A 61,744-nucleotide genomic window follows, 5' to 3' on the forward strand; every position below is an offset into this window, starting at 1 on the left:
CCTAACGAAGAGGAAGGTTTTCGAGCCAGTGATGCCAACACATCCGAACATAAAACCTATTGACTAATGGGTCTTCGTTCGAAAGCGTGATGAGAAAAAGAGATGGCAATCTCGCCTTATGGCGCAAGACTTCTCACAAAACGCCCTGGAACCGACTACGATGAGACGTATTCTCTCGTAATGGATATCATTGCACTCCACTACCCTGTCAGTTTGGTAGTTTTTGTATAACTGAACATGCATCTTACAAATGTGGTCACTACGTATCTCTATGAGGATCTAGATACGGAATATACATAAAGGTTCATGGTGAACTTCATTTATCCAAGTCAAGTGGCTCTAGACCACGGAGAGTGTTTTACAAAGAGATTGAAACGCTCACTAAAGTGACTACTTGATTGGAAAGGGATATGCCCACGCTTTTCCATAACATGTTTCGGGTTCTATCGCGGTTCATGTTGAACATGATCTTCATTGGAAGCCCTTAAAGAGTTAAGGGAAACCACTGAACACTTGAAATCCGATTTTGAGATGAACGATTTTGGGAGAACACGATTATGTCTCAGTTTGGAACTTGAGCATCGTGTTGATAGATGCTTAGGCATTTTGACAAGGTCAAACCTTCATGCACCTCCATGATCGTCCGTAGTCTTGATCCTAAAAAGGATCCTCTTTGTCCAAAGGATGATGATGAAGACGTGCTAAACGAAAAAGTGTCATGCTTAAGTACAATGGGCACATTATTGTACTTAGCTCAATGCACAAGACCAGACATCTCATTTGCCATGAACTTGTTAGCTGGATATAGTTTTATGCCAACGCGATGCCATTGAATTGGTGTAAAAGATATCTTTCGGTAATTGAGATGTACGATTGATATGAGCTTGTTCTGTCCCTCCAAAGAGATGATGAATTCGGACCCATCACACACCAGGAACGCCACCAACACTGGCATGCGTCCTCTATCCCCATCCCAAAACAACGTGTGTTTTGGAAGGTTTTGCTGATGTTGGGTATCTCTCTGACCCACACAAAGGTCATTCCCAAAATGGTTAAGTGTTCACCATGGGTAAAGACCGTGATATCTTGGAAGTCTATAGAACAGACCCTAGTCGCTCTATCTTCGAACCATGCAGAGATTATTGCTTTTCGCAAAGTGGTTCGTGAATGTATATGGATTGGATCCATAATTACGCATGTTCGAACAATTGTGGTTTGAAGTCTACCATAGATGAGCTTACGAGCATTTAGGATAATGTTGCTTTAAACAAATGAAGCAAGGTACATCAAAGATACAACACCAAGTATAATCAGCACAACAGACTCTCCTTAAGATCAAAGTGAACTAGGTTCGATTTGAGGACAGTGTGACATACTTGCTCACTAAGTCATTGCCTAAATTCCACTTTCGAGAAACATGTTGGTAGCATCATTTGCGGTAGTTATCCGAACTCCCATTACCGTTGTCATTAGGGGGAGATGCAGACAGCCAGACATCAGGGGGAGATGTCTACATGTATGGTCTCGAAACGTGAAGGGTGTGCTGTGCTCTTTTTTCTCTTCGACCGAGGTTATTTTTGTCCCACAGAGTTTTTGTTACTCGGCAAAGTTTTTAATGAGGCAACGAGAGGAGCACCATGTTTGGACTACACAAGGGGGAGTGTTCAAGTAAATCAAGAATATGCGTCTGACCAAAACTCTAGGTTACTTGACCTAGTTGTAATAGGGTTTTGAATTAGAGATATTCTCGGAGATATTCATAGATATCCGATTAATTTGTACAATTATCTTTCCTTGTACAACTCTGATTCCTTGTACAAGAATATGTGTTGTAATCCTCTATATAAAGAGACCCCTATTATCAATGAAAATATGACTCAATTCTCTCCCCAATTCAGTTTTCCTTAAACAACTCACGAATTATAACTCGAATAATTTTGTTTGTCAAAACACTCATTTCATTTTTTTTTTGAGAAGTGAGGATCAATAAAGCTGTCTCAAGCTAGCCCAGTGGGCTGTGAAAGGAAGTCTGATGGACATGCCCATACAGAAAGTACATAAAACTTACCTAAACACTCATTTCATATTGAAAAATTCTTCTTGACCTGTCTTAATTTCTGATCACAGGAAAATCCCGCTCCTCCTTTTTCCTTGGATCCAAGGGTGCATCGATCCTTCTTTGGCTACTAAAACGTAATCAGAAATTCTAGAGATTCCACTACTTTTCCTCCGTTTTCCTAGCACCAACCACAGACGCAGTTCAACTCTGTCTGATTCTCGCTGTCCAATTCGTAGAGGGTTAATATTGTAATTTGACTGCCATTTACAGTGACCGGCTCTGCTGCTGGGTCATGACGCTCCCCAGAGTTTCCTTCTTCTTCATCGTCGTCGTCGTCTCCGTTTCTCTCATTTGCAGGTAATTAAACCCATTAAAGATTTTATCTTTCCCTATATAATTTCAATATCTGATTACAGAAGCTTCTTGGTTTCCCAAAAGATTCATTCTTGCACTTGACTTTGATTAATGGATTGTTTGTTATCTCGGTTTTACTCGCTTTCTTGTAAATCTTCATGTTTAGAACTTTAGCTTTGTATGAGTGGGGATCTGATAGTTGCAGACTTAGTTTAATGCAAGAGAATCAAGTAAAATTTATTTGGACAGTTACGTGGAACTGATCTTGAATGTTTGGGGAAATGTATATATAGGTGTGATGGAATTACAGAAAAGGAGAAGACGTTAGCTATAATAAAGCCAGATGGGATGAGTGGTAACTACAGTGATAAGATAAAGAATGCTATTTTGGATTCTGGGTTTACAATTCTCAAGGAAATGACCATTCAGCTTGATGAGGATGCTGCAATGGGATTCTATGCCGAGCATGCTTCGAGGAGCTTCTTTTCTAGCCTGGTGAAGTACATGACAAGGTAAAAGATGATTATTAGTTGCCCTGATAAAAGTTTGAATTCGACATGATTGGATTTGCAAGCTTCATATTAGTGTAGGGATGAAATATGTTGCTGATGGATGTTTGCTTTCCCATCTTTTCTTATTCTACAATATGAATTTCATAACTCAAGACATGTCTTTCTTATTATGCTGACATCCAGGCCATTTGCACATTAATTTAACCTGACTATAAGCGCACATATGTAGTTTCTTCACTTAATGGTTTACTGATGGAAATCCAAATTCATTCAATGCATGAGCTATTTGTACTTGTATAAAACAGTAAAACCATCTAAACCTTATCTTAGAGCTAGTTATTTGGAGTGTTCAGGTTCTCCACGACTTTTATGAAAAGTTGTTATTGTGAGGCATGTCCCTCTTATTTGGAGCTTTGCTGTTCTAGCAATTTAATCAGAAGGTTGAACTATTCTAAGAGTGGCTTCTCACCTAGGCTTCTTTGTAGTTCTCGTCATATTGATGCTCGAATGAATTTCAATTCTTAATGCACATTAGCGTACTTTCAGTGATATTTTGAAGTTATTGCATTATGTTCGGACTGCCCTGTCTTACTACCCTCCTGCTCATTACTTTATCAGTGGACCAGTATTGATTATGGTTTTGGAGAAGGAAAATGCTGTTGCTGATTGGCGTGCTTTAATTGGCCCAACTGATGCGAGTGCAGCAAAGATTACTCATCCTCACAGGTCTGTTTTGCTCTTCTTTCAAAATGTCTTATACGATAATTTCAGCTGCTATTAAATTTCCTACTGATTAGTTCTTTCCTTTTCTTTGCCATCAGCATCAGAGCAATGTGTGGGGTGACTATAGAAAAGAACTGTGTTCACGGGTCAGATTCTCTGCAATCAGCTCAACGAGAGATTGCATTCTTCTTTGAGGAGAAGTCTTCAGGTAAAACTCTTTGATATGGTGTTACTTTTGAATCTCAAGTATAGACTTGAGTTACAATCACTAATTCAATATGCTAAGTGGAATGCTGAACTGAAAAAACACTTATCCTTGAATTCTTTGAAAAGGGACAAGTTATCTTGTTTTTAAGCCTGAAATGAGAAGTGTATATATGCTGCTTATTTCTTTTGGCAGGTAGAGTAGTTACTGAGCATGACGAATTGTAGCTGGTGAAAACTCAAAGCAGAACTCTGAACTTGATGTCTTTGAGAAGCCTCTTCAACACTTCCACTCCATATCTAAAATAACTGTTGTACCAATTCCTTAATGACAGTCAAGGCATCTGTTGTCAAATGCTAGCTGTCTACTTTTTCTTTTTTTCAAAGGTCAAATGCTATCCTGTAAACATCAATTGAATGTTAATTCTTACGTATTTTTAACCAGGCTCTGTTCTCGTTTTCATTCTTTGGTTTGCTTCTGCCTTCCTTGAAACGCAAGAAATCTTTTTTTTTTTTTTCCGTACTGTGGAATAAGTATATCAGGTGGTATTATACAAACTTACAAAGTGTAGGAGATGCATATATAAAAAGATGAAGTTGTTGATGAGGGTGTACGTCAAAAGCTCATAGAGAATCTTGCTAGATTACATACTTTCATCCATTTGGTGAATTAAGATTATTGGTAATGTCTATACAGTTTGAAACTTTGAATGGTCTTATTTTTGGAGAATGCTTTAGAACCTCTATTGGTTACTCGAAATCAAAATATCAAATGGTATGGTTCCTGAATCCTGAAAGTCAAGAGCGCATTATTGGTAGTGGTACTGATTTTGTAAGAATAGAAAGACCTTAGTCACTGATATTATGATTGAAAACCCTGCAGTTAAAGTTGTACCCTTTAATCCAGAAGTGGATGTCTTTCAACTTAACTAGATGGAAGCAAGGGTTTGGAACTTCTCAATAATCAATTTGACTACAGAAACAAATTTTGATTCTCAGTTTGATGGAAACACAAACATTATGAATTCATTGTATGAAACTGCCCTTGAAACTTGTTTCACTCTAATTTGTTGAATTAATCAAACTCAACCCTAGAAATTGAACTCAAATAAACTACAGCCAGACTAGACTAGACCAACAAGGTCCTAATTAGCAGCCAACAATGGTGGGTGTCTCTTTGTTTTCTAGAGACAGAATCCCTAGTTTATTACTTTTATGTCACTAAAGATATTGTATTATAATTTCTGAAATCTGTAGGGACCTTAATGCAAGACTAAACATCTGCTTAATCTCAATGCAAAAGACACATTGTTTATAAACTAATTGAAGATCCAATGAAAGAAGAGATAGTCAAACAATGATGGCACTACCAGAACCCGCTGGACGATAGAGCTCCACATCATACAAGGCCTTAAACAAAGTGTACAACATTCCAGAAATGGGAAACTTTAGGTCCACGATTACTAGATCAAGCTAAAATTGTAAACCCTAGACATCTAGTAGATGCACTATCTCACATGGCTTCGTTTTCTTTTTCCTTAAAAAGTTGAATCTTGGTGGGAGTGATTTCTTTTGAACTCTCTTTGCATATTATTGCATCTCGAGGAAATTTTCGAATTCTAGGCAACTTTTTTGGGCATCAGATTCAGGATGACAAGCGCAATGACGGGGGTGTATCTTGGACAGTTTCACTTGCATTCATATGAAAATTTTGGGTGAGGAAACCCCTAACTCACTCCTTTTATCTTACGTAAATTTCATATATGTGTAATCATTTGAAAATATTGACTGATATTTGTAAGGAAAGTAGAGTTCATTTTTTTTTCTTCTAAATAAACGTACGGTGTTTGATAAAATGTCTCAAAGAGTTTGAGGTAAGCAATTTGTTGTATTTAGATTGAAAAACCACTTAGAAACGTTAAGATGATGATTCAATAATCTTTTTTTTTTCCATCGACTCTTATCAATATTATTCACAGAGAGAGAGAGAGAGAGAGAAAGTGTTTGATTCGTTGTTTCGTTTTCGTTTTTGATAATTCTTCTTGCTGTTCATTATCTAGATTGAAATTGATTGATTCGTATCGTAGTCGTCTCTTGATGTATAGAATAATATGAGTTTTTCTTAAAAAAAAAGAAAGAAAAAAAAACAATTTGTTGTATCTCAGATAAGTGAAATTCATGAATTCCATTCCATGTAGATAACAGATAGCCTTGAACTTAATTTTTTACACCTATAAAGCATTGAACTTGGGATCTTTTGGTTTACAGTTTAATTCCTTGCTCGTTTTTCTATTGGATCAATCACCTTTGTGAGTTTTCATTCATATGATAGCTCTTTCAGTGTACAGGCTTTGGTAATAAATTATGATTAAGGTAATGGTTTAGCCACGCTAATTGTGTATCAAATAAAGTATGAATCAAGGTGCGGTTTAGCTGTGTTGATCGTGTATCAAATATACAAACCAAAGAACATCCTACACATAGCTCATTTAGTTCTTCAACATGTAGGGATTGATATCACATAATATTGTAGGCTGCACATTCTCAGATGTTGGATTGTTTAATTAGCTGGTCCATGTGAGAGTTGTTTCCACCAATCAAAGGGTTTATTTACCCTAAACCTGCTTTGAATTTTGATCCAAAGGGTTTTGTAATTGTATTTTATGTGGCATCATGCAATCTGAGACTGACAGAACACAAGACTCAACCAAGTAAAACTGTGTTTATGCTCATTTTAATTAGTTCTCATGGTTGGTCTAAGATACTGTTTAGACTTCAAAAATCCAATCATGTTTAAAATAAAGATTCAAAGATGGGTCTTGAAGGGAGCAAAATGAATTGGAAAAGTGAGATTTAGCTATGAACCTATAGGCTATAAGATTATAACTATGCAGAAATCAAATAGATGGTTGCTGCAAATTGCTGAGGTTGTGTGATTGAGCAAAGGGGCTTTTGCTTGTCTAGGGGTTTAGTTAGAGGAATGGTATGAATCATGGTAGTTTGGTACAAGTCAACTCCCCCCATCTTTGGTACACGTGTTGGTCCGACAATACATGATGGGAGTCTCTTTGTCGTGACACGTAGCCGACTGCTACAACCTAATCCACTTCCACTGTGTTGGTATGCTCTAAGATGATGTGCACGGCTCCACTGGATTATATCAGCTTTTAAGTGAAATAACATACTCCACCTTTTTCTTCAATGAAATAACATACTCCATGTTGTTAAACCATTTTTTGTTTGTTTGTTTGTTTGTTGGACTAAATACTGTTTAGTCCTTGAATATTTAACCATAAAACACTTCAGTCCCTGACCTTCTAATTTCACACGTTTAGTCCCTGTACTTCAAAATTTCAGACCAATAGGTCATTGCCGTCTAAAAGTCACGGCGAAATGTCTATTATGCCCTCAGTTTTTTTTTTAATTAATTAATTATTTTATTTTTTTTGGAAAATAAATTTTTTTTTCCTTTCTTTTTTTTCTGTTTATTTTTTTATGTTTATTTTTTCCTTTCTTTCTTTCTGTTTGAAAAAAAAGAATAAAAAAAAAGAATAAAGAATAAAAAAAAAAAAAGAGAAAGGAATAAATTTATTTATAAAAAAAAGAACTGCGGGCATAATAGACATTTCACCGCGACTTTAAGACGGCAAGGACCTATTGGTCTGAAATTTTGAAGTACAGGGACTAAACGTGTGAAATTCGAAGGTCAGGGACTGAAGTGTTTTATGGTCAAAAACTCAAGGACTAAACAGTATTTAGTCCTTGTTTGTTTTAGGCGATTCAATGGTAAAAAAGAAAAAACGTGAAGTATGTCATAAAACGTTGTAGGATATAATTTCTGTCAGACACAATAGTGTTGAAGGAATATCGATTTAGTGTGCCTTATCAAACTAGGAGTAGCAATAGGAGAGAAGGTTCTAGATTTCCCAATCCTACACGGATTGGTATTCCTTGTAACATTAGAACTAGTACTTTGTAATCCCTATATATAGGGCTCCTATTCTCAATAATAATACACACATCTCTCTCTACAATTCTCTCTCGAATACCAATATACTTAAACACGTTATCAGCACGACTCTAGCCACAAAGCAAAACCCAAAAACAAAACCCAATCAATCCTCTTCACCAAAATCTGCCGAAGCCACCTAGCCCGAGCTAGCCCTACCACATCACAGCAGCCCCTGCTGCCCTGCGCGCTGCACCTGCAGCCACACGCCCCTGCGTCGCTGCCCTGCAGCCCCGCGCCCGTGCATCCACCCCACGCTGCCCCTGCAGCGTCCCTGCAACTCTGCTGCTCGTCTGCGCGCCCGTGCGCCCACTGCTGCCCCGCGCACACCTGCGCACCCTGCTTCCCCGCGCACACCTGCGCACGCTGCTGCCCCTGCAGTTTGCCTCCGCTGCTCCTGCATCACTACTACCACCGCAGCCCCTGTTGCCCCGCATTCGCTGCACGCCTCTACTCAGATTGCTTCGCTCCATCACGCCTGCATCGACACGCGCGTGATCCAAAATACAAGTAAGTATTCAAGAGTAAGTTTTGAAGTTCCTATAATTCAAATATTTCTTCTTTTCTCGGGGACTTGAAAACCTCCCTTCTTCTACATCCCACCTTTCTTATAACGTGGGTTCGATTCTTGAAAAGCAGAATCATGGGGATTCACGCAATTAACGAACTAAGAGCGTTCGTAAGACTTCGGACTAAGAGCGTCCGTAAGCATCGATTTAACGAACTAAGAGCGTTCGTATGCTACGGACTAAGAGCGTTCGTGAGCATCTATTTTGACCATACAAACATCATTGTTTCGGTCTAATCCAATTATTCTTGGAAATCGATTTCTTGGTAGCATAGCTCGGAAATCTTATTTATATTAGTTTTCGTGGAAGCATTGACTCCGAAACTAACTTGTTCTTGTTTCATCTTTCTGGATGTCAAACATGAACAAACTCGATTTTGTTCCATTGGATTATGCAGGCAAAAGGTACTTAATTTGGGTCACTGATGTCGAGATCCACCTTATTGCCCGTGATTTATTGCATACAATCCAAGAGCTTTGTCCTATTGAAACAGCTCCAGACCCTCAAACTGAGAAAGATAATTCCAAGGCACTTGCCTTCATGAAACGTCACATGGATAGTGACCTACAGTTTGAGTTCATAAATGAGGAAAGCGCCATAAAGCTTTGGCATGCGCTTCGCGAACGATATGGCAATGTTCGTGACTCCATACTTCCGAATACAGAAGCAGAATGGAAAGATCTTCGCTTCTCTGAATTTGACACTGTCATGCAATTTTATTCGGAAGCTCTCAGCATCAGAGCAATGATGCGTCTCTGTGGAAAAACAATCACAGAAGACCAATTGATTGAGAAAACCCTCAATACCTTCCCCGTCTATGCTATGAGGTCCTCTGACTTATTCCGGACTCATGTAAATGCAAGACGGATCACAAGTTTCCAACAGCTTATTGAAGCTATGGCCACTGTTGAAAGACATGGCAATGAACTTGTGCAAAGAAGATTTGATAGGCTTCAAGATAGCTATCAAGAGCATCGTCCTATGGCTAGAGAAAGTCGCCATCGACGTCATGATCCATACGATCGAAATGCTCAAGAAGGTAATCGCTCAAGGCGAAAATCCCACGACCGTAGGAGGCGTGATTTTGAGGGAAATAGGGTTGGAAACCATGGAGCCAACGTTGGCCATGGGCACCACTTTCCAACGCCACCAGTCCTAGGGACTATGCATATTGCGCCAATGCGCCTCAATCAAGGGAGAATCCTCTTTATGGTGTCTATTTCTGATATGGAACGTCTGATCAATGGACCTGAATTTGCAATGTACCTACGCAGGTAGTCGCATCATGGTGATCAAGACTTCGAGTTCACAATGACTTTAAATCTGGCGATGAAGACAAAATGCCGCAGATTTTTATTTATAGTCTTTCATTTTTCCAAGAATTATGTAATGGCGATTATGCCTTAAATCAATAACATGACTTATTGTATTAACTTTTTCCCTCTAGGAGTACTCAAGAGTACTTGTGATGTCTAGGAAAGGTTTGATCTGAGAGAACGGTTTTAAGAGAGAACGGTTTTAAAAGTGAGCAACGCTCCACCAAAATCTCGCCTTACCTTACCTGGTCACAACTAAATTGAAATTACCGAACGGATTGAGTGACTACGATTTGTCTACGGTTTGATTTTTATATTGGATTCGATTTTAGTCAAGAAACTTTGATGTAATCATTGGCTATTATTAATAAAGTATCGATTGATTTTATCTCATGTCATGGACATATTTTTTGAACTTTATTACTTACAAGATGTAAGTGTTAATGGTTTTCATGTGGAAACACATTGTGAGAATGGACAAGAGTTCCTTTGCATCACCTCTAATGACTACGGACATAAACGAGTCTTAGAGAAACTTATGTGTCGCTCTAGTGGGTTGTATGCAACCACTATTCGAGTAATTGAATCCAATCATGTTATGAGAGATGATTTATGGGATCCTGACACATATAGGCTTTGGCACGACCGTTTTGGACATCCAGGTCGTGATATGATGATCCGTATATTAAAGACTTCACACGGACATCCATTTTTCAGAACGAAAAGAAGTAAAACTCGGTTTTTGGACACCGAAGGAGCCCCTGCGCCTCACGGCGCCTTTCACCCCCAAATCCGGCCATCCTTGGCCGGCGCCGCCATCCCCCTGCGGCCTCAGGGTGGCATTGACGCCACCAAGGCTCCTTTGACTCCAATTTTTACTTCTAAAGTCAATTGTGACTTCGTGGCTCAACCAAAATCCTCATTGGTTGTTTCTAAAGCCTATCATTCGTTCTGCAAAGCCTGCTCTTTAGCAAAATTAGGATCGAGACCATCCTATGCAAAGGACACTAAAGAAAATATACCATTCTTGCAAAGAATCCAAGGTGATATTTGTGGACCTATTCAACCACCATGCGGACCATTTAGATATTTTATGGTGTTGGTTGATGCATCGACACGCTGGTCACATGTCATGCTATTGTCCACTAGGAACGCTGCATTTGCTAAACTCCTAGCACAAATTATTAAGTTAAGGGCTCACCACCCGGATCATCCTATTAAGTCTATAAGATTAGACAATGCTGGGGAGTTTACATCAAAAACTTTTGATGATTATTGCATGTCCATTGGGATTGAAGTTGAACATCCAGTTCCTCATGTTCACACCCAAAATGGTCTCGCAGAAGCCGCCATTAAACGACTACAAATGGTCGCTAGGGCATTGGTAATGCGCACCAATCTCCCTATTTCTGCTTGGGGCTATGCAATATTGCATGCAGCTGTGCTTATTCGTCTGAGGCCCACTGCCACTCAACCCTTTTCTGCGTCTCAGATGGTGACTGGGTATGAGCCTAATGTCTCACACTTACGCATATTTGGGTGTGCAGTTTATGTGCCTATTGCGCCGCTACAGCGCACCAAAATGGGTCCTCAACGACGATTAGGAATTTATGTTGGATATGATTCTCCAACCATTGTCCGCTATTTAGAACCCTTGACAGGCGATCTCTTTACCGCAAGATTTGCGGATTGTCACTTCGATGAGACAGTCTTCCCATCGTTAGGGGGAGATAAGAACATCAATGCTCAACAGGAACGATCGGAATTGTCGTGGTCTGTCCCCACTCTGTCTCATCTTGATCCCTGAACCGCACAATCCGAAATTGAAGTGCGGAGAATTCTCGATCTTCAGAACGTAGCAGAATCGATGCCTGATGCGTTTTCTGATATCGCTAAAGTGACGAGATCACACATACCTGCTACAAACGTGCCTGCAAGGATTGATGTCCCTAAAAGTAGAGGACATGACGCCAACTCAAGAATGCATGAGCATGGCGCCAACGTCCCATCTCACAGTGATGGTGACGTTTTGGCTAGGCCCACGGCTCTTGCCAGGAAGCGCGGGAGGCCCATAGGTTCGATGGATTCTCGCCCAAGAAAGAAAGCGAGTTTGGCACAAAATAATCCATTAATCATCGATATAAATAATCCATCTCATGAGAATATTCCGGATTATGGTTATGTCCAAGAGACATCATTGGGGGACGCTCCAATGTCAGAACCAACTCCAGAGAATAGAGAGATCTCCATAAATTACACTAGTGTACATGAGATGATGGATAGAAATTCTATGGCGATTGATGATGCATTTGCATATCATATTGCGAAAGGGATTATAGAATATGATGATATCAAACCTCGCTCTGTTGAAGAATGTCAACGAAGAGCAGATTAGTCTAAATGGAAAGATGCGATCCAGGTTGAATTGGATTCACTAACAAAGAGACAGGTATTTGGGCCTGTAACGCAGACACCCCCAAGTGTAAAGCCTGTTGGCCATAAAAGGGTCTTTGTTAGAAAGCGAAATGAGAAAAATGAGGTGGTAAGATATAAAGTCCGCCTTGTGGCGCAAGGTTTCTCACAAGGCCCTGGAATCGACTACGAGGAGACATATTCTCCCGTAATGGACGTTATAACGTTCCGCTACCTTGTCAGTTTGGTAGTTTCCAAAAAACTTGACATGCAGCTTATGGATGTGGTTACAGCATATCTCTATGGGGATCTAGATTCAGAGATATATATGAAGGTTCCAGATGGACTTCAATTACCCAAATCAAGTGGCTCTAAACCACGGAGCGCGTTTTCAATAAGATTAAAACGCTCACTATATGGATTAAAACAATCCGGACGGATGTGGTATAACCGTCTAAGTGACTACTTGATTGGGAAGGGATATATTAATAATGAAATATGCCCATGCGTGTTCATTAAAAGAACAAGTTCCGGATTTGCAATCGTAGCAGTTTATGTCGATGGCATGAACCTAATTGGAACTCTAGATGAGTTAAAGGAAACTGTTAATTACTTGAAATCTGAATTTGAGATGAAAGATCTTGGGAAAACACGGTTTTGTCTCGGTTTAAAACTCGAGCACCGTAGTTATGGGATTTTGATCCATCAGTCTGCATATACTCAGAAAATTCTAAGGCGCTTTAATGAAGATAAAGCAAAGCCTGCGAGTATTCCCATGATCGGCCGTAGTCTTGAGCCCGGAAAATATCCGTTTCATCCAAGGGATGAGGACGAAGAACCCTTAGAGGCCGAAGTGCCCTATTTGAGTGCAATAGGCGCATTATTGTACTTAGCTCAATGCACAAGACCGGATATCTCATTCGCAGTGAACTTGTTAGCTCGACATAGCTCTGCGCCAACACGCCGCCATTGGATTGGTGTAAAGACCATCTTTCGATACCTAAGAGGTACGATTGATATGGGCCTATTCTATCCCTACAGAGAGAAAAGGAATGACGGAAAATTGGGATCGGACCCCAAAAGGCAAAACGCCCCCGTCCATGAAATGACCATCGGCCATGTTGCCGCCGCCGGCGCCGCCGCCGCTCATGGTGGCCGGCGTCCTCCTATCTCCCTTCATCAAAACGACAACGATGTCTTGATGGGTTTTGCTGATGCAGGGTACCTCTCTGACCCTCACAAAGGTCGCTCCCAAACTGGTTATGTCTTCACCATGGGAAGCACTGCGATATCTTGGAGGTCTACGAAACAGACCCTTGTTGCTACTTCCTCGAATCATGCAGAGATTATTGCTCTACATGAAGCCGTTCGTGAATGTATATGGCTAAGGTCTGTGATTCGACATATTCAAGGAAGTTGTGGTTTGAAGTCTACCACAGATCAACCTACATGCATTTATGAGGATAATGCAGCTTGTATTGAACAAATGAAGTTAGGTTTCATCAAAGGCGACAACACCAAGCATATATAGCCTAAGTTCTTTTATAATCAGCAACAACAATCACTTCTAAAGATTGAAGTGAATCAAATCCGATCAGAGGATAATGTAGCGGACTTATTCACTAAGTCGTTACCTAAATCCACCTTCGAGAAACATGTGAAGAGCATCGGATTGAGAAAGTTATCCGAACTCCCACGATTGTAGCAATCAGGGGGAGATATCGACATCAGGGGGAGTTATGATGTCTACATGTTCGATCTCGAAGAGTGAAGGACGTGTTGTGCTCTTTTTGTCCTTCGACCAGGGTTATTTTTATCCCACAGGGTTTTTGTTACCTGGGAAGGTTTTTAACGAGGCAACGGATGAAGCGTCACCACCAAGTTTGAAGCGGCACAAGGGGGAGTGTTGAAGGAATATCGATTTAGTGTGCCTTATCAAACTAGGAGTAGCAATAGGAGAGAAGGTTCTAGATTTCCCAATCCTACACGGATTGGTATTCCTTGTAACATTAGAACTAGTACTTTGTAATCCCTATATATAGGGCTCCTATTCTCAATAATAATACACACATCTCTCTCTACAATTCTCTCTCGAATACCAATATACTTAAACAAATAGTAATATCTGTGTCCTTTTTGCTCTCACAATTCATCACTATGAGTTCATTGTAGATTTTTAAGTTGGATTTGAAGAAAAGATGGGGCACAGGCATCAAATTGCTTGATGTGTTTTACAAATGATATGTAGTTCAAGAATTGTCCCAATTTCTGTTGTTCTTTCTGCTCATGTTTCAACAAGATTTTCCAAATTCTAGACCTGAGTCATGTTTCCTGGACATCTGAAAGTTGTGGAGAGATTATTCTGCTCATGTTCCAATAAAATCTTTCCAGATTCTTCATCTAGATCATGCTTCCTGAGTAACTAAATCAGAAATATTTTGTGACAGTGATAAAAAATGATAAGGTTATATACTTTGAAGTATCCCTCGGGGAAAAGACCAAATCTTTCCCATTCATGCTGCTGTTGCAAAATTTATATCAACTTAATAACATTCATCCTTTTGCTTTTACATAGTTGTTTACTGGAGCTGTTGAATCTACCAAAACTTATTCATGTTGATGCTGATAAAACTTTGGTGGGTTCTTAGCATGGAGAAACAAAGAAAGTTGAGACAAACAATTACGTACTGCATATCACTCGTGTACCATTTCTCTTGGTACTTATTGAAACAGGGTCCATGAGATGTTATTTTTGGCCAAAGGATCCAATATTAGTTGAACTCTGAAGATTGAGAGAGTTCTGTGTGCCCTACAATGAAGGGCAGGTGAGATTATGAGCCAGACAGTCCGGTCAGTGAGGAACAGTCGCACGCGAAAGTGAGGTATACATACATTCATTCCACGATTGATGGACAACCCAATTCATGTTCTCCTTGACTTATATTCTTAATTATATATTATTACTAAATGCCGCATGCTGCCCATTCCTCCATGTTAATCCATTCTGGTTTAAACCATTTGTCTATATCTACCATAATTTGATTCAACTTATTATCATAAATTTCTGAGCATAATGTTTCTGGTATATATATAGTAGGCTCCAACTGGTATCTGCTGGCCACATAATGGTTCTTTTGCTGATGACAGGATTCCTTCAGCTCTGTTCCTATTAGGCTCAACGTGCACTTGACAAAATAGTTTCAGGGAAAAATAGGTAGCTATATCATAGGCACATATGCCCATTTTTAGTTTGATATACCCTGTTGGCCGATCCCTCTTGACATGATCTGGTCTGCGGTGGTTGTTTACCATGATCTTAGAGCTTTGGCTCCATGAGGTCTTGCCGGGCTTCCAACCCCGTATGGCGGAGTGCAAAATGGAGTTAACTGACCCCAGTAGTCTCAAGTGAATATAGGAGCAATGTGTTTGATGACATGTCACAAAATTGAGAAGCTTATGGCATGTGTTCTTATTTCATAAGATTCTTTATCACACTCCCATAATGAAAATTTTCTGACTCTGCCATTGCCAAACTCATTTTGATAACAAAACATTGTTATTGTGTTAGGAGCAACTAGTATATTCAGTGGGACAAAAGGAAGCAAGCAAATTTGCTATGCTCCAAGACTGAAACTGCAATAGTAACACAAGATGGCAGTTTTGAAGGAAAATATATCTGCTCGTCTGATATCGTTTGACAGGTCCTATCATAAATTAGCAAAAGCATATATTGGAAACAAGTTGCGCTTGTTCTGGAAACCATAAGGGGAAAGCATGTATGCTGCAATCCAAGGTAGCCATAATAGCTTGTGTGCTTGCATGTATTCAGATCAGATTGGAAGCTTGTGGGAGTGGGTGGTGAAAAACTGAAAACCATGTTCTTAATACTAAAACTGCTTATTAGGTTCATATATTTGGCTATTAAATCACAACTTGTCTCGGAACTAAGCTCTGTTATGTAATGTACCCATAGCAAATGTATAGAGATTGATTTCCAGATTTCGTATGGATAAAACTGGGGACACGAGGGCTACCATGTACAGGAGATGTTCCAGAATGGTGTCCGCAAAATCAGATGAAACCCATGTGTTATTTAACTACGAGTACTCGAGTAAGGATTAAATTATTTGAGTGAGGTGAAAAATAAATTCGCAAAAGAATTAAGAGAGAATGTTTTGCTTTGCTAGTGGGGTGGTGGTATCAGTTGTATATAAGGAGAGAAATAGGAAAGAGACGCTAGATACAAAGATAGTAGGGCAGTGCCAGTGAGAAAAAAGCCATGTTTAGGAACTTGAACCAATAGAAAAAGCCACTCCCTTTTTTTTTTCTCTCATTTCAGATCAGCTTGGCCATGAAATTCAACAAAACCCCATCTTTAGTTTGATACTCCCAAAGCTCAGCTCTCATTGGCTTTTAAGATCTGCTCTTAATCACCTCACATTTTGCAAACAAACTTCCTCCTCCAGCACTACCACCTTTCTTTACTTAAAGAGTGACTGACTCTCCAGTTGTATCTCTGAAAATGAGGGTAACTCTTCATTTGATTCTATTGCATTAGTTTATGTTAGTGTGTTTGCTCTATGTTAAGTTCTTCAGCTGAAACATGCCTGACATGAGTGGTAAATGAGATGGTTTAGTGATGGTTTTGATTTGTATGATTGCAGCTTTTCGGTTGGGTGCAAGATAAGCTTAATGGGAAGCAGGGGAACAAGAAACCAAATACAGCTTCGACTAGTACCCGTAAGCATTGTTCTTTAATTCTAATGAACTTCTGTGTTACTTTTATGTTCATATGGTTTGTGCTTCGATTTTAATTCCAAAGACCAGTGCTTCCTATTCTGAGGATAACTGTTCTTTTGAAGAAGGGCTCTTCATCATTGTGAAGTGTGACTTTAAGTTCATGCGGGTCTCATTCATGAGTAGGAGATTAAAGAGTTCTGCTAGGACTAGTCGCCCATTAGTACGTGTTACATGAGTGATCTGAGTCCTGCAAACTGGGGAACTCAAGATGGATTCGCTGTAATGCATGATTCAGATCGCTTGATAATGCTGGCATTCTACCTCATTAACAAAAGAATGAAGAAGAAAAGAAGCTTTAAATCATGTTAGATATATAAGTTGACATGTACTCAAACTGATTAAGCAACGGATTAGCAGTACTATTAGGAACTTACAAATATATAGTTTTGCCTTGATGTATATAATAAGTTCAAATCCAATTAAGTGCAGGATGATCAGATCCCAATTAAGTGCAGGTGCTTTTTATTGTGCCTTTTTCATATAAAGCATTGGCAAAGTGCATTTAGAGATCATCAAAGGTGCATTTTTCTGAGTCACAAAGTAGATCTGTTGTCTGGTATCCACTGGAAAATGTGGCAACATGGCCCATTCATCTTTTTATTCTTCCTTGTATGAATTAACCATATTAAAACACTTCCATGATCTTAATATATATCACTCTAGCTCTATGATTCATCTACTGTATTTGGAATTTTTGATACATGAGGTTGTGTTAAATACTGAGTCTCCTTGTCATATGTTACTAATAATATAACTACTTTGTAGATCATGTAAAACCAGAGCCTCGTGAAGAATTCAATGACTGGCCTCATGGTTTACTAGCAATCGGAACTTTTGGAAACAACAATTTGAAAGAGAATACTGATCATCGGAGCCAAAATATTCAGGAAGAACCATCTTCATCAGATGAAATACTAGAAAATTTCACTCCTGAAGAAGTTGGTAAGTTACATAAAGAGCTAACGAAACTCTTGACACGAAAACCAGACATTGAAAAGGAAATTGCAGCTCTTCCGTTGGACAGATTTCTAAATTGTCCATCAAGCTTGGAGGTTGATAGGAGAACAAGCAACGTGCTTTGCTCTGATTCAGATGATCCCAAAGATGAAGATATTGAGAAAACCATTAGTGTTATACTTGGTAGATGCAAAGACATTTGTGCAGATAGTAACAAGAAGGCGATTGGGAAGAAATCAATTTCTTTTCTTCTCAAGAAGATGTTTGTTTGTAGAAGTGGATTTGCACCAGCACCAAGTTTGAGAGATACATTTCAAGAGTCAAGAATGGAGAAGGTATGAGCAAACTTACATGAACCTTAATTCAATTGTGTCTACTGTATATTCTGCTTCAAATTATCATTAATGTGATATTGATTACAGTTTTTGAGGCTAATGCTTAACAAGAAGATCATCAACCCGCAAAGTTCTTCTCGAGCATCATCAATGAAGAAATACCTTGAGGATACTAGACAAAGTCCAACCAAGAAGGGAAATAATAATGAAGAAAATACAAAAGAGAAAATCAATGATGGATGTAAATGGGTCAAGACTGATTCTGAATGTAAGTGCAATCTGAATTTTCGAAGTACTATGATTAAATATAGTTCTAAATTGCTCAGAATATGGAATTGATGCGAGCTACATGTTTTTTGTTGCAGATATAGTCCTAGAAATATGAGTCTCCTTCTACCTTTATTTGGCTTCTTAATTATCAGTTATTACTAGGTAAGAGAACCCTTTTTGAGCTTCACTGAAATGAGTTTGCTAGAAGCATGTACTTCAATAGCAGCTTGATGCCAACACTAAATATATGCTAAACAATTTTGCAGCTTCAGAAAAGTTCATGCCTCACATTTATGAACTCAAATACTTGAAAGTGCAAAAAGTCCGAGAAATTTCAGATCAGGGGCAACAAATCATCAATAAGTTCATCCTCATCGGCTTCTGAGACAGCATTTCTATTTACTTAACGGGTGGTTCCCGTTTCTTTTTTCATGGTTGCATCTGTGGAAACAGTACAACACATGTTATGGATTATCAAGGGATAGAGGATTATCTGTAGTGATATGTGCTGGCAAATTGAGCTAGACAATATCTACATTTTTCATCCTATTTTATACACAGTTTTCTGTGTCTTCTCTCTATCTATCTTTTCTTTTTGACTGAATTGCTCACTTTGTAATATATTTTGAGGTGAATAAATACTAGATTGACTTGCATGATCGATGAAGGAAATTGTTAATTTCTAAACGTGCATGTTGGGGGAGAGTTGTATTCTGTTACATAGTCTCATATATCAGTTTCAATGGGATAATAGCTGATATGGATGAAACAATTGTAACATTCGGAGAGAAGACTTCACAGAAAATAGGAATTAACCCCAGTTTGCTAAATACCACTTGTAGAAACAAAAAAAATCCTTCGACTTTATAGTTTCGCTTTAGTAAGCGCGGCATTAACTTGAATCATATACTTGCAAATATCTGGATCGTGTCAAGAGAATAGGAAAGGAACTAAGGACCAACCCCAGGACAAGCACGGCCTAGGTCACCTTATGCCTATGTAAGAACCGTAGGCTCACAATAACTTCTCCTAAGGCCTAAGCTACGGCGTTGTTTATGGCTGTGTACATGTGAGCTATGGTTTTGTGATCTTGAGTTGAGAAATCGAAAACAAACAAATAAAGTGCAACAAACTAAAACAATTAAAACAATGAAATGCAAGTAGATAAAGAGAAGGATGTGATGCTAAAAAGAGAGATGGGTGCTTGGGTTTTCTCCATAGTCCAATTCAATGCTCATGACACACCAAGAAGTATGTGCATGGTGCGTCTTTTCAACAAAAACTCTTGGAGAATTTCTCAATTAAGATGTATATGTAAAATGATTTAGCGTGTGAGCTTAGCCATACGCCCAATCAATCCATCATAATCAATTAGACACACAAAAAGTAAGATATAATCTCTAAACTCACACGGGATTCTCTCAATAATACATGTTCAAGTGTTTAGGGACTAACATGGTCACAAATGGAGTATTGAGTTTCTCGCGGCTTAACATGGTCAAAATTTTGCTCTTCAATCACAATCCAATGGTATAATCTTTTATTAGTTTTGACGAAACAACCATATCCCCATCTTAGGATTGTCCACGCAATTATCATTAGCCACAATTCGAGCCTCAAAAGTTGTCCTACAAAATTAAGAGTGAATTTCTGTTCTATAATTTAACATGAGAAAAGTTCAGCTATAGTTCTGCCAAGGCCAATTTAATACCCGAACTCTCAAAAGTATCAATGTGATACCCAAAGACCTAAATTGGCATCAACGTGATACTTCCGTCCAAAATTTCTGACGGCGTCGTTTGTTTGCTGACGTGGCAAGCACGTGGGTAAAAAAAAAAAGGACAAAATCGACTTTTTACTCTTTTTTTGTTAATTTTCATTTTTTTTTTTTGAGAAAATTTCAGCTACCGTTCCCAAACTATGGTGCCAAGGCCAATTTGATACCCGAACTCTCAAAAGTATCAATGTGATACCCAAAGACGTATTTTGACATCAACGTGATACTTCCGTCAAAAATCTCTAACGGCGCAATCTGTTTACAGATGTGGCAAGCACGTGGGCCCTTAAAAAAAGTGAAATGACCAATTTACCCTTCTTTTTTTTGTTAATTCTTTTTTTTTTCTTTTCATTTATTTTTCTTCTTCTTGTTCTTGTTCTTCTGGGATATTGTTCTAGCCAAACCGCCGCAAGCTCCGCTCCTTCTCCTCCACCCAAGAATCAAAGAAAAATGGCTTATGCTTCTTCTTCAACCTCAGTCCTCTTCTTCTTCTCTCGCCTCCTCCTCTCTCTCATCTCCTTCCCCTCCGCCCAAACCATCACCAACACTGCCATCATCCTCTCCAATTCCTGCTACAAATTCATGTTCTTCGCACTCAACTCCCAGCGGACGGACCCAAAACCAAAGTTGGGTGACACGATTAACAAAAAAAAAAAATCAAATCTTTCTGCACCCAGAAAACTGCTCTGGGCACCCAGAGACGCCCATGTCTTCTTCTCCGCCAAAACCGATTTCCTTCTTCTCCGCCCAGCAACTTTCCTCTTTCGGGACAACCAACTGGGAAACTGGTTCGCTGCACACCAAATTCTGGTGAACCTTAGCTCCACCAACCATCTTCTTTCTTCGCAAAGACCGTCACCCATTCGCTAATAGAACCTCCGTTCATCAAACGCCCTCCTCCACCGCCACAACCTCAGCGTCATCTTCCTCCACCGCCACCGTCATGTCAGTAACAACAGATATCAGATACTCCGATCAAAATCACAATCACAAGGTCAAAGCAACATATAACTATGAATTCATGTATACAAGAACTAAAAACAAACCCAGCATAAACCAAAAAAGTAAAATCAACCCAGATAGCATTTGAGCACAATTAGATCAAGAAAAAGACTTGGCAGCTGGTACTTGGTACCTTTGGCTTCTCCCACACACTGTCAATTGCTCGATTTGGGTAAATTGGTCATTTCACCTTTTTTTTTGGACCCACGTGCTTGCCACGTCAACAACACAAACGGCGCAGTCAGAAATTTTAAACGGAAGTATCACGTTGATGCCAATTTAGGTCTTTGGGTATCATATTGATACTTTTGAGAGTTCGGGTATCAAATTGGCATTGGCAGAATAGTTTGGGGACGATAGATGAATTTTTCTCCAAAAAAAAGAAGGGTAAATGGGTCATTTCACTTTTTTTTTTTACCCACGTGCTTGCCACGTCAGCAAACAAACGGCGCCGTAAAAAATTTTGGACGGAAGTATCACGTTGATGCTAATTTAGGTCTTTGGGTATCACATTGATACTTTTGAGAGTTCGGGTATCAAATTGACCTTGGCAGAATAGTTTGGGGACGGTAGCTGAATTTTTCTCATTTAACATTTATTACTGTTCCTTTTCAAAAAAAACATTTACTGGTCACATTCCATTGAAGGAAGGAATTAAAGAAAAAGAAAATGATTTACTGGTGAGCGCTGACAGTTGGGAATGAAATATCTGTCGATCCCAATCATAAAACACTTGGTCTTCTTCTTCTCCAGTTCTTCTACATCTTGCTGAACTTCCGTTGCACCATGTCACTCTCCAAACCCTACAACTGTTATCCTTTGCCAAACTGATTACATCACTCTTCGCCTCTGACATTTCTTACGGAGCGATTGGATCTGAGTCTTATTATCATCAGAACTCCATCTGGTCCCTTCAATCCGGAAGAGAAGCACCCAATTCTTTGTTTCTTCCTCAGATTCTTGGGTTTTTGGATCTGAAAAAGTTGGGTTTTTGTTGATTAGTTCGTGAAAGTTAGAGTCTTTGTATACTCTTGGAGTGTATTTGAGGGTTCTTGGTTTCATTGTAAGAGAGAAACCTGCTCTGCCAATGCAACTATCGGTTGTTTTGGTCAATTTTTCGGTGAATTTTGAGAAACCGGAAAATTTTAAGTCTTTTGAGATAAGAAGAAGAAGAAGAAGAAGAAGCATCAATGTCTTGGGCCGGCCCAGAAGATGTTTACCTTTCTACTTCTCTTGCCAGCTATCTTGATAGTATGCTCTCTCACCCTAATTCTAGTTTTTTTCTGGGGTTAGCTGCAGAAATTTGTAATAGTCTTTCAAGATTGTATCTTGATTCGATTGTATTACAGGGATTTCTGTTCTGAATGTAGAATATGTTGCGTATAGGCTGGCATTTGAATATTTTGTAGTTGTTTGTTAAGTTTAGACTGATTTATACATGAATGAAACTGTTTTTTTTGCTCCGAGTTATGAAGACTTTAAAAGTGTGTACAAATCTGGTATGTGTTATAGGGTGAGGTTGGTGCATGCTGTAAAATAGTTGTTTGCTTAATGAAATTCTGGAGTATAGGAATGTTGTATGATCTGTTTAGGTTGACCTTTGAATTGTGGGTTGTGGGCCAAGCAACTGCTTTCTTACAGAGAAGTTTGCGTGGTCTCTTATGTTATTCGTCATGCTGCAGAGAAACTTCTTGTGCTGCTCCGAGATGGTCGGAAGCTTTTAGGAATACTTCGTTCTTTTGATCAATTTGGTAAGTTATGTCCTCTGTTGTTGTGGAATGTACTATATGTATACCAGAATGGGGAAATGATTATTGTTTTTCTTTTGCAGCCAATGCTGTTCTTGAGGGTGCGTGTGAGAGGGTCATTGTTGGCGAACTTTATTGTGACCTCCCTTTGGGTCTTTACGTAATTCGTGGGGAGAATGTTGTTTTAATTGGCGAGCTGGTACGATAGCTCATTAGTTGGTTTGGCATGTGAAAAGTTACTCAAAATATGCACCCTTGTATGCGTTTATGATTTTCATTTTGATGTTGTAGGACTCGGAGAGGGAGGAACTTCCACCGCATATGACTCGTGTTTCACCTGCAGAAATCAAAAGGGTATGTGTTACTTGTTGAGATGAACTTCCTTGCTTTCTTCCTTTTTCTTTCACAACATAAAACTATTTCTGGAGTTTTATTTGGCCAAGTTGCTGAGTTGTAGTTTGTGAATCTTGTTTTAAGGCATGCTATAAAGCTTGAAGGCTTCTTGATTTTGAAAAGCTTGGTTTCAAAGATTATGAGAATAAAATCAACAAATGAAATTAGTAGATAAATGGTGTTTGAAGCACATAACCATTACATCTTAGTAAGTTTGCTTCTAATTTACAGGATGATTATTGTGCATCTATGCATCAGAGAAATCATGCACATGTACTGTTTTCTGCTACAGAGTTTCTGTTACTATTTGCAATTATTTCTTTCCGAAGGGCCTGCATAGGTTATTTCCTTATTTTCATATTCTTGTGCGCTTGGAATCCAGTTAAGTAAAATGCCAAAATGGGATTATATGTGAATTTGAGTAAGTGTACTCATACTGTGAAATATCTGGGATGCCGGCCAAACAGATGTAGCCTTTATGATTGGTTGTAGCATGAAAACATAGTGACCCCCTTATTCTCTTGTTGTTGAAGTTTTGGTGATGTTGGTTTCAGCATGGGGATTTATTTATGGCTTTCCTGGCGGTAATGCACAGTACTCATATGTTCAACTGCACTCACAACTTGTATAATTTGAATGCTTGTCAGTTTTGTTCCCTGTGAATGTTTTTTAATGATATTTGGCTCTGCTTTGCTTTGTTTGATATACACGGATGAGTTTATGGGAATCCTATACTGATGAATATTATTGTGAATTTGGGCAGGCACAGAAAGCAGAAAGAGAAGCTTCTGATCTGAAAGGCACCATGAGAAAAAGAATGGAGTTTCTTGACATGGACTAAATGAATTTGCGAAGTTCATGGGGTTTATTCACTTCCATCCGCAAATATTATAGCGGTTGTTTTGCTCTTATCTTCTCCATATGGCTGTCTAGTGTTGTTAGATGGTAGATCTTTAAATCTTTGAAAATTAGAATTTTCATGAACAATTGTTCAAGTTCTGTGTACTATTTGTCTGAATGAATAGAAGTATTCAACTGTTTCTTTGCTTTAGAACCTCAATCATGTCAGACTCCAAAGTTGGAAATGGCTTTTCTGAGCAATAATGAACATCAATTGATCAAGGGATACCAACACTAGTGGTATTTCCACACAGCAAAGGCAAGACAATACTGATAAAGATAAAGTAGTTGCATGAGAAACTCACTTCATATCCAAGATGTGAGTACCCTTGTAACTAAAAAACTGTTATTTGCTACATAATTAAGGGTGGGTCTTGATTTTAAAGCAGTGAAAAGCGCAGTTACTGTCCAGGCTATAGTCCTTTTCTTTTTCAGTGTTAATTTTTTTCTTTTTGGTCAATTTTTCTAATTAATAAATAACTACTCAATATAGCACCGGCACCGCATTGAAGCCTTTACCGGCTAGGCTTTAACTGTGAGCAAGCAAACAAAAGTTATAGCATGCAGTGCAGGAGACAGTGATACCCTCCATGTTCCACACATTAACCAATCATGCAACACATAAACCAATAACAAAGCATTTAACGGCTTCAACCTCACTCACACACACAAACTAGTCCCTACAAATGTCTCACACAATAGTCCTGAACCAGAGTCCCAAGTAGAAAGATTTGAGACAGTGTTATTAGGGACAAGAGCAGCTGAACACAACAAACAGATCAGATTTACAGATTGAGTGAGTGAAGTGAGAGAGAGACCAGAAGCTTCTTGTTCCTGTCTTTTAGATTTGGATTTGGGATTTGGGCTGAAATGTGGTACTCTGCTCTTCTTCTTCTTCTTCTTGTGCTCTGCCTTCTGAGTGTGGAAGCCTCCGTCCACCACTACGCCGGAGACAGATTCGTCTCCAAAGGCAACGCCTTTGTCGTCCACGGCGGCAGCGAGGGAATTTACTCTTCTGCCCCTGCCGACGACTCCGCCAAGGACAACTCTTACATACGGTAATCACAGGCATTCCCCCCCCCCAACTTAAATCTCTCTGCCTTTTATGGTTGTTTTTGTGGGGTTGTCTTGTAGTTGGTTAAGATCTGTTGCCCAATTGTGAAAATTTTGGATATAATGAGGTTGTTGCTTAGTAAAGTCAAAAGCTTTATGGGCACTTGAATGTGATTGCTCCAATTATTGGGTTGGTAACTTAAACCCTGTTTGTGAATTGTGAAGAAACCAAGAGCAATAAGCTTATTAGTTAGTAAAGTCATAAGCTTTGATAGGAACTTAAATGTGATTGTCCCAATAACTTGATCCATGTTTGTTTCATTTATCTGATTTTGTATTGTGATTTGGGACCAGCTTTGAGAAGGTTACGTTTCGGAGAAGCAAAGAATCGGCTAATTTCAGCTCTGGGCCTGTCCATGCCATTGTTTTTGAGGTGGAAGATAGAGAGAACATTGGGGGTTCAGCGTATGGAGGTCAAAGAGCAGTATGTTGCACTGGGGATCTTGCGAAGCTCGGTGTGTGTAAGCAAGGCGATATCATTCACCGCCCGTCCACCATGAACCCAGGTTGGCCTCAAGTTTTTGGTGTTTCTTTTGAAGTAGATGAGGAAGTTGCCGCATTGCCATCCAAGTTCATACCGATTCATAAGACTGGGATGTATAATTTGTACTTCATACATTGTGATTTGAAGTTGAAGGATTTGGTGGTTGAGGGGAATACTATATGGAAAAACCCTACCGGGTATTTGCCTGGTAGAATGGCACCGTTTATGCTTTTTTACGGGTTTATGTCCCTTGCTTTTGTCATACTTGGGATCTTTTGGTTCTCACAGTATGCAAGGTTTTGGAGAGAAGTTCTTCCATTGCAGAATTGCATCACACTAGTCATAACACTAGGTATGCTTGAGATGGCTTTATGGTATTTTGAGTATGCTGAATTCAATGAGACTGGGGTCAGGCCAACTGGGATCACTGTATGGGCAGTTTCATTTGGTGCAGTTAAACGAACAGTAGCGCGTTTAATACTTCTCATGGTCTCCATGGGCTATGGGGTTGTAAGGCCATCCCTAGGTGGGCTTACATCAAAAGTGGTGTTTCTTGGATTAACATTCTTCTTGGCAACTGAGGTTCTTGAGATGGTTGAAAACGTTGGTGCAGTTAGTGATCTTTCTGGAAAGGCAAGGTTGTTCTTGGTTCTTCCTGTGGCAATATTGGATGCTTTCTTCATTCTTTGGATTTTTACTTCTCTCTCTGCAACTTTAAATAAGCTTCAGGTACTTGCTTTGCATTTGAGGATATATGTTCATGTATTTTCAATTATAAGCTTAAATTACTATGTTTGTATTAGTAGGTGCATATTGATCAATGTGAGTTTCATGCCTGTGGCTTATTTGCTTTTTGGGATGGGTGTGCTGCCTCACTTATCTTGGGAGTTTTTGCCTATAACAAGTCTCTAGCTGATATCTTTTACTTGCTCTGTGACATGACAGGCTAGGCGAATGATGGTTAAAGTAGATATATACAGGAAGTTCACCAACACTTTGGCAGTAACTGTTGTTGTATCTGTGGGCTGGATATGCTATGAGGTAACCTAGAAATTTAACATACTTAAGAAGATGAAAGTATTTGGGATTTGGTTGTGTATTAGCATGCTCAGAATAACCTCTGAAACTATGTTAATGACTAAAAGTGATAAGGTGATTCTAGATTTTGTGGAAGGCCCTTCTACATATAATACCAGTGTCAAAATCTCATCGCTAGTCATTTCTTTGTTAAAACATTAATTAGTGCATGAAATGGTACGTCTCATGCATTTATAATCAGATGGTACAGTTTTCTTCTAAATAGAAGTTAGAAGGATGACTCAGATTTAAGTAGATTAAATTTTTGCAGATTTGAGTAGATTAAATGTTCAGAGGACCAAAAAGATCAACTGTAACATCTTTGATAGTTCTCGACTTTCTCCTTGCAGCTATATCACAAATCAAATGATGTTTACAATGAGCAGTGGCAGAATGCATGGATCATCCCTGCCTTCTGGCAAGTTTTATCTTTCTCTCTCCTATGTGTCATCTGTGCTCTTTGGGCACCATCCCAGAACTCAACAAGGTAAAACCCTGGCTTCAATGATTAATAAATTTCATCCTCTCTTTTACAGTAGTCTGATCATTCTTTGAAACATTTCATCAGCATTAACATATTTAAAAACTAGGTTCGTTCTTTTGGACCTTATTTAATTGCCACTTCTCTTTGTATTCTGTATTTCCACAGATACGCTTACTCTGGAGATGCAAGTGAAGAGTTTGACAGGGATGAAACTACTTTGACCCTCATAAAACCATCGCTACTGCCTTCTAAGGATGTCCATAGAGCAACAGAAGCTAGAGCGGTGCAAAGCAGCAATGGATTAACAAATGGTGATGAGGAAGAGGACAAGATAGAGTAAAGTAGTACATCTCGAATGTTTGGCATTGCTACACTATTTAACTGCTCCCTCATTACACAGGGAACATACAGAGGAGCAGGAATCATGACAGGGATAAATATATGAGTTTATATCATTAGTTAGTTTTCTAATTAGAATTGTTTTGTTAATTCAATGTTGCTTTTTATCCTTGTGTATCTGTCTACGTGTTTATTCAATTGTTCACTTCCGACTAGTAAAGATGCAACAATGAGTTTTTGCTGTCTTCTTTTGCGATAAATTCTCTATTTGACACTGGGTTGAGAAACCATTGACCACTTTCCCCTGAATCCAATTCGTTTAACATGAATTTCAGTTCAGTATGTGGAAATTCTGTGGATGCATGCTGCTTCTGTGAGAATTTGAGGCTCTGTGAGCATAGAATTTACATGGCTGTGAGCAAGTGAGCAACCACGCTAATAAATATAGGCCTTTTGCCATTTAAAAGATGGATCAATGATGCACTATTGCAATCTTCGTTTTAGGCAGTTTTGCTATTACATTGGGAGGAAAACGGGTTAAACTTTTCAATAAAACTCTAAAAATTAGTAGTTTAATATATAAGTAATTTTGTATGAAATATGAAATATTGGAGGAAAACTAATTCTTTCAAAATCTCCATAGTTGGACAAACTTCAAAATATACAGCTGTCCCAGTTACAATTTCAGCATTTTTTTTTTTCTAAAAAAGACCACATGAATAGTAATTACCCTCCACTAAGTTAAACCACAAAATTCAAGAACATCAGAGGGAGTCTTGATCAAATTCCACAAATTCAAAAGAAGAAGAATAAACTGCTTCATTCATGTCTTCTCAAGTTTGTCAAGTTCCACAAATTCAAAAGAAGAAGACTAAATCGAAATGTTTTCCGACTGTATGCACAAATAATTGTAATAGTGTTGTTTCAATAAAATTTTAAAATTAAAGTTTAATATTTAAATAATTTTGTATGAAATATAAAATATTGGAGGAAAACTAACCACTTTCATATTTGGAGGAAACTAAGCTCATCTTTTAGCGAATACATCTGGATCTGGTGGTTGCAACACGAGTTGGCGCAATCTGCCGGTAAGCTTCAGGCTTATCATACAAGGACGGGATGCCCTTCATGGTTAGTTTCTTTTATAGCTGATGTTAGAGCTTAGTAGGCTGTAACTGTGTAAGGAATCAAGAGGTAAAAAGAGATTGAAAATTGATTTTTTTTTTTTTTTTTGGTCAGAAAAATTGATTTTTACATGTGATCCAGCAAAGAAAACTCAATGAAATTCCCCTTCATCCTGATACATGCTTTAGTCAAAGCATATAATGGCAGCACTTCTAATTTATTCCATGACCTGGTCCACATATGATGTTTGTGCATGATATTGATATATGAGAAGCCATTATTAATATATAGCAATATGAGATTTGTCCAAAGATCGAAGTACATTTTTGGCTATATATGTGGAATATATCTTCTACACATCAGCCAACGATGTAGAGCTACTTAAGTAGATATGTTCGATCATAAAATGAATTGACTGTGGGCAAGTTGAACCGAGAGAAAAAATGTTGTTTGGTAAGGAGGGGCCTTCAATCCGTGGAGCAGTGTGTTGGGCACTAGGATTTTTGGAGGAGTATCATGCTTTTCACCAGCCGTGGGGAGAAAGTGGAAAAGACCACCAACACATTGGCAGTACCCTTCAGCGGATGGTGCCTTCCAAGTTGAGAAGGGAAAGAGTGGCAAAAAGGGTTGTTGTCCGGGATGATGAGGGAATTTGTGTTGGTTAGTTAAGATTCTATGATGATATGTGTAATGCTTTTAACGTGTAGCCCGAGGTTTAGGTTCTACGTTATGGAGAAATTTTTCTGTGCTACGGTCAAACCATGTTAGCATGATCGAGTTAATAAAATATTGACACGTGGTAATATTTATTTAAAATGAGATTACACCTCAAAATTTTAACTAAATTGACGGCCATCTTCTTCTTCCCAACCTGATAGCCACCTCTACGTCTTCACATGTCTGTTCATGAACACAACCCAGATCCAAATGTTTTACCCTATATCTAATTGTATTCCTAAACCCTATGTTAATGACCGGATAATTGTGCTCTATTCATAAAAACCACATTTTTGCCTCTTGATGAATATAATCACTTCATCGATCTGTTTATATTTGCTTAATTCCTTCTTCTTCTTCTTTTTTTCTTTTCTTTTTCTGCCTCTCACTCATCTTGGCACTCGCTAAGTTCATTTTTGTCTCTCTGCAAATAATTAACTTGAAACTTCCTCCTTCCACAAAATTGCAAAACCCCAAAACCGATTTGAATGTTATTCTATATATGAAATCAATATAAGAATAGAAAATCAATGAAGAGGGTACTTTTGGAGAGTTGGGTTTAGATCTGGGAGCATAAAGAAAAGAAAAGATATAAATGAATTTTGTTAGAATTGAAGGTATTGATGGAAGAGTAGAGAAGGCAATGAGATTGAAACTGGTTTTTGGGATAACGGTGTGTAAGTTTGCTGATGAAGTGTAATCTCATTTTAATAAATATTCCCACGTATCAATATTTTATTTACTCGTCAAACCATGTCAGCATGCTGACATGGCTTGATAGTAGCATACAAAAAATTCTCCTATGTTATCCCGCTGTAAAATATATCATCAATACGCTCTGCTGAGTCAATATGCAAAAAAAATGAAAATAATTCTATGTGGCAAGTGAGTCATTGGACCGCAATTAGCAAAAATACGTATGAATTACATCTAATATAGGACATCAATTTTGGACTTGAAATGAATTAACTCATAATAATATGGACATGTTCTGAGCCTCCTAGCGTACGTGACTCGAACAAAAACCTCATTTTCTTTAAAAAGAAAAAATGAATTCACTAACCACACTATCTACGTAATCCAAATTGTATAAATGTATTATGAGGGGTACGGCTCATATATTACTCACGTTGCATAAATGTATTAGGAAGGGTTGATAGAATTGCATCACTACATGAATAATAACTTATAGTACCGATAAAATTTTAGTGGCTTTTTGCTCTTAAGGGTCACTATTATATTTTGGTGTCAAATACCAACACTCCGTCCAACAGCATTGTACAGCGACTATATTGGTGTCAATTGCTTGTATCAATAGTTAACATTATATAAAATATTATTGAAAATCTAAAACTCAAGTATTTTCTTTACGGTTCTTCTGGGGTAGCACCTTCTGCGTAGGGAGGTCCTGGAGATGTTAAGAATAAATTGGGTTGAGAATTTAGCCTGGTTTAGTTCATTTCCTGATAGTGTCATGGTTTCTTGGTTACTTAGTTTCGGTTGCTATCAAAAGCATCTTTACGTCGGATTCTAGTTTCTATGGCTCTTAGCAGTAGCTCATTTTTGACGGGTCCTTCATAGGACGAGTTATTGTGTAATATTTGCCTCTCAGTATTTTCTTTACATTTGTGTGTGTTTATATATATAGACACACACATAACTATTATCTAGTAGATTATAATATATGACAAATCAACTGAAATTTACTGAGCAAATGACCAAGATGACTCGTTAATAATTAGAAGAACACAAATATATATATTTATGGATTATGCATGGTAGAAATTGAAATAAAATTTCCGGAAGAAATGCATCCAATATATTATTTAACTTTGATGACATTGAACATTATTACATGATCAACTATGTGCAATCAGTTGGGTGTTATTGAATTAGCTAGCTGTAAACAACAACATAAAACATATGCAAATAAACACTGCACTAAAAAAGGGAGAATTAATTATTTTTTAGGCAAGGGACTTTTGGTACAGTTGCGTGAGAAGTCCCATTTACATTGCTGCAAGAAGCCCCAACCTCCTCACTGGGAACTGGTGAGGTGATACTCACTTGATTCATCACAATGTTGGCACAACCTATACTTTGGCTGCAATTAAATGTAATTGCTTGCTCGTTCTCAGAAGTTCCATGAAACCCATTGTATGTCACTTCACTCGCCCGTGGGCTACAGCCCACCTCAAATTTTTAAAAAACGTTAATTTGTAGCTTAATTTCAGTTTAAAAAATTAAATATTAAAAAGTAACCCACTCTAAATTTCTAAACTTAGCCCATATATTAATTTTTTTTTTGTCATATGTATGTTATCTCTTTGCTTGAACTATTTTATTGTATTTTTTTTTCTATTCTGCTTTAAAAGGCATACTCGCATAGTCGCATCAAAAACTTGTTTTTTTTGGATAAATTAGGTCAGAAAAAGAGTTAGTTGAGAATTATGATACAGATTCAATAATTAAAGATTTTCGGTTCTATTCAAGAGCGCATGATCAAATATGAATAGTTATGTTTTTTTGTCATAGACTTTTGTTATTGAAATTCTATCAAATGTTTTAATGTTGATTTTTTTGATTAGTTAGTTATTTGATTATTTGATATGTATTTAATATATGGGGTAAGGCTATGGTATGTTAACCTTGAAATCAAGCATATTAAAGTCATAATCCTACTGCTGAAATCATGACTCTCTCTCGAGAGAAATATAGCTGGTTCCTCTCTTTGGCGAGCGGCGGCGACAAAAATTCTTGCTTGCTTCTCTATGGAAGCGGCGATAAATCTCTTCGTTTGCCTCTTTCTTCGGTTAGAGGAGGCGGTTTTGCTGATGTTGGTGGGATTGGTAATGGATTCTTGATCGACCATTTCGGGTGGGGTGTTCCTATTAATGGTGAGGATGGATCTGCTCTTGATCCGTCGATCTATGGCGGCAGCCAAATTCCTCTTGTTGGAAGTGGTGGTGCTCTGTGGCGGGGTTGTGTGCAACAGTATGGCGAATCTGGGCGAGGTGACGACTTCGTCTTCTTCTCCATGTCCTCGCCGTCTTCTGATGGTCCTAGCGGTGCAGATCTCGCGATCAGTGCAGCTGGTTGGCTTTGGCTATTGACGGCAGGGTATATGGTCTTTGATGGTGGAGGCGGTAATTTGTCTTAGGTTGTTGACATTGGGACTGTTCTGGTGACCACTGCCGGTGCTTGTGACGGCGATGGAGGCAGGATAGAAGCCAGCATGTATGGTGGCGGCGGCTGGACTGTGTTTTCATCTAGGTTGTGCCCTAGGTCTTATGGTTGGGCCTGGTATTAGGCTGCTAGGGTTTTTTGGACCCAGGCAGTAATATTGTCTTTAAGGTTTAATGGAGCTTTGGGCCTTCATTCTTTTGTGAATGATGGGCCTATTTACTTCTTGCATTGAGCGGGAGAGATCGATCTCAAAGAAAAGAGAGACCTCGTTATCAATTTATTTTCTTTGGGGCTCTACTTTTCTTTGTTTTGGGCTTAATCCTAAAAGGTGGGTGTGCTAGGAGATTACTAGTTTGTTTGCTCTTTTATTAGGGGTGGCTTTGTAGTAGTTTCTACGAAACGGTTCTTTCTGTCGACCCCAAAGGGGTGGATTGTTTTTGTATTGCTTGCTGAATTATATAATGGGATGACCTCTTTTACTCAAAAAAAATGGTATGTTAACCTTTCTCATACATCAACTATTTTTACCACTATGAAGGCTTATTTTACTACTTTAAGGATTCATTTTACCACTTGAGAATTCATGTAGTAACTAAGAAAATTTACCACTTTAAGGATTCATGTTACCACTTTAAGGACTAATATTATTATTTTGAGGACTCATAATTTGACCACTTTAAGGTAATTATATGCATGTCATACATTAACACATTGTAGAATTTCTATAATATATGATGAGGTTTAATTTAAGGAAGGAATAAAACATGTTACTTGTAGAAGTTATAAAAAAAAAAATTAAAGCATTAGTAAACTTTTATTAAGAAATTTTTTTAGCCCACCCCATTTTAAAATCCTAGCTCCGCCATTGCGTACGGCCGAAGTCTGCATCATGTAAGAAAAGCTTATTTCCTTTAATCTCAGGTTATTCGAGTAGGTAAGGTGAATGAAAAGTTAAATAAAAGTATTTTTGCGTGAAATCATTAGTCATATCTAAGTAGAGTATATGTTTTATCGTCTCAAGCCGAAAAATCTCATGACCATGCTTGCAAATAACTCACCGAAGTTTGGCAGTCATGCTGACCATTACAGTAGAATTGGTCAATAATAATGGGGTTCCTAGTAGTTCTAAGGGCGATTTGTTCAAACGATATCTTTCTAGCATATCCGGAACCACCCTGAAAAATAAAGAGGGTACTTTTAGATAATCTAGCTCAAGAATACTCATGCATACTTCATCAACAATCTTCACGTTTCTTAAATAAAATAAAATTAACGCCTTGTAAGCTACCTGATATGTCTTGATTCTGGCTCCATACATTGTACTAGTGAAACTGCAATTTTGTACGTGTATCTCTTGTACTGTTTCATAACCTCCATTATGGCCTAAGCTTCCAATGCTGTATAAATGTAATTAGCAAGGGTCATGCACTCATGCATATATATACTTTGGTTAATACATGATGATATACTTACCTAATTCCATGACCTGGTCCGCATTGGATGTTGTTAATATTGATATAGAATGACGCATTATTAATGGCGATACAATCATCACCTGGTGTAGTAAAAAATCAAACAAGAAGATGATTATGTACTTAATTACTTGATAATGGAATTGTCTATTTGATTATAATATGGAAAACCAAGTGAAACTAAGAAACTAAATTACCTGTTCCAATATTGCAATCATGAATATTGACATGGCTTGACATAGATATGTCCATTCCATCTGTGTTCGGACTATGCTCAGGTGCCCTAATAGTAAGGTAGGAGATAGTCGCATTGTTGCAAGATTGTATGGAAATATGTGCTTTGGGACTGTCAACATGAGTAAGTCCAACTTAATTGAAGATTATCGCATCGGCGGAAACCTAAAGCCTACAATAACTTTCCAGGATTACACGCAATGTATGATGATGAATTTTTCAGATTTCCAAGTTAACTTTGCTCAACTATAGAACACCAATGAATGATTATCACAAACTGGTACCTTTGGTCGTTCGCATTGCACCTTATTCACCTAGAAATAGTGAACATGTTAGAGCTATATATAAGTACGTAGCTAGAAACCTGAAATATTAATTAACCAAATTGTAGAAGGTTATACGTTCTACATTTTGGTTAATTATCAGAATGTGAATGTGAATGTAAACAAATTAATTTATAATTCTTACATAGTTAAGTTGGTCATATTTTGTCCACCAAGAGGAACCTTGGCCATTGATTTCTCCTGATCCACTAACGATGAGGTTGGTCACCTGTGAGAAGGCTAGCCAAGGGTTTGCACACTCTTTCCATGCATCTGGACTGGGTGCCACAATTTTTCCCGAAATCTACAATGTGGAAGTTTTATAATGTATTAATACATTTGATAATTAAGCGACAAAAAATAAAACAAAAGTCTTATTAATATTGAAAATTTCTATTAGGTTCTTAATTGATCACATCTACGAGTTATATCAACCGTTAAATCTACTTTGTTTCCAAATCTAACATCCTCCCATAATGGCCATCGTAATAAAATTTAAGTTTCATCTTTTAGGTTTAATTAACTCTTGCTTTTTAAATCTTGCTTACAGCCTTATATCATTAATCATTTCAATTATATTTGCTCGGTCTATCAACATGAAAACAGTTCTCCAGTTTTATCCGTTACTTGGTTTCTTACCTCAACATGAATGGAGCTGGACTGGCAAGGACCTGAGAATTTGGTAGGTTGAAGTAAAAATGTCATCTCCCCTGGTATTACAAGTCTTGGTGCCCCTTTATCTAGACATACGGCGTTCCATGCTTTCAAGAAAGCCTTAGTTTCATGCAAATTAACAATAATTTAACAAAATTGTTTCATGTAAAATCAATAAGACTATCACAAAGGGTAAGTAGAAAAAGAAAAAAGAAAAAAGAAAATAGAGAATTACTTCAGGGGAAATTCTACGATACCTGTATGTATGTGATACATTCATTTACAGATCTGACAACAATTTTGTTGTCATCATGTGGTAAATAGAGTTATTTTTTGGGTAATTTTAGTTCTATTACAGGTAATTACTCCACCTACGATATTTTTACAAGTTTATGAACAAATTGTTGTCGATGTAGTAACTTGGTTCAATTATATGTAAATGTGTAAAACAAATGTGATAACTTTGTTGTTAATGTTGTAAATTTGGTTCAACTAAATTGTAATTTTGGTTCAATTAGATGTAAATGAGTGTATGATAAACATCCAAGTACTCTAGACAACCCCTTACTTCGATCAGAATCATCTCTTTGGCCATCTCCAACCGCACCATGGTCGAGTACATTATAAGTCGTTTGGCCATAACCAATTCTAAAATCTGATGAAGCAAGAATGCAAAATAACAAACAGCTAACAAGTACACTACTCATGCTTGAAAATTTGTATGCGGCTATAGGAATTGTTGATGAGGTTGATACATAATGCAAACTCAAACCCTTGTTTATATATGCAATTAGCATTAGGTGAAATGAATATGTATCTAAATTTTAATCGGATTACGATACTATGAAATCTGATTTATTACCTAATATCGTGATGACTCTGTAATCCTGAATTCTTTTTTCTCTTTAATTAGCGTGGTCGGATATCCATTTTAATCAGCCTCTAGTAATTGTTAACTTTCCATACCATGAGCGAATTTAGATTTTTTCCTAACTACTCGATCAGTGTCTTCTTAGTTAATGGATTTTCATTTTTTCATTTTTATCTAAAGATCGAAATGTAGATATGTTACTAAAAATAGGAAGAAGAAAAAGATGCACTCAAACAAAGGGTAAGAAATCTCGAAGGCAAAAGCATAAGGCTCTATCTAGTAATGAGGTTACTCACTCTGTTCGGATTATTAAATGCAATGCGACTAATGAACCAAGTGAGATTGTTCTGTTAGAGACCCTTACCGAATGTGGCAAATGACGGTAACGTCGATGCGCCTCCTGTGCTTATGGAACCACTTTTGTCTACGCTGGTGAACGTGGATAGCGAGGTTCCTCCTACCACCTAGACACACAGGTTTAATGGATTGCCTTGTCATGATAGGGTTGAAAACAAACGAGCTAGTTATAAACATTGCTCTATTGAACATGTATACTGCAGAGAAACCATTATCTCAGGCTGAGCTAGAGATTATGTTTGTTTCTGCTTTTCTGGAGAAGAGTGATGAAGCTTCAAATGATGATATATAGGTTTAGTGACCGAGTTCTATCCGACGGCCTACAAAACCAATATGTGTTAAAAAAAATGGGAACCTAAACGATAAGCCTCACCAAAAGTTCTGTACACAGTAGCTTGATGTTTGATAGTTCCCAGCTTTGTAGTTGCAGGCTTGCAGAGTCGCGCGCGCGCACACACACACTACCAATTCAATCAAATGATGTTTACAACGAGCCGTTTAGGGTTTATCGTACCTACAATGAGCAGTAGCAGAATGCATGGGCCATCCTTGTCTTCTGGCAAGTTCTATCTTTCTCTTTCCTATGTCTCACTCTTTAGGCACCATCCCAGAATCAACCAGGTAAAACCCCGGCTTCCATGATTCATCATACTTCATCCTCTCATTTACAGTTCCATCATCTTTTAAAATGTTCGATCGGCAACTTCCAATAGTTTATTTGAAAACTGGCTTCTTTTTTTTGGCAAAATTTCTTTTTGGACATTTTTTTTTTTTAAATTAAATAGAGGATTAGGCGATATTAGTTCCTCTGCGACAGCCGATTTGGGGTGACTGGCACCCACCCACAATCCCGAAAGAAAGGGGGCCATCGCAACCGGGAACCCACCGCCCATCCCTCTATTTTATTTTATTTAAACAAGGAAAAGAAAACACAAGAAGAGAGAGGGGGACAAGAACCAAAACCTCTCTGAAAACAAAATGAAATAAAGTACTCAAAGTGAGCACTGAGCTAAAATAGTTACAAACTAATGAATAGAGCAATCATGTAGCAGAAACCACCGTTGCATGAAATCTATCAAGCACTTCAAAATTAGCTAATACGGAAATTCGGTAACCCTTGCAGATTGTGAACAAAGGCAGCTGATGCACAAGGAGGGCAAGAGTCCCACCAATAATGCCCCTCATGATCCACCCCATAGTTAGCTAAGCAATCAGCCACTTGATTCCCTTCTCGATAAATATGTGAAAACTGAATCTGCATAGAGGAGAGAATGATACAACAATTGACCCAATCAACACTTAGACGCCAAGGGACTAAGTAATTTTTATTGGCAAGAAAGTGAATTGCTACCGCTGAATCACACTCAATCCAGAGAGAAGTCCATCCTTTTCCTGATGCTATTGAAACTGCATGAATAATGGCTTGAAGCTCTGCTTCTAGGGCAGTAGCAATACCCAAGGAACCAGCAAAACAACCCATACAATTACCCAAGTGATCACGAAAAATACCTCCATAGCCCGCGAGTCCTGGCGTCCCACGAGCAGCACCATCTGTATTAACCTTTAATTGAAAAGCACAAGGAGCATGCCAATTTACCTCATGAATTTGATGAGATCTTGAGGCTCTACCGCTGATTCTAAGAGCACTGAAAATACAAAGCTCATCTACTGAGTTACGCATAATTCCTAAACCCCAATAATCAACCTCTCGAATTTGCTGCTTGATAGAGCGAATCAAATAATCAGTAGTTAAGCGACGCGCATCAAAACGGATAGAATTTCTAGCCTCCCAAAGAGAGTAGAAGCCAGCTCCCATCATTCCTCACCATAGCAATTGCAATTGAGTACCAAAACCATGTTGCAGTGGGTAAGAGAAGAAATCATATATATCCAGGAAATGAATACTGACTTTAAACCAAGATAAAACTGCAGACCATACCTTCATAGAGAAAGAGCACTCAAAAAAAAGGTGGTGGGCCGTCTCAGCAGATGCATGACAGAGAGAGCACATAGAAGCAAAAGAAAAGCCTCGCTGAAGTAAGAGATCATCTGTTAAAAGCTTACCATGAAGAAATTTCCATAAAGTAACAGAGTTTCGAGGACGAAAGCATTGACGCCAAACCCATCTATCCCAAAGAACAATTGCCTGTTTACTCCTCTTGAACTCATAGGCTATAGATAAAGATAAACTCCCATCAGAAGAATCCAACCACACCAGCTTATCCTCCATGTCTGAATAAGGAAGTCTAACAGCTGAAATTTCTGACCAAAGTGCAGAAAGATCAGCAATCAAATTTGTAGAGCAATACCAAGAGCCATCTCTGATGAAATCAGAAACTTTGGCACATAATAATTTGCCAAGCTGATGCACAATACCCAATCTATCAACAACTGAACCATTAAGCCAATTACCATGCCAAAAATCAATTGATCGACCATTGCCCACTAACCATTTAGAGTTGTAGAAAATATCCATAAACAAGGGTCGCATGCCAGGCCAAATAGATGATTTTTTATAGTAAGAACATGGCTGACCTGAACGTTGAAGAAATCGAGCAGGAAAAAAAGCAGCCGCTGGTGTAGACTTAGTTAAGAAATCCCAAATTTTTTTTTAGGAGGAAAGCCTTATTAAGAGCCATAATATTACGAACTCCAAGACCACCCTCCTTCAATGGAGCACAACACTTTTTCCAAGAGACTGGATAATAGGCTCTAGAAGACACATTGCCGGTCCAAATAAAATTCCTCATCCAATTTCGAACTTGTTGCAATACAGTCCTTGGCCAAGCATAAATTGTGAAACTATGGGAAAGCATACTAACCACCACAGAATTGACCAGAGTTACCCGTCCTGCCATGGAAAGAGAATGCCCTCTCCAATTAGACATAGCATTACGAATTCGATCAGCCAAGACTTGGAAGTAAATTCGCTTTGGACGGCCAACAAAAATTGGCACACCAAGGTACATGAAAGGCAATTTACCCACTGAAACACCCAACCAAGAATATATTAGAGTACGACGATGAAGAGCTGACTTCCCCAAATAAACATGAGACTTGGTTTTGTTCACCAATTGACCCGAGTTGAGTCCGTACTCCTCAAAGAAAGCCATAAGATTTAGTAGGCTTCTTTTATCTCCCTTACAAAAAACCATTATATCATCAGCAAATAAAACATGAGAATGGACTTTCACAGCACGAGGAGAGGATATAGCTTGGACATGCCCCATATCAACCAAACGCAAGATACCACGGCTAAGAACCTCTTCAGCAAGGCAAAAAAGAAGAGGAGACAGTGGATCACCTTGTCGAACTCCACGGCTACAACTAAAAAATCCCACTGGAGAGCCATTAAATAAGATAGAGAGCCGAGCTGAAGCCAATATAGAACTAATCCATTCCACAAAAGTTGCATGAAAACCAAAAGCATTAAGAACCCTTCGAAGGAAGTCCCAATTCAGAGTATCAAAGGCCTTTGCTACATCAAACTTAATGGCAACATTCCCGCCACGACATTTATTATCCAACAAGTTAACACACTCAGAAATCAGAAAAATGCAATCAGAGATTTGTCTTCCTTTCAAAAAAGCAAATTGATTCGGCAATATAATCCTGGAAGCAATAGGAGCAAGACGGTCTGCCAGTATGCGAGTAATAATTTTAAAAGAAAAATTAGCCATAGCAATGGGCCGAAATTGAGTGATAACATCAGCTTCTTTGAACCTTTGGAATAAGCGCCACAAAGCTGGAATTTAGATTAGGCAGTATATAACCTGACTGAAAGAAAGATCTAACAGCACGGACCACATCCAACCCAACTACATCCCAACAAGCCTGAAAAAAGTGACCAGAATAACCATCCGGACCTGGGGCACTATCAGCATTCATGGAAAATACAACATTTTTGACATCTTCAGCAGAAGGAATAGCAAGTAATTAAAGAGCCATTTTCTGAATCTGAAACCAGTGAAGGAATAATATTTTCAACCAAACCTGTATCAGCAATATTTCCATCATCTGAAAAGGCACTTGTAAAATGCTGAACAACATGATCACGCAAAATATTAACATCATCCACCAAGTCATTCCCAATGCGAAGAGAAGTGATAGAGGAGCGTGCTCTCCGAATTTTTGCCAAAGTATGGAAATAGCCAGTATTTCTGTCACCTTCCCTAGCCCATCTCACCCTTGCCTTCTCCGCCCAGAATTTTTCCTGAACCAATAAAGCATGTGATAAAGCATCCTGGGCTAAAAGCTCCTCAACACGACGCACTTCAGTAAACCCATCAAGAGATATGGCTAGTTGAATTTTTTCAAGAGCAGCGCGTGCACTATCCACAGCAGTATGAACATTACCGAAGACATTAACATTCCACTCCTTCAGAATAGGTTTTAAAAGCTTAAGCTTCCTTTGTAGAATAAACATAGGACAACCACATACCACAAAAGATTGCCATGCTACTTGAACAATTTTAAGAAAATCTGAGTGCCCCAACCAAAGCTTCTGAAAACGGAATGGAATTGGACCTTGTGCAATGTATTTGGTGAATGAAATCAAGAGAGGATTATGATCAGAAGAGTGCCGAACCAAAGTGGAACAACTAGTCATCGGCCAATAGTCTAACCATGGAATAGAACAAAAGCACCTGCCCAACAACATTTCAATATGTGAGCTAACTCCTCGACCATTTGTCCATGTAAACGGTGACCCTTTAAGATCAATTTGTGTCAAATGACACACATCCACCATATGCTGAAAGTCATCACAAGAAACACGAGTAGGTAGTCTACCACCCGTCTTTTCATGGGCTCCTAAAATCGCATTGAAATCACCAACTAATAGCAAAGGACCCGAGAAGCTTGTCTTTATTTGCTCAATTGCAGACCATAAAGGACGACGTGCCACACTAGTTGTTGCCGCATAGACAAATATCAGACCATGAGCAATACCACCAACAGAAAACTGCACAAACATATGTTGACTAGAAGAAGATATCATAGTAGGAGAGGGGATGTTTGTTGAATGAAAAACTCAAATATTAGGAAATAACTGACCTCTATCATTGACACCGACCAATTGCATACCAATGGATCTCCAAAAAGAATCAGGAATACGTGTCAAAGATGTCATTGGTTCCGATAAACAAAGGAAATCAGGGGAGTGCTTTCTAATCAAACTACGAAGAGCAGTTCTTGTAGGAGCATTAGCTAATCCCCGAATATTCCAAAAAATAATCTTCATAAATTAAGCTTATGAGGAAGACCCCTATTTCTTGCGGGGTAACGATCCACAGTGCCCTCTTCTGGCTGCTTTTCCTCTCTTTGCTGTTTGCGGAGTCTCTTTTTCTGCCCTTTAGAAAGAACAAGGGTCATATTCTTAAGGCCTGTATCACCCCCCATCATAGAATTCACTGCTTGCATTTCAAATTGCCCCCTAGGAGGGGTTCCATCAATACCAGTTGTGCATTGGTCTTCCTCAGTTAAGTCATGGCCACTAGTTTTCCCTTTGGTCAACTCACCTGCTGCATTTTCCAGAGAAAAATGCTCCTCAAGAACTTGTTCAGTCGTTTCCGAGGAGCTCAAGTCATCCTTCCTTGCATTAGCAACTTCAATATTTGCTTCCAATGGCTCCTCTATTACTCGCTGGGCAATAGTCTCCATTTCATCCAAAGCCGCCTCTTCAATAACGGTTTGTGCAAACTGAGCAATTTCTACCAATTCCCTTTCAGAAGATTAGACCCTAGGAGAGTCGTCATCAATTGTCAGAGTTGGAGCAGCATGTTGATCCTTTGTAACAATTTCATTGGTCATATTTGGTGGAGAAGCATAGACCATTTGCATATCATGCCTAATATCAGAAGTGACCACATTACGCTTTACTTCTTCATTGGAAGAACGCGAAACCGCTCTATACTCTTGACGCACAACTTTTTGATTATTCTTGTCATGCTGGGAGCGAGTCTTAGGCTCCTGCTTTTGCAAATGTCTGCAGCGGCCCACGGAGTGACCAATGACCCCGCAATTTGAACACTTATCTGGCAGATTTTCATACCAAATCCCCACTGGAAAACAAAAGTTCTCACGTTCAACCATAATCGAAGAAGGGAGATCAGTAGCCAGATCCACATCAACTAAGACACGAGCATAGTAACCAAATTGACGTTCCTTTGTCGCCCGGTCAAGTTGTAGAGGAGTACCCACACCCCGGGCAATCTCCATAAGGAGGTGAGGATGCCAATAGTCTTGGCTCAAACCCGAAATTTGAATCCAAACCTGTGCATGAGTTTGGGGCATGACATCCCCTGGCTTGAAGTCAGGCTTCCATTCAGAGAGACAAAAGATACCACTGGCAAGAGTGCAAGTACCCCCTCCCCAGATACGACGCATGTCCTCTTCAGTGCTAAAGTTGGACATTTAACTGCCACTCTTTTATATCTCTTCTGCTTACTCTGGAGATGCAAACGAAGAGTTTGACAGAGACGATACAACTTTGTTTGACCCTCATAAAACCATCTCTACTGCCTTCTAAGTTCTAAGGATGTCCGTATCGCACCAGAAGCTAGAGACATTAACAAGTGGTGATGAGGAAGAGGATAAGATCCTCGAATATATGGAGCAGAGATCATGCATATGCCAGAGAAACATACATATATGTTCAGAATCTTGTATCTATAACATTTCTACTTCTGTCCTTGTGTAGTTGGTTATTTGGTTCTTAAATTGTGCACTTTAAGACCATCTCCAACAGATGGGTCTTTTGCCATCTGGACACCCAACGGGTATTTTTGACCGACCAAACCATTCTCCAACAGATGTGCTTTTTACACGTGGATTTGACATCCGCCTCTCCTCTGTCAAAAATGACAGAAACCATTGAAGCTGTCTTTTAATTTTTTATTGTTTCTTTCTCTCACTCTCTCTCACACTCTCTTTCCTTTTCACGGCTTTCTTCCTCTCCTCTCACCAGAACTTCAAGCTTCCATTAAAAAATCACCCAGAACTTCAAGCTTCAATCTTCCTCTTCTCAAGATTCTTTTCTCTTCTTAGGATCATGGATCAAGAGAATTCAGCTTCATCTTCAGATGGTGCAGATGAGAAATTTTGGGATCTTGCCAATTCATCATCAGACGAAGACTTGATGAATCTACAGATTGAAGCTCTACAAGAGAAGGGGAGAAGAAGACGTCGGGGCTCAATTCCTGGTCGCATATATAAAAATAGACAACGACTGCAAGGCCACGAAACACTGTTCAAAGATTATTTTGTAGAAAATCATGTTCATGAAGAAGGTGTATTTCGGAGAAGGTTTCGGATGCATCGAGCTCTTTTTCTTCGAATTCTAGCTGCAGTAGAAGCTCATGACTCATATTTTGTTCAAAAAAGGGACTCAGCAGGACGTCTTGGGCTATCATCTCTACAAAAAGTTACCGCTGCAATGAGGATGCTTGCGTATGGAATTGGGGCAGATGCTGTGGATGACTATCTTAGAATCGGTGAAAGCACTGCAATTGAAGCTATGAAAAGGTTTGTCCAAGCTGTTATCTCTGTATTTGGAGCTGAATACTTAAGAAAGCCAACTTCTGATGATATTTCCAGATTGCTATTGATTGGTGAGAGTCGTGGATTTCCTGGAATGCTTGGCAGTATCGATTGTATGCACTGGAAGTGGAAGAATTGTCCGGTTGCATGGAAAGGTATGTTTTCTCGTGGAGATCATCGTGAACCTTCATTGATTCTTGAAGCTGTTACTTCACACGATCTTTGGATATGACATTCTTTTTTTGGATTACCAGGTTCTTATAATGATATTAATGTCTTAAAGCATTCGCCTTTATTTGCTGACCTCCGTGAAGGTCGAGCCCCTCCAGTCACTTATAAGATCAATGATCATGAATACACAATGGGATATTATCTAGCCGATGACATATATCCTTCGTGGGCTACTTTTGTCAAAACCATTCCATGTCCACAAGGAGAGAAAGCAAAGAATTTTGCAAAAGCTCAAGAGGGATGTCGGAAAGATGTAGAACAAGCATTTGGAGTGCTGCAAGCACGTTTTGCAATTGTTCGTGGACCGGCTCGTTGTTGGGATCGTGAAACACTTCAAAAGATCATGAAAGCATGTGTTATAATGCACAACATGATTATTGAAGATGAACGAGTTGAGCGTATTGCACACGATGATCTTGAAACTCTTGCAAGGCAATATGCTGAACCAGATATGGAAATTGATGATTTTCTTGTTTCACATAATCACACAATAGAGTTTGAGGAGTTTATCAGCAATCATTTGCGAATTCGTGACAGGGGAACACATACTATGCTCCAAGCAGATCTAGTTGAGCACTTGTGGCAACATCACTTGGCTAATATCAGTAAGTACATATTGTTTCTGGTAGTTTTGGGGCACTTTGTGTTTGGTGGTTACAGATATAATGATATTTATGTTGGAGCTTGTTTTCAAGATATAATGACATAGTGGTCTATTTGTATATTTTGTACTTGACTCTGAGAATGACTCATTTACTTTTATATTGGCATAGATAATTGAGGCAGTGGAGTGAGAGGCGAAGTCAAACAATTTATGGTGAAACTGCGTTCCTTCATTTTGTTGTGAGCAGCTGGTTGTTAACAGTCTGATTAGGTGAGAAATTACTCAACTTGCTTTCATTTCCAGTTGTTTGGTTGTGAGAAATTGAGTTGTTTAAAATGTGAAATGAGATTTGTGTTCTGGCTTTCCTTCCCATATATTACGGCAGGAATTATGCAGATGAGTTAAATGCATTTTTCTGTTTTGATTTTTTAGATTTTGTGTTGTTTTCTGTTGTGCAGACTGATAAATGCTACTTGTGTTAATAAATGCAAAAGAGTTAATAGAGTTAGCTACCAAATGTAAATGAAATGTACTTAAGAGATATGGAAGCCTTTTGATTGTTTTCTCTGTTCATAAAATGGAACAGTTTGTTGTTGTGCATTAAATAGGTTTCAGCTTTCTCTGTTAGAAAAATGGAAAATAAAGCTGTTTGGTTGTGCATTAAATCAGTTTCTATTGCTTTGTCTGTGAGCAAAATGGAAACGACAGTCCGATGTGATTTAAAGCATGTTTCTTTTACTTTCTCTGTGTGCAAAATGGATTCAATAGTTGTTGTGCATTAAATAGGTTTATATTGCTTAAGCTGTATGCAAAATGGAACAGAAAGTTGATGAAATGCAGTTTATTAACTTAATGGTAATAAAAGAATACATGTGTGTTCTGAAACTGCAGATTGTGTTGCTTTCTCTGTGGCTATTTACTTTCAGTACAAGTTTGATGTCATTAGTAGATGCTGCTGGTTGCTATATGATTTTTTAGTTTGTATGAAGGAACATGTTTTCAAGGACAAGTCTTCATGTCTCATAGAGATAACCAACGTGAGTTTTCCAACTCATGAGCTCAGAGAGATAAAAGAATGTTTATTTTGTTTTTGTTAAGACTGAATGGTAATAAGTTATTTCCCTTAGAGGGTTGGTTCTTGTATACATGTGTGTCTGTGTGTAGCTTGTTCTAAAGCAATTAGTCCTTTATCCAGGACAGGGAGAACCTTATATAAGCTAGGTGGGTTGGGAGGTTGTTTCAGTGTCTTTACATATCTAGTTTATTTACTCCAGATACCTGTGTGATATACATATCTGAGGTGGTACTTGGCAGTGTATTTTAAGTATCTCCATCAGCTCATGCCATGCCACATACTTTTGTTAATTCCCAACCTTTTCTGTTTTGCTTACTTGAAATTCTAATATGTTTAAGTTCATTATACAGCATAAGTTTCAATTGAGTTTTCTTTTCAGCAGCCAAAGAAAGGGTAAAACAAATTTAATGCATATGATTAACACCCGTATATGCCTAATTCTGGTGGTTAAGATGGCAGAAGAGAATGATAAAGAACCGGGAATCTGCTGCTCGTTCACGTGCAAGGAAACAGGTCTAGTTTTTATTCTTTTATTGTTGATCTTAGATTCCACCTGTGCTTTTCTTTTGTTACTTTTATCTGAAAAGAGAGAGTTGCAACAGGCTTATACAAATGAACTGGAGAACAAAGTTTCACGTCTGGAGGAGGAAAATGAAAGGCTAAGGAAGCAAAAGGTTGGGGTTTCTTTCTATATGATATCTTTTTGGTATTTCATTCATTTTGCTTCTTCAATACACGTTGATTATTAAATGGATAGTTGTAGTTGGCTCCACTACTACTACAATCAGTACATTTTGTTTTCTTCAAAGAAAGAGATAGCTTTAGTTGGTTGTCTGTTAGTTCAGACACAAGCTCTTTGCAAGTGATATTGGGACACATACGCACAAACACCATTCACATGATCTCATGACCATTAGAAATTGTGGTTTGGCTTTTGGGTTAATATTTTCTTGATTTGACTGATTAATATGACAATTAGGGTCGCTGATTCTGGAACAATAGCGATATAGAACAATGCATATTTGTTTTACTTGTTAATGTGGCTAGCTAGAGTTGATAAAGTCACGGTTTTGGGTGATGGAATGTGGGAAAGCATGTGTGTCTGTTTGTTGTTAGTGAGAAAATTGTTTAGTAAGGAATATGGATGCCCATTATGCATCATCCAAACAATCACGCAGTACAGAAGGAATAAAGAAAGCATGATTTCTTATTTGACTTCTGTTGCAAAGTTGCCATTTCATCCAGCAGTAGACCACTAACACACTCTTGTGATACCCAATTAACTGTGAAAGGGACAAATATAGCCCCAAATATGGTTCATACCAACCTTCATTCATTTGCAATTATTTGGCCAAAATTTGTCTGCTATATTTTAAAGTAATATTATTCTGCACATTCATTTTGTATTGAATGTGTTCAATTTGAATAAGTTACCTTCTTTCCAATACTTTTGTCTTTAGGAAGTATATCTGCCACATTTTTCTTCTATTGTATCTACGAATGATTCTAACATTCTAAGTTTGATCTCTTTATGTAGACGCGTTGTTGGGAATTAAGGATTTATTCCTTAAGCATCCAGAAGAGATGAACCACTATCAGTTAAGTTACAGTTCAATTTGCTGTCATGTTGCATTGTGGTAAGACATTCAATGCTGCTGAGCTTGGTGAAGACAGAATAGACTATAAACTACATGTGGCTAATAAAGTTGATGTGGACTTGTGCAGACTTCTTCTTTAAATTGATGAGGACTTGTGCAGACTTCTCTTTAAATGAAAGGGGACTTGTGCAGACTTCTCTTTAAATGAAAGGGGACTTGTGCAGACTTCTCTTTAAATGAAAGGGGACTTGTGCAGACTTCTTCTTTAATTGAAAGAGGACTTGTGCAGACTACTTGGTCTTGTAATATGCAGCATGAGTCTGTATGGAGGTCATGAAAGCCTTCTAGATTTTTTTGTTTGGATCAGTTCGTTGGTTTCCAGCGGTGCACTTGATGTTTATGTTCAAAAGCTGTTTATGTTTCGATTATATGTATTCCCATATCTCAAATGTCTCATAATCTCAATTGCATCTCAATTGATTTACAAGAAACAAAAAAAAGGAAAAACAACATAAATAGAATTTTATATATTAAAGTAATATTCAAATTTGACATAGCCATTGGAGCTTAAAGGATGTCAAAATGTTGTTATGTCAAATTTGCCATGTCATATGTCAAATTCAAATTTGACCCAAACCAAAAGAAAAGGCCATTGGAGATGCTTACAAGTTACAAGTAGTGAAGGATGCAAAAATTATTTTTTTCTTTTTTATTGTGATAAAATTGTAATTAAGTTCTGGGAAAATTAATTTTTTCTTTTCTAAGAAAAGAAAATACATTAAAGAGAAGATCCTCTAGTGATCTTTTACATCATAGCATCAAAAACAACCAAAGGCATTATAGAAGGAAGATAATTAGTAAACTGAATACGATTTTGCGAATATGACTTGCCTAAATTTGTAAAGGAAATAGCAACCATATTTGCTTCACGAAAGACATACCAAAAGTTACGTGTTGAAAAGAATCAGCTAGGTGAATAATATCTTGGATGAGAGTGGAAATTCTTCATGGAATTTGAAGGGAAATAAATTTTCTAGAATGATATATAGGTTTTAATTGTATTGTCATGTGTGAAAAACTCTTTTTATTGTCGCAATTCTAGCTACTATTCCATTATGTGGTTTTGATCATAACACTTCATTTGAGAATATGAGGCTTTCTTTGCATGATTACTCAGTTCACATACATATAACATGACTATGAGCAACTATGACAATAATTCTGTTTTTGCCATTAAAGAGATGGATCAATAATGTACAACCTGTTGTCAAAAATTACTCTCATTTTCTATTGATTTTTATCAGATAATATGAAATATTGGAAGAAACTAACAACATCTCAAATTCTTTTCTCATGGTTTAGTTAATGATTGAGTTAAACAAAAGGATTAGATAAGTATTATTTTCATACGAGTCTAAAGTCAAGTTTAGAGACATCAGATGTGTACATTCATATGTGGGGACATGAAGATGTCAGGAGCTTAAACATGAGGAGCTGGAGATTCTTTACTGTAACGTTAATGGTTGAAAATGCGTACTCATCAAAGGTGTAGTCTGGGCACCAGTGAGAATCCCATTATAAAATCAAATTATACACTAATTAAGCCAAGAATATGACGAACTTCATCATATATAGAACTACGACAGAAAAGCTCAAAAACTGACATTTCATTAACTTATTTGAACTAGATTAGTAGATTTGCTTGGACAAAACAAGATTTTTAAAAAAAAAATCACTGTACAAACATTAATCCCTATTTACCATAATGAACCTTATTTCCAATTACAACTAATTTATTGCAAGACTTTTCCATTTTGATATAAGCTCATGCATACATCTATCCTTACACGTACTCGGATCCTTTATTACATCAACATATTGCTTGCACTTACATAAATATTCAGCCAACTACTATTTGAGTAGTTAAGTTGAGACACATTGGTAGAGGTCAAAAGTTCGGATTCTCCTTCCCCTCTGATCAAAGAAAGAAGAAGAAAATAATAACCACAAATATAAAGATTTAATTTCACATGTTACGTTGAGACATATTGGTAGAGGTCAAAAGTTCGGATTCTCCTTCCCCTCTGATCAAAGAAAGAAGAAGAAAATAATAACCACAAATATAAAGATTTAATTTCACATGTTACGTTGAGACATATTGGTAGAGGTCAAAAGTTCGGATTCTCCTTCCCCTCTGATCAAAGAAAGAAGAAGAAAATAATAACCACAAATATAAAGATTTCATTTCACATGTTAAGTTGAGACAATGAGACATATTGGTAGAGGTCAAAAGTTCGGATTCTCCTTCCCCTCTGATCAAAGAAAGAAGAAGAAAATAATAACCACAAATATAAAGATTTCATTTCACATCAAGAAATCTGGAAACGAGACGGCATGAGCATCTTGAAATGGACCATTTCCAAAGGACTGATGAATGCACAGAGTAAGATGCATATTTAATGCATGAATTTTTCTAGGTGAAACTAATGTAAATGCACTCTTCTGGTAGAAATCTTGACTGACAAACTATGCATAGGCAGTCCAGATGTCCAGTACTTCTTAAAGCGAATGTGGCGTGGGCGGGGGCAGTGATATGTATAGTAGTTGCTGAGAAGTATAAACAACTTTGAATGAACTTCATTGACATTTATTCTACATGTACTTGCTAAAATTATAAGCAATTTTCCATAAAAGCATCTCACCATGGCCAGAAAAAGCAACAACAAGGTCTAGAAATCACACCTGAATTAAGGGGTGTGTTGGACATTGCCATTATAGTCAAGAGTTATCCAAGATTCCATTTTCAAATTTGCCTCATCGAAGGCTAAAAATTGTGACAACAGTATACAAGTCACCTGGAGCTATTACAAGAAACTGCTTCTTAATATTAAAAGAGTGAAACAAAGAGCACACACAAACCAGGATTCCAATATGAACAAAAGGAAACAAAATCTAAGACGTGGTAGTAATAATAAATGGCATGCTTACAGCGCAGAAGCATTCGGGCTTGGATTCTTGGCCACTGTAGAGAGCTACAACTGAGATCTTCACAAAGAATGTGAGTTCCTCCAAATCAACACAATATTGAACTACATATGACTTTTAATGTAAATGGAAAGCTCAATGAAGCCCAGATATCAGATTGACCAGCACCGCATCACCCGAACACTCCACAAAAAATTCAAAGAATGTATCCTAAGCTTCTAAACTTGCAAAACTTACTTCAACTAATCACATTATCATCAATTAGATCTCCTCCTCAAGTGCTGGGACACAGAGTATCCTTCAAAGAAATCCAGGACAGCAGTTTCCAAATCCTCGACCGAATACTTGATGTAGTTTTCTGGATGCTTCCCACTCTCTATATGGCTCCTGAACCGGCCAAGAAAGGACCTATAAGCAGGGATCAACTTCTCCGAGATAGATATTCGCAGCTCCTCCCTAAGCTGGGAATCAGGTACCAACCAAGTAGCTTGAGTCCTATGAACCTCCTCAAAGATGGCATTAAAAGACTTGAACCTCTCTCTCAAAGCACTCTTTGAAACCCCAGAAGAGAAACTTCCACTCACATGTAACCCCTCATCTCGCAAACAATACAACACCTTCACCCAAGTAGCTCTCTGATAACTAGTGGCTGCCTGCCGGAACTTCCCTGTCATCTTCCTCAAGTAATCATCCCCGATCATTTCCCTAAGTTCGGGGGACCCTTTAATCTTCTGAACAATATAATGAACATTGTTCATCATAAACAAATGAGCTATGGAAGCATCCTTATAGTGCTTAGACTTGCCATCCAAATTAAATTGCAAAATCACAATAATCCAAATCAAATGCAAAGCCAAGGGGGTCTTCCCCTCCAATTCAGCAAACTCCATATCCGGCGTGGTGGGGTCACCGGAGTACCGCGACCCGGTGGATGGTTTCGACACGATAAGCTCATTCAAAGTCTGCTTATAATCAGAAATCAAAGCTATATAATTCATCACATACCGAGTCAAGGGGTGAATTGTACCACCCGGTACCGGAACCCTCGACGGCTCACGAAGCACGGCGTTTTCAAACTCCGACAGAATCCCCCTCGCCGCCTCCGCCAGTCTCGATAAGATCTCGGCCGCCTGAATCCTAATGGACTCGGACGACTTGGATTCGAAAACAGAGTCAATATCGGGAATCAAGTCAAGCAAAGCGTCATGTAAGTCGAGAATCTTGAAGAGCTTCTCCGGCGAGCGGCGGCTGATGCTGATGGCCTCGGCGAAGTTGAAGAGCTGAATCGCCGGGCCCTTGACGGTCTCCATGAAGCAGGCGTCGTCGATGGCGGTGCCGATGCCCTGGAAGATTTGCTCGCAGAGCTTCTTCTCGCTGGCAAAGACGATCCTGATGCAGGCCTTGGCGGCGCGTATCCACCGTCGGATCTTGGCCTCGAGCTCCTCCCACTGAAGCCTCTGGACGTCGCCAATGCTGAGCTTCTCAATCCCTAGCCGCCGGAAGCTCGAATCCACCGCCGATTTCCTGACGCTGCCGTAGACCTGGATGCACTCCCTCAAGTAGCCGGCGGCGATCATCCGCTCGGCGATGTTGCGGAGGTCGATCACCGCATCGGAGGGGATGAGATCGAGCTCCCGGATGCTACTGGTGGACCTGTAGCTCGAGGTGTTCGACGAATCGCCGCGGCTGAGGAGCTCATCGGCGGCGGCGGCGGACTTGGGAGTGGAGCCGCCGTCGTCGTCGGCGGGGAAGTCGTCGACCTCGAATTCGGCGCTGTGGTCGTTGCCGTGATCGGCGGAGAAGTGGTGGCTGGAGGAGGAGGAGCCGGGATCGGCCCCGGTGGAGGTGAGGGAGTCGGGCTCGATGGGGGAGGTGTGGTTGAGGAGGATGTTACGGAACTCGTCTTCAAGCCTAGCCATGGCGATCTGGATAGCGGAGTTGAGCTTGGCCTGCTCGTCCTCGGAAGCAGCGGCGAGGGAGGCGGCGGACATGGAGCGTTGGATTTCATCGACTGCCTGCAAGTAGCGATCGACTTCGTCGCGGTGACCTTCGAAAATCATGCGCTCCCGGGCCTCCTCAGATGCGGTGGAGTCCCAGCGGAGAATGATCCTCTCCGCCGCGTCGAGCTCCGGCGGCGAGGACGGCGGTGAGGCTTCCATCGGAGGCTGAGGTAAGCTAAGCTTGACTTTTTGGGGGTGTTGCAGTAGTGGTGGTGGTGGTGGTGGTGGTGGTGGTGATAATGATAGAGAACCTCAAATATGAGGAAATAAGATTGGTCTTCAAAGGCAGCGCTTAGGGTCTAATTTTTATTTTTATTTTTATTTTTTTTTGGGTGAGTTTTAATTTTTTTTTGTTGGGTGAGGGATTGAGGGAGGGGGGGGGGATTATAGAGGGGGTTTGAGAAGGACTGTAGAAATGTGAAGAATTGGAGAGTACATGGAAATGGGGGGGGGGGGAGTTGATTTTCTAGTCAAACTCCAATCCGGCGGAGATGAGATATGTACGGTTAAAACAACACTTGACTTCACTCAAGTGAAGTGAATCCTACTTGGACTGCTGTAGTAGTATCCAATCTCATGGGAAACTTCTGAACCTGCTTATTTTTACACCTGCATGTCCCAACATCCTCCATGGATGGTTAAATCTTTAAATTACTTTTTGGATGACAACAAAAATAACCTAAAATATTTCGGTTTTGTGTGTGTGTGTTTTTTTTTAATAAATTTATAATCACACTTCCGACGTGTGAAATATCAACAATATTCTAAATATACAGAAGAATCAGACTCTGAAATGTCATTTTGTATCAAATAGTGCACAAAAGTTGTTCTTATTGCTAGTTATGAATTAGCTACAGTTTTTTAGATAAGTTAGCATATACATGTCAGGCGATAGACTTGTCATGTTTGTAATTTTCTAAAAGAGTATACGACTAATTACAGAACCATTGACAATGTTTCTACAATGATTGGGAGACAATAATTTTTCTAATATTATGAGTTTTAGCCGACTCTCAGCCGCATATACCCAAAAAGCCGATATTTTTTTACAATTCTTAACACCAAAGGGAAGGTCTACATAAATGTATTAACTTAACAATAGTACTCTCACCACATAGTTCTCTGAATAAGTATTTATCGGGTTCAATAGTTTATTCTCTAAAATTAAATAATTAAATTCTCTTTAATAATTATCTGAATGACTCAATAAGATTTTTTAAATTAATGGTTAAAAGAGTATCTTAAAATTTAGTTAATTTTCATTAATATTCAACATATATACAAATCATCAAACAAAGTTTTTCTTCTAAGGTCTTTAATTCTTTATTAGAGATTAGAGATGAGCATTTATAGACGATGGAAAAATTAAGAGTTTTGTAGTGAGAAGTCATGAAATAATGGTAGGTTGGCTCTTTGAGTTTGGTAATGGCAACACGACAAGGTCATGATAGGACGTTACTTAAACCTAAGACAAGAAAGAGTGAAGGATTAATAAATGAATCTTAAAGAAACTTGAAAGTTTGAATGTTGACCATTCATTCAAAGTTTTGAAACGAGTTATGAATCAATATTTACCCTCTTTACAATCTTGACGGCGAGTCCTCGTCGTTTTGTCTACTTTTGAGGTTACCACAAATAAAAACATGCCTTGTATGAATTTCAAACCCCTAGTAAAACCAGAATTCAAAGGGATCAACAACGGTCGTGTAAGGGTCCCAGCGGCAATTAAACATTTCCTTCCTAATTATATATGCACTGCACCAGTTCAATAAGATGATAGCGATTCCAGAATAATACGTGCAATGAAGGATTTACAATTAGTAGGACTATCATGAAATGAAAAATAACAAATGGGAATATTGAAAATTAAGCGGATTTTTTTTTCTTTGAGAATTAAATTGCAGAGTAAGGTGTAAGGAATCTTTTTTCCAAGTACTTGTAGACTATTTGGAACCCAAGATTTGTTGATTTCTTCAAGAGCTTATTCTATTCTCCGTAAGACATATTGCAACAGATTTAACTCGAATTAATCTTTATAATGTTAACGAAATCACTGCATCCAAATTAAGCAAGTCTAATACGTACCTAGATTGAATAATTATATGCATGCACTATTCTGGAATGAGGTATTGTAATCCGGCCCCGTCTCAGATCAAAAAAAAAAAAAAAAATTCCGGCCCCGTCTCTAGATCACCCTGGCCCTTTGTCATCCATAGATGCAAGCCCTTATTTCGGCCGGACTGATCGGAACTTGTATTACAATCGACTGTTATGCATGTATAACAAGGTTCTTGGGTCTTATTTTTAACTAAAACTCCCAACGTACTCTTGGTTTCTACGTGTTAGTCGTCCTTGAATACTACAAAGTCTTTGCAGTCTTTGCGATCTTCTCATCCCCTGTCCCTATTCTTTCAACCAGAGGCGCTTTTCTTCTCCATCCATAGTCTCTGCACATCGTAAAGCCCTTGATCCGGATTCGAGATTCGCTCGCTCGGTGAATATGGTCTAATAATGGATAATTCGTACTCTACGTTGCACCCTCCCTCGAGTTATGCATAGTATTCACAGGCACTCTGTTTGCCTTGCATACATACCGCCGGACTTAAGGGTGAGCCCCGGCCGCCGGTGAAGCTGATGCTGTTTTAGCTAGCTAGAGGTTGTTTGTAACTTAATTTCTACCAATTTTGAACTGTGTCAAGTTCTTCAATGAAAGTGTCTACATATATACCCCATTTGTTCAAAGAAAACTAAAAACTTAGCCAAAACTATTCCCTAATTATTATTCTAGCTAGAAACCTGTGGATGTACGATTCATACCGATGCTTCTATATATATATAATGTGCCAGCGAAGGACGAGCATGGTTTGCTGGGCTGGCCTAGATTTATCTGTAGCTAATAAATACACTATTAGAATTAAACTTAATATGTGATCGTCATGTTTTGCGTTATTGGCCACATACAAAACCAAAAACTAAACTAATCAAGAATCAAACCGATGATCGAAATTAATGAAGTCAACTAATCTACTGCCAACTTAGGCCGACATTCACGTGCATGCATGCTTGCACGTACACACATATTAATCTTAACAGCAATGAATTAGTATTTTAATTAATTAAGCCGTAATAATTTATATCAAAAATAATATTAAAACATATTCCTTGTCTTTTGAAATTAGTCTAGTTAAGCAGTATGGTATTGGTAAGGTCACCATGAGGATAGGAGTGAAATCCTTTGAATCTCTTAACAAAAAAAGGTATGGTATTGGTAGGTGCATGGCTGATGGCTAGAGCTAAAGCCTGGAGGCTACAAGAACAATCTAGAACTATTTCTCATAGTTGCACGAGTGTTTCAGGGCTGTGTGTTCATTCATTGCTCCATGTATGTCTCCAGAGGGGAGGCATGCTTTGAGGTTCCACTGCTTTCTGTCCGCAGATTCATTTCAGCTAATTAAGCAATTCACAATGATAAAGAGAGCTAGCTACCTAGGTCGACAAAGTTGAAATCAATCAACTATATATTAAAGGTGTGTGATTATAGATAATCAGATAGTGGCATGGGGAGACAATTAAGCAGCAAACTAAGAGTGCAAATGATAGCGAAGTACTTCTAAAGTGAACTATCATCTTGGTGGAAATATGGCCGCACCAGATTTGATTCTTTGGTTTGCAAAATAAATAATAATCCATTGTTAAAATTTGCAATAATCAAATTTCTATATGCACCTCCAATTTCTTAAAATTGGACATAAAGATGATCGATACATTGAATAATTTAGGGTTCAATGAACAACCCAATTTTGTGAATTTGGAGCTCAGTGAAATGACGTGTATAGCGTGTGCATGGCCAGTCCGGAGATTGTAGAGGTCTGAGGCAAACAATTAAAATGTTACCTTAATTACATAAAATTTGAAGAATTCTTTTCTTAAATAGCTGTACAAAATCTTTCTTTTTTGTTAAATTTAATGACTATAAAAAATAATAACACAATAAAAAGAAATATATAAAATTTATTTTACTAAAACATGCAAAACAAAAGAAGAAAAATGAATTGAGATTTGAAATAATGGAATTTGAACCCCAATTACATGGGGGATAACTCTTGGGTTCACCCATTGGGTGAACGAGTATATTCACCTCTATTGTCGATTAATATACTTTTACTTAATAAATTTATCATCCAACTGTCCGTGTGTTAGATTAGCATTTAAAGATAATTACTATAAAAAATCAATCGAATCAGAAATCGTTTAATTATCTAATTGAATCAAACAAATGAATGGTTCTAACAACACCCGGGTTCGAATCTCGCCGACGCTTATTGGAGTTAAATCCCAATATATTCTTGGTGGCCAGGGGAGAGGAAGCGTTCTAACAAGATCCCCCGAGCACAGATTAGTCTCTGGGCCTAGGAAGCCTTTGAGGACATCGTGTGATTGAAAAATAAAAAAAAACAACACTTACTACTATTATGATGAACTGTCCATATACTTCATAGAAATGAATAACTAAAAGGTCTTCAATTTGATTGATTTTTTACAGAGCTAATCTTTGTATGATGTTATGCAACATGAATGGTTGGATTAGAAAATTACAAAGTTAAAATGCATTAATCGCAATAGATGGTGAATATGCTCATTCATCCCAGGAGTAAACCTAAGAATTGTCTTTTCGTGGGTACCACAAAAGGCCTTATTACCACTACACTAACACATACCACATTTGCCTAATGCGCAAAGTTCATATATATTGTCTAAAATATATATACTAGAACTCAGAGTTCCCGAGGTCCACCAGCTGCCTCAAGGCTAGCTCTGAGCGCGATAGGCAACATGAATAGGATGTGACATCTAATACGATATATAACATTCAGACTTTAACAATCACTATTAACAGTTACGCTTATGTTCGCAAGGCTTAAAGAAGTTGTTGATTAGTTCGAGTATGACTGACTCGCTGGGGGGAGAAGGTATTGGGGCTTTAGGTTTAACAAAAAGAGCATATTTAAAATTTCAAGAAAAATTAGAAGGTAAAATATCAAACATAGAGGTTTGCATAATTTCTCGCCTATTTCTAAATTATGCAATTGATAAAGAGTTCTTGATCCAAAGCACTAAAATTGGCCAAAATTATCTCACTTGCCCCAGCAACAGATTTTTATTTCTACTAACCCAATTTAAACTAAAATGACTATTCTCTCCTCAACCTAATTAAACAACTACTATTATGCCACTCAATCTCTCTCTCTCTCTCTGCAGAATCACGACTTCTTCTTCTCTCTCTCTTGCCGTCCTTGTTAGCTCCGGCGACACTCATGGACTGCAGTTTCCGAGCTCGAGCTGTCTTCTTCTTGGACTCAGGTCTCAAACCTGAACAAAATCATATCCGGACCATCACAGACTCCTCGCCATACTTGTCCAGTTTCTATTTTGAAGACAAACGCGTCGTTGCGGCCACTGGAGGCTTCTGTTCGAATCTGTTGTCGACTCCGACAGAGGCTTCTCCTCGCTCAATTCGATGTTGCAGTGAGCGTTGGGTCACTCCGATCCCAATCAATTGAGACGATTCCCCTGCCGATGCCGACGAAGGCTTCTCCTCGCTCGATTCGATGTTGCAGTGGGCGTTAGGTCACTCTAATCTCGATCAATTGGAAGAAGCGGTGAAAGAGGTGCAGGGATTGAACCCTTTCGACCTGAACAAGCAGCACCTCGAGATAAAGCAGCTCATGGAGGAGCTCAAAACAGCGTTCGCTGAAGATGAGGAGATTGCCAAACATTTATAGGTGGGCCCGACCCGCTAAAACAATTTTGGCCGGAGTCGAATTCCAGGCCTGGTCTTTCTTTTCTTTTCTTTTTCTATTTTTTTTTTTGTAATGGGGGCAGAAGGCCCAAAAAGAAAGAAAAACAAACAAACAAAAAAATTATTGGGGGGCAATAAATGTTTTGAATTTATGTAATCTCCTCGTTTTTTTTTCTTTAATCAAAGTTTTATTTGTCTAATTTTAGGGAAATTAGTTCCCATTCCGGCAACCAAAATTTTTATTATGGGGGGCAATAAACGTCTACTGGGGGGCAATACAGGTCTATTTGAGGGCAATAAACTTTTCAGGGGACCTATGAGATCTCTGAATACCTCTTTGGGGACCTCCGGCGAGGTTTTCAGAGACCTCCGGTGAGAGGCGGCAGGTAACCGGAATCCGGCTACCCGTGATGGGACTCCAGCAAAGTCTCCTATGACTTCTCTCTCTTCCATTCTCTCTCTCTCTCTCTCTCTAAGTAGGCCTCGTCAACGGGCTGGGCCTAATTACATTTTTAAATAGTGTCGGGTCGGGCTTCATTATAAATCATAATATCCAAGCCCATCCTTATAAGGCGGGCCTTGCGGGCTTTTTTGGGCCGGGCCGGGTAGCCCACCTTTTTTCGGGCCGGGCCGGGCTTTTCTATATCATTCTAAAAACATATATATAATTTCAGTATTTTACATATTTTTTTTTATAAATCTATATTTATATATCATACATACACTCCAGATAGTAACCTCTATAAATTCAAAGAAAATGGGAAAACCGATCGTTGGATGTGATTATTACAATAAATTGTGCGTGTGGTTAAAAATTTAGTCAATTTCACCATAGTTTTGAACCCGATCGGATTGGTCAACCGTAGTCACTTATATGTTTTCTTGGTTGACCGATGGCGTGACAACCGCGAAACGTGCTTATTTTTTCACATCACGTTTGTAAATATTCCATCGATGGATGTGCGTGGACATAAGATAAAAAAAAAAAATTAATTACAAACACATTGGCCTATACCAATTTTCCTTCTAAAGTTGTATGACTTATACATTGCATTTAAATTGTTGAGGTTCATTCTAAAGCAACCATGAAGTGGAAAATGAATTCGGAGAAACCAACCGCTCGATGGAGAGATTGTAATGTTTTATGGTGGTTGTAGAAAATCCAGCCAATTTGGTTCTCGTTTCGAATTCGATCAACTAGGTCAAACTTAGTTACTCTTATAAACCTATATTTATATATCATACACTCCAAATGGCAACCTCTATCAATTCAAAAAAAATGGTAAAACCAAACCGTTGGATAAGATTATTACAATAAATTATGCGTGTGGTAAAAAATTTAGCCAATTTCACCATATTTTCGAACCCGATCGAATTGGTCAACCGTAGTCACTTATATGTTTTCTTAGTTGACCGATGGCATGACGACCGCGAAACGTGCTTATTTTTTCACATCACGTTTGTAAATATTCCATCGATGGATGTGCGTGGACATAAGATAAAAAAAAAAAAAAAAAATTAATTACAAACACATTGGCCTATACCAATTGTCCTTCTAAAGTTGTATGACTTATACATTGCATTTAAATTGTTGAGGTTCATTCTAAAGCAACCATGAAGTGGAAAATGAATTCGGAGAAACCAACCGCTCGATGGAGAGATTGTAATGTTTTATGGTGGTTGTAGAAAATCCAGCCAATTTGGTTCTCGTTTCGAATTCGATCAACTAGGTCAAACTTAGTTACTCTTATAAACCTATATTTATATATCATTCACTCCAAAGGGCAACCTCTATCAATTCAAAGAAAATGAAAAAACCAAACCGTTGGATAAGATTATTACAATAAATTATGAGTGTGGTAAAAAATTTAGCCAATTTCACCATATTTTCGAACCCGATCGAATTGGTCAACCGTAGTCACTTATATGTTTTCTTAGTTGACTGATGGCATGACGACCGCTAAACCTGCTTATTTTTTCACATCACGTTTGTAAATATTCCATCGATGGATGTGCGTGGACATAAGATAAAAAAAAAATTAATTACAAACACATTGCCCTATACCAATTTTCCTTCTAAAGTTGTATGACTTATACATTGCATTTAAACTGTTGAGGTTCATTCTAAAGCAATCATGAAGTGGAAAATGAATTCGGAGAAACCAACCGCTCGATGGAGAGATTGTAATATTTTATGGTGGTTGTAGAAAATCCAGCCAATTTGGTTCTCGTTTCGAATTCGATCAACTAGGTCAAACTTAGTTACTCTTATAAACCTATATTTATATATCATACACTCCAAAGGGCAACCTCTATCAATTCAAATAAAATGGAAAAACCAACCGTTGGATGAGATTATTTTAATGAATTATGAGTGTGGTAAAAAATTTAGCTAATTTCACCATATTTTCGAATCTGATCGAATCGGTCAACCGTAGTCATGACTGCATGACATGTAGAATATTAGAATATATATGCACATATTCTATATAGAAGTATGAGAACTTCCAATTTCACCATAAACCAAATTACAACAAATTCACACTCACACAAAAATACACACACACACACACACACATATATATATATACGAGTTTTGGGTCACTTTTCGGTCGCATATCGACATCTCGACCGTTCAGTTTTTAGGTACTAGTGTATAGATCATCTCTGAAAATTTTCAGCCAAATTGATGATCGTTAAGGTATCTAACTCGCTTAAACCAATGGACGAACTGAATCTGTCAACCTGAACCATACTAGCTTTAAGGCAGTTATCAATGCCTTAACGATCATCATTTTGGCTGAAAATTTGCAGAGATGATCTATACACTAGTACCTAAAAACTGAACGATCGAGATGTGGATATGCGACCGAAAAGTGACCCAAAACTCGAACTTCACAAGTTAATTTCAAAGCAGAGCTCCGCTCTGGATAGGATCTGTACACACACACACACACACACACACACATATATATAAACATGTCTAAAAGTCCTGGATCTTCAATAATGATGATGTGGCATACTGAAGATTTCCAAATATATGTGCTGGGCCTTCTAGATGGGGCTTTCGGTGCATATTGTAAAAGATGTTGTAGATTCCCGTCCAAGCTGAACTTTCTTCACTTAAATTGTCATA

The 61,744-nt window shown here is 38.4% G+C and overlaps 9 protein-coding genes across 11 annotated transcripts; 6 read left to right on the top strand and 3 right to left on the bottom strand.

The window, feature by feature from the left end:
• The first annotated feature begins 2,090 nt into the window (after positions 1 to 2,090).
• Positions 2,091 to 4,313, top strand: LOC133741613 (probable nucleoside diphosphate kinase 5). The gene is made up of 5 exons (XM_062169430.1): positions 2,091 to 2,416; positions 2,707 to 2,925; positions 3,544 to 3,651; positions 3,747 to 3,856; positions 4,049 to 4,313. The coding sequence occupies exons 1-5, from the start codon at positions 2,352 to 2,354 to the stop codon at positions 4,078 to 4,080; spliced, it is 534 nt and encodes a 177-aa protein (XP_062025414.1). The 5' UTR covers positions 2,091 to 2,351; the 3' UTR covers positions 4,081 to 4,313.
• Positions 4,314 to 15,830: 11,517 nt separating this feature from the next.
• LOC133741629 (protein DEEPER ROOTING 1) lies at positions 15,831 to 19,176 on the top strand. Of its 2 annotated transcripts, none has more exons than XM_062169431.1 (6): positions 15,831 to 15,951; positions 16,823 to 16,898; positions 17,724 to 18,250; positions 18,338 to 18,518; positions 18,616 to 18,682; positions 18,787 to 19,176. In XM_062169431.1, exons 1-5 carry the CDS (start codon positions 15,937 to 15,939, stop codon positions 18,633 to 18,635), a joined length of 819 nt encoding a protein of 272 aa, XP_062025415.1. In that variant the 5' UTR covers positions 15,831 to 15,936; the 3' UTR covers positions 18,636 to 18,682; positions 18,787 to 19,176. The 2 variants fall into 2 exon arrangements, with proteins under 2 accessions (XP_062025415.1, XP_062025416.1); XM_062169432.1 differs by lacking the exon at positions 15,831 to 15,951 and adding an exon at positions 16,420 to 16,686.
• Positions 19,177 to 21,973: 2,797 nt separating this feature from the next.
• Positions 21,974 to 24,487, top strand: LOC133725503 (sm-like protein LSM1B). Its single transcript, XM_062152781.1, has 5 exons — positions 21,974 to 22,550; positions 22,982 to 23,050; positions 23,131 to 23,246; positions 23,339 to 23,401; positions 24,204 to 24,487. The coding sequence occupies exons 1-5, from the start codon at positions 22,490 to 22,492 to the stop codon at positions 24,279 to 24,281; spliced, it is 387 nt and encodes a 128-aa protein (XP_062008765.1). The 5' UTR covers positions 21,974 to 22,489; the 3' UTR covers positions 24,282 to 24,487.
• Positions 24,488 to 25,000: 513 nt separating this feature from the next.
• On the top strand, positions 25,001 to 28,104 carry LOC133725504 (uncharacterized). The gene is made up of 5 exons (XM_062152782.1): positions 25,001 to 25,398; positions 25,748 to 26,666; positions 26,883 to 26,978; positions 27,365 to 27,501; positions 27,664 to 28,104. The coding sequence occupies exons 1-5, from the start codon at positions 25,211 to 25,213 to the stop codon at positions 27,836 to 27,838; spliced, it is 1,515 nt and encodes a 504-aa protein (XP_062008766.1). The 5' UTR covers positions 25,001 to 25,210; the 3' UTR covers positions 27,839 to 28,104.
• Positions 28,105 to 31,552: 3,448 nt separating this feature from the next.
• Positions 31,553 to 36,255, bottom strand: LOC133730711 (probable polygalacturonase At3g15720). The gene is given in 11 exon segments (XM_062158253.1): positions 31,553 to 31,579; positions 31,693 to 31,872; positions 33,924 to 34,040; positions 34,154 to 34,262; positions 34,339 to 34,420; positions 34,535 to 34,703; positions 34,705 to 34,743; positions 34,856 to 34,885; positions 35,040 to 35,198; positions 35,534 to 35,674; positions 36,127 to 36,255. Coding segments are annotated over 11 exon segments (1,182 nt in total).
• Positions 36,256 to 38,413: 2,158 nt separating this feature from the next.
• On the bottom strand, positions 38,414 to 41,840 carry LOC133730715 (uncharacterized). The gene is made up of 6 exons (XM_062158256.1): positions 41,832 to 41,840; positions 40,770 to 41,739; positions 40,550 to 40,687; positions 39,623 to 40,413; positions 38,899 to 39,138; positions 38,414 to 38,422 (listed from the first exon to the last, which is right to left on the bottom strand). The coding sequence occupies exons 1-6, from the start codon at positions 41,838 to 41,840 to the stop codon at positions 38,414 to 38,416; spliced, it is 2,157 nt and encodes a 718-aa protein (XP_062014240.1).
• Positions 41,841 to 43,509: 1,669 nt separating this feature from the next.
• LOC133741655 (uncharacterized) lies at positions 43,510 to 45,404 on the top strand. Of its 2 annotated transcripts, XM_062169434.1 has the most exons (3): positions 43,510 to 44,300; positions 44,373 to 45,151; positions 45,320 to 45,404. In XM_062169434.1, exons 1-2 carry the CDS (start codon positions 43,828 to 43,830, stop codon positions 44,545 to 44,547), a joined length of 648 nt encoding a protein of 215 aa, XP_062025418.1. In that variant the 5' UTR covers positions 43,510 to 43,827; the 3' UTR covers positions 44,548 to 45,151; positions 45,320 to 45,404. The 2 variants fall into 2 exon arrangements, with proteins under 2 accessions (XP_062025418.1, XP_062025417.1); XM_062169433.1 differs by having other exon boundaries at positions 43,510 to 45,151.
• On the top strand, positions 44,677 to 45,255 carry LOC133730721 (uncharacterized). The gene has a single exon (XM_062158262.1). The coding sequence runs from the start codon at positions 44,677 to 44,679 to the stop codon at positions 45,253 to 45,255; it is 579 nt and encodes a 192-aa protein (XP_062014246.1).
• A 5,147-nt stretch (positions 45,405 to 50,551) lies between the features above and the next one.
• LOC133725505 (exocyst complex component EXO70A1-like) lies at positions 50,552 to 53,179 on the bottom strand. The gene has a single exon (XM_062152783.1). It carries the CDS (start codon positions 52,965 to 52,967, stop codon positions 51,066 to 51,068), a length of 1,902 nt encoding a protein of 633 aa, XP_062008767.1. The 5' UTR covers positions 52,968 to 53,179; the 3' UTR covers positions 50,552 to 51,065.
• Between the last annotated feature and the right edge of the window lie 8,565 nt (positions 53,180 to 61,744).

Source organism: Rosa rugosa, chromosome 1 (genome assembly GCF_958449725.1).
Source record: "Rosa rugosa chromosome 1, drRosRugo1.1, whole genome shotgun sequence".
Lineage (NCBI taxonomy): Eukaryota > Viridiplantae > Streptophyta > Magnoliopsida > Rosales > Rosaceae > Rosa > Rosa rugosa.

Bases quoted from the DNA above. Each gene is read 5' to 3' on its own strand.
- LOC133741613 (XM_062169430.1), top strand. From the start codon at position 2,352: ATGACGCTCCCCAGAGTTTCCTTCTTCTTCATCGTCGTCGTCGTCTCC. The intron at 2,926-3,543 runs GTAAAAGATGAT...TTACTTTATCAG, and splicing joins CTGGTGAAGTACATGACAAG to TGGACCAGTATTGATTATGG. The intron at 3,857-4,048 runs GTAAAACTCTTT...TTCTTTTGGCAG, and splicing joins CTTTGAGGAGAAGTCTTCAG to GTAGAGTAGTTACTGAGCAT.
- LOC133741629 (XM_062169431.1), top strand. The intron at 16,899-17,723 runs GTAAGCATTGTT...ACTACTTTGTAG, and splicing joins TACAGCTTCGACTAGTACCC to ATCATGTAAAACCAGAGCCT. The intron at 18,251-18,337 runs GTATGAGCAAAC...TATTGATTACAG, and splicing joins AAGAGTCAAGAATGGAGAAG to TTTTTGAGGCTAATGCTTAA.
- LOC133725503 (XM_062152781.1), top strand. From the start codon at position 22,490: ATGTCTTGGGCCGGCCCAGAAGATGTTTACCTTTCTACTTCTCTTGCC. The intron at 23,247-23,338 runs GTACGATAGCTC...TTGATGTTGTAG, and splicing joins TTGTTTTAATTGGCGAGCTG to GACTCGGAGAGGGAGGAACT. The intron at 23,402-24,203 runs GTATGTGTTACT...GAATTTGGGCAG, and splicing joins CACCTGCAGAAATCAAAAGG to GCACAGAAAGCAGAAAGAGA.
- LOC133725504 (XM_062152782.1), top strand. From the start codon at position 25,211: ATGTGGTACTCTGCTCTTCTTCTTCTTCTTCTTGTGCTCTGCCTTCTG. The intron at 25,399-25,747 runs GTAATCACAGGC...ATTTGGGACCAG, and splicing joins AAGGACAACTCTTACATACG to CTTTGAGAAGGTTACGTTTC. The intron at 27,502-27,663 runs GTAAAACCCTGG...GTATTTCCACAG, and splicing joins CCATCCCAGAACTCAACAAG to ATACGCTTACTCTGGAGATG.
- LOC133730715 (XM_062158256.1), bottom strand. The intron at 40,414-40,549 runs GTTATATACTGC...GCATACTGGCAG, and splicing joins TAGATCTTTCTTTCAGTCAG to ACCGTCTTGCTCCTATTGCT. The intron at 39,139-39,622 runs GTAACTCTGGTC...ATTGTGCATCAG, and splicing joins CTCTTTCCATGGCAGGACGG to CTTGGCAAATTATTATGTGC.
- LOC133741655 (XM_062169433.1), top strand. From the start codon at position 43,828: ATGGATCAAGAGAATTCAGCTTCATCTTCAGATGGTGCAGATGAGAAA.
- LOC133730721 (XM_062158262.1), top strand. From the start codon at position 44,677: ATGGGATATTATCTAGCCGATGACATATATCCTTCGTGGGCTACTTTT.
- LOC133725505 (XM_062152783.1), bottom strand. From the start codon at position 52,967: ATGGAAGCCTCACCGCCGTCCTCGCCGCCGGAGCTCGACGCGGCGGAG.